This window comes from Mercenaria mercenaria, chromosome 2, assembly GCF_021730395.1.
Source record: "Mercenaria mercenaria strain notata chromosome 2, MADL_Memer_1, whole genome shotgun sequence".
Lineage (NCBI taxonomy): Eukaryota > Metazoa > Mollusca > Bivalvia > Venerida > Veneridae > Mercenaria > Mercenaria mercenaria.
In genome coordinates this window covers 17,025,687-17,088,272 of record NC_069362.1, presented here as the reverse complement: position 1 = coordinate 17,088,272, position 62,586 = coordinate 17,025,687, and the positions used below count along the sequence as shown (strand labels likewise).

At 33.8% G+C, this 62,586-nt stretch overlaps 3 long non-coding RNA genes across 4 annotated transcripts in view; 1 reads left to right on the top strand and 2 right to left on the bottom strand.

Annotated features, from left to right (window-relative positions):
- Positions 1 to 8,926, bottom strand: part of LOC123562595 (uncharacterized) — a 12,136-nt gene extending 3,210 nt beyond the window's left edge. The window contains exons 1-2 of the long non-coding RNA XR_006688582.2: positions 8,292 to 8,926; positions 1,384 to 1,503 (exon numbers count right to left, since the gene is read on the bottom strand). This is a non-coding gene — a long non-coding RNA (uncharacterized LOC123562595). The remainder of the gene's footprint in view (positions 1 to 1,383; positions 1,504 to 8,291) is intronic.
- A 34,996-nt stretch (positions 8,927 to 43,922) lies between these two features.
- Positions 43,923 to 45,913, top strand: LOC123563384 (uncharacterized). Its single transcript, XR_006688795.2, has 3 exons — positions 43,923 to 44,601; positions 45,047 to 45,156; positions 45,465 to 45,913. It is a non-coding gene; the product is annotated as an uncharacterized LOC123563384 (long non-coding RNA).
- Positions 45,914 to 46,437: 524 nt separating this feature from the next.
- LOC123563383 (uncharacterized) lies at positions 46,438 to 59,323 on the bottom strand. Of its 2 annotated transcripts, XR_008368578.1 has the most exons (3): positions 56,664 to 58,410; positions 47,508 to 54,196; positions 46,438 to 47,232 (listed from the first exon to the last, which is right to left on the bottom strand). It is a non-coding gene; the product is annotated as an uncharacterized LOC123563383 (long non-coding RNA). The 2 variants fall into 2 exon arrangements; XR_006688794.2 differs by lacking the exon at positions 46,438 to 47,232 and having other exon boundaries at positions 52,269 to 54,196; positions 56,664 to 59,323.
- Positions 59,324 to 62,586: the final 3,263 nt, after the last annotated feature.

Genomic DNA, 62,586 nt, shown 5'->3' with positions numbered 1-62,586 from the left:
ATAAAATATCGTGAAAAGATATAGCAGACGGGATGCTTCAAATATTTAACGAGTACATTTTAATTGATAACAATTTGAAAACGTGAATATTTCAACTTCATAATTATCCCTTTTGCTACTTGCAAATGTTGTGATCTTGCTCTATGTCAATGAAGTGTCTGCCTAAATAATGTTTTAGTAATTTTAGTTAATTATAAAGCAAGTGTAATAATGCAATGTCGAAATGGATAAGTGTTCTGCAAATGCTTTACATTTCGACTATTTACGCTACAATAATCTTGCGTACGGATGATGTTATATTGACACCATGGCGATTTCTCTTTCATTGTAATAACAAAAATGAAATAATCACTGACATTTCATTAAAATAATTCATGTAATGCATTTTAAATGGAACGGTTGCAGCACAATTAATTTTCAATCCAAATGTGATGTTAGTTGCACCATCATTGACAATATGCATCACCGAACAAGGCATTCCATACGTTTGAAGTTTGCAGCATCAAATTAAGCTCGACGATATCATTTAAATTAGACTAAATGAAATTACGTTGTTTCTTTATAAAATCATTTTAACTCTGCACGCGAGTCAGACATATATCATCCTTTACCATTGAAACAAGAAAAAACAGGCAAATTCAGTGAATTAATATATATAAGTTGTTTTGTGAATGAGGAGAGTATATTTTGAAAGACATTTTATTTCCAGATATGTATAAAAAGACCCTGCAACGGTTTGTTGGTAGCTATTTTTACAAAATCAAGGGCAAAACTCTGTTCTATGGTGATCTATACTTTCATGAAGATCCAACAATGTAAAAGCAAAAAGGCCACATAAAAGCTTACGGAATGAAAGACATCAAAGAAAAAGTGCAGTTACCTATAGCCACCTAAGTATGCAATTGTAGGCTCGGAGGAACATTCGGACAGACAACGCCAAACCGCTCCTCTGCCTTTAGCGGTGGATAATATTTGCATAGCAGAAAACAGACACGGTTGGCCATTAACAATAAACTTAGTGAGACTCTTAAAATGACTTGGTGTATTAAAATATAGTATCACTTTATATTCATATCTGAACAAGTTTCAATTTTTGCCTATTTTTTTTCTTATAGATTGAAACGGATCTTAATACTTTTAACCTCAATATTCTACAAAACGTGTGCAATTTTCAAAGAGCTGTCAAGCATATGATGACTCATTTCTGCTTACAAATTCTTACATATTTTGTAGGCTTGTCCTAAAAATAATATAAAATACGTATGACGTATGTGTGAGTCATTAATTTTCTAAGAGATATTTTTTGTCACATCACTCTGCAATGGTATTATTGCTTATTCTTAATGTAACAAGAAGCAAGACAACTTCTTACATATTACTTACAGTTAACAGTTAAATCTATTTGACATTCAAATTACCAGACACTAAGGAGTTCAGAGTTTCTCGGACTACAGTCGCCTACTTGACTTTCAAAACCTCACAAAAAAGTCTGTAACCACACATCTGAAATAGAAATAAAACAATACACTGACGAGATATGAACACGCAACAAACATATGCTTGAATATATTTTGTACTACAAAAAGAATCACCTTGAAATATTCAACACAAACACATCTCGATACTCTATACCCATTTTGTTTACGGTCTGTTGTAAAACTCGCCATTTAATAATTCCAGTATTCCACGTTCACTGGTATGAATGTATGTAATGATAGATCCTTTGTGCAAAACTTTTCTCTACAACATTACGCTGGGTGTCCCACTCAAGTCATTCAATGGGAATTACTGCAGCTTATGGACACATCATTACAATGCAGCTAAAGGCGGTCCTGACATCAACCTTAAAAATAAAAAACAATTAGTTCTGCAACGTGCTTCTGTCAGGGATTTTTGAAACTAAATCACAGCCACAATATTTGAAGGTTGGTTTATTAACCCTGCATTGAAACACATTTTATTCAGTAACTGGAGGGTGGTCTTTTTACAGCCATCACGCTGTCAACGACCTGCAAGAACAAGTTGTTGAAACGGTACATTGAAAATGCAAAAAGATGTAAAATTGGGAAGGACAATCTAATTTTAATTCGGAACTTTTATTTTTGAGTATCATTGATTAACGTTCAAATTAATCATCTTCTTCTGCAGTTTATGGTGCAAAATGCCTCCTTTCATTTTCTAACAATCACGTAGACGAAATGTCCGATCCGAATTATGTGTACTGATAAAATTGCTGTATGCTTCATGTCTCTAGGCATCAATTCATTGTTTAGAAGTTTTATCAAATCTTCACTGTCATTTCAGGTGTGTGACCTCTCATACATCAAGCCGTACCATTACATGCATATTCAACGATTTACAAGTATTTACATCTAAATTTATTGCAAAACGAATACTTTTTGTGATAACAAAGAATTGAGAAAGCCTGAAAGCATGACATTGTCTGCTGCTTGTTTTATTTTACGTCATTCTTCCGTTTATACTGGAAAAGAAACATAAGCACAGATACTCCAATGCACGCTTATCTCTTCATCATATTGAGTGCTGAATATATTATACTTGTTTGTTTCAGTGTAAGATCGAAATATCTTTCACTGACTGAACAGCAAGCAAAATCAAAAAGCTTGTGTTTGCGAGTGATAAGTATTCCGACCTTACACTGAAATTATAAGAGCTGTTTTAGCTCGTAGCGCGAAGGTCCTTAATCGACTAATAAAATTCTATTTTGTCGACCTGGATCAGGCATCTGTTTGAAATGGTTTATCTACGTTCTACGTGCCATGTCAACCATTGTGAACGTATTTCAGATGGTTGATCTACGACCTACAAACAGTTGAACCAATTGTGAATGTATTTGAGATCGTTGATCTACAAGCCAGATCAGGCTATTGGAAACTCTTTCCAAGTTGTAGGTATTCGACCTACGAGCGAGGTCAATCAATTGTGAACGCATTGAAGATACTGTGGAATAATTTAATTTCGTGGGCATGAAATTTCGTTGTTTTGGTCAAAACGGTAATTTCGCAGGGAAATGAATTCGTGGATTTCAACAGTTGAACACAAAATGAATGGGAATTGTTCTTGTTCGTTGGGATTAAATTTCGTTGATTGACTGAACGTCCTCCACGAATATTAATGATTTCACAGTAGTTGATCTACGATCTACGACCCTGGCCAACCAAACTTCAATGCATTTCAGATGGTTGATTTACGTCAACCAATTGTAAATGCATGTCAGATGATAGTTGATCTACGAGTCAGGTTAACCAATTGTCAATGTATTTGAGATGGTTTATCTACGATTTACGAGAGTCAGGTCAACTAGTTGTGAAAGTATTCCAGATGGCTGATCTGCTGATCTGCGAGCTAAGAGCCCGGTCAACCAGTTGTCAGTGTATTTAAGATTGTCCATCTACGGTCTAAGAGCTAGGTAATTCATTTGTAAATGAATTTTAGATAGTTGTTTTACGATCTACGAGCCAGGAAAACCAATTGTGAACGTATTTCAGACGGTTGATCTATGATCTATGATCAATGAGCCATGTCAATCAATTGTGATGGTTGATCTACGATCTAAGAGACAGGACAGGACAACCATTTGTGAATAATTATAAACCTATTTTAGATGGTTGCTCTATGATATGTGAGCCAGGTCAACCAATTGCGAACGCATTTCAGATCTATACTAGCCAGGTCAACCAATTGTAAACCAATTTTAAACGTATTTCAGATGGTTTATCCATGATCAATGAGCCAGGTCATCTTATTGTAAACGCGTCATCTAATTGAGAATGCATTTTGATTGTTGATCTAAAATGTATGGGCAAGATCAACCAGTTGTGAACCAATTATAAACGTATTTCAGAAGGCTGACCTAGGATCAATGAGCCAAGTCAACCTGTTGTAAACAAGTTTCAGATGGTTATTGTGTGATCTACAAGCCAGGTCAACCAATGAACGTATTTCAGGTTGGTTTACGACCTACGAGCAAGGTCAACTAATTGAGAACGCATTTTAGATGATTAAACTTTGACCATTGAGCCTGGTCAGCCAATTGAGAACTCATTTCAGATGGTTGGTCAACGATTGACGAGTAAGGTCAACCAATAGTGAACGTATTTCAGATGGCTGATTTATGATCTACGAGCCAGACCGATCATTTTTGTCATTGTATTTCAGGTTCTTGATTTTATTTTTTCACCTTCACAAACGAAATTGGAGGGGGTAAACAGGAGTGAGCATGTTGGTCGGTCTGTCTGCCGGTCGGTCTGTCGGTCCGTTGGTTTTCATGGTTTCCGGACAATAGCTCGTGAATGGCTTGACAGATTTAAATATTGTTTGGTAAACAGGTGTAACATCGTACAGTACAGGTCAAGTTTGACTTTGAGGTCTGTAGGTCAAAGGTCAAGGTCATAATGACCCGGAACAGTTAAACAGTTTCTGGATGATAACTTGTGAACGTTGGACAAAGGATAATAAATGTTGGTACTGAGGTGCAACAGCATAAAATACATGTCAAATTCGACTTTGAGGTCAGTAGGTCAAAGGTCAAGGTCACAATGACCCGGAACAGTTAAACGATTTCCGGATGATTACTTAGAACGCCTGGGCCTAGGACCATAAATGTTTGTACACAGGTGTTACATCACAAAATACAGATCAAGTTTGACTGTGATAACTTCAGAACGCTTCATGAAAGTTGATAGGAACCTTGGTCATGACAAGCAGATGACACCTATGATTTTGAGGTCTGTAGGTCAAAGGTCATGGTCACAGTGACCCGGAACAGTAAAACCGTTTCCGGACGATAACATGAGAACGCTTCGGTCTAGAATCATGAAACTTAATAGGAATGTTGATCATGACCAGCAGATGATCTCTATTAATTTTGAGGTCCGACTTTAACATTGGCTTACTTCTGCGACAAGGCCAATATTGTGGGGGTATAATTCCTTGCTTCTGTGACAGCTGTAGCTTTGAAACTTTGTACAATTCTTATCATCATAATTAGTCCCCTACTGGTTGAAAACCAGTCTCGGGGACTATAGAAATGCACTTTTCTTCCCGTCATTCCGTCCGTCCGTCTGTCCGCAATTTCGTGTCCGATACATAACTCATTCATAACATTCATAAAGGGATTTCAATATTACTTTGCACAAATGCTTCCCATGATAAGACAACATGTCATGCGCAAAACCCGGACCCTAGCTCAAAGGTCAAGGTCACAATTGGAAGTCAAAGGTCAACAGGGCTTTTTTCCTGTCCGGTCCACAACTCTGAAGGGATTTTAATATTACTTGACGCAAATGTACCTCATAATCAGGCAATTTGTCATGCACAACTTTCAGACCCCTAGCTTAAAGGTCAAGGTCACACTTGGCAGTCAAATATTAACACGGCATGAACCGATCCATAACACTCAATAAGGGATTTTAATATAACTTGGCACAAATGTTTCCCATGATAAGACGACGTGTCATGCGCATATCCCGGACCCATAGCTCAAAGGTCAAGGTCACAATTGGGGATCAAAGATCAACTGGCCTTTTTTACTGTACGGTTCATAACTCTGCCATCCATGAAGGGATTTTAATATTACTTGGAACAAATGTTCCCCATGATACGACGACATGACATGCGCAAACCCTGGTCCCCTAGATCAAAGGTCAAGATCGCAATTTGAGGTCAAACTCAATAGGGTTTTTATCCTGTCCGGTCCAGAACTCTATCATGTATCAATGGATTACAATATTACTTGGCATAAATGTTCCTCATTATGAAGCGACGTGTCATGCACAACACCCAGAACCCTAGCTTAAAGATCAAGGTCACACTTAGAGATCAAATATTAATAGCATTTCTTTCCTGTTTGGTCTATAACTGTGTCATACAAAACAGGATTCAAATATCAGTTTGCACAAATATTCCCCTGGATAAGACAATATGTCATGCGCAAGACCAGGGCCCTTAGCTACAAGGTCAAGGTCACACTTGGAAGTCAAAAGCCAAAAGGGCTTTTTCTTCCTGTCCAGTCTGTAATTCAACAATCATTAAAGGGATTTTAACATTACTTGGTACAAATGTTCACCACCATAAGACAGAGTGTCATGCCCAAGAACCAGGTTCCTAGGTCTAAGGTCAAGGTCACACTTAGAGGCCAAAGGTCAGATACAAGAATAACTTTGTCTGGAGCATTTCTTCTTCATCCATGGTGGGATTTTGATATAATTTGGCACAAATGTTCACCACCATGAGACAGATTGTCATACGTAAGGACAAGGCACCTAGGTCTAAGGTCAAGGTCACACTTAGAGGTCGAAGGTCAAATTCAAGAATGACTTTGGCCAGAGCATTTCTTCATGCATGGAGGGATTTTGATGTAACTTGGCACAAATGTTCACCACCATGAAGCAGCCTTGTTTTTAGAATTACCTCCCTTTGTTTTTACTATAAATAGATTATATTGTAACATTTTATTACTGGCCGTAGGGGAAAATGGAGACCACTTTTCTGTAGTACAACATGCATGTTACATACACTTTTTAGGTGTATTTTGACCTATCTCTACCTGGTAAAGAGTTTCTAGTGGACTTATATTATATAGAGTTTTTTTAGGATTAATTTCCCTTTATTGTTACTATAAATAACTTATATGATAACTTTTTTTTATAATCGGCCGTAAAAAAAATCCATATGAAAACAACTGTAGCTTTTTATATATGCAAATTGTAATCCAAGTGTTTTGTTATAACATATTTATTGGTTAATTAACTGTGTTGTCTTCAGGTTTATTTCGTGATTACGGCTGTTATTTTGAAACGAATGAGTAGGTCGAAACCTATAAAATCTTCTTTGCATTTTTAAAGACTTAAGTTTAAGCCGTTTTAACTTAGTAAATATGTTTCTGTTAATGTTTTGTTAATGTCCACTTGTCTTGTTCTATTTTTGATACTTTGTACGCTTGCTATCATTATATGAGTAGGTGGTCAAAAACCATATCTCTCTGTTCTATACACAGAATAGGTATTTATTGGTTATCTAGTCTATTGTAATTAGGTATATTTCTCGACTACAGCTATAGCTTTGAAGGTGCTTATTTCTCGATGAGTAATAGGTCAAAATACATATTTTATATATAGCACACTATTGTTTATACATCATTGACAGATATCAGTTCATTATGTTATACTGCAGTTGAGAAAATTAGGTGTCTTCCAGTAGGGGACTTTGTATTGCATGGCAATACTACTAGTACTTCATTCACTTGTTATTATTAGGTAAGTAAAGAACGATACCTCTCTCTCTTCTACTTTGTCAGAATTACCGATATGACCATTTTCAACGGAGAAAATAGGTATTAATCTTTCTTGCATTTTATTAAAATTATGGCCGTTTTCACATAGAAAAATGGTATTTCTTTGTTATTGTTTGTTTAGGTCCACTTATTTTGAATTCTTTTAGAGCTATAGTTGTGAAACATAATGCTTTTCATCCCTTCATTTAACGAATAAACGAGATGACATACAAATGTGTAATTCTGTAGCGTTCACAGACCAGGTGAGATGAGCGACCAATGACCTTTTAATTGATTAAACTATTCGTTAGCCATTTAACGAACATAACAATCATCAAATATAGTTGCCTTTCTCTTCTTTAACCTTCATGAAAAGGTATCAGTTTTAAAGCATAGAGTGTGCTGAGTTTTACGTTTTGCTTCCAAGCAACGTATTACAAATTGACTGGCAACAATTTCCATCAACCTTATTACATTCAGTGCTTGATTAAGTTTCGAAGTAAAATTTCGTCATGGTTTCAAAATTGCGTTGATAAATTACAATGCTATTAACCATATCCTCATATACTGGTAAAACGCATGAAAAACGTATCAGTAAACGTAAAATGTCAGTAATACTTAGCATTTGACCAATAAAATGCTCTATAATATAATGTTATCAGTCAAGCGATTTCATATTGGCCTTGTTATTTGTCCAATGGTTGTCGTATTGGCCCAAGGCCGTAGGCCGAGGGCCAATACGACTGCCGGAAGACAAATAACTAGGCCAACATAAAATCGCTTGATTAATGATAATTTTATTATTCAACTTTTGATCATTGGCGGTAACATCATAAGAATATTTTACGTTACCTTAATACGGCAATTATACATGTTGAAGATTGCGTTTTAAGCATTATCATTTTAGTCAGTAAAACACAATGGGTTGAACGTAGGTATGTGTGAATAATTTTGAGAGATATATGCCTTGATATAATAAGCAATAACTGGAACTTACCGTATTTATTTTCTCTAGTGAGTATCTTACCATTTGAGCTTTGATAAGAACTGCTTTATTTCTTTGTTGACTGCAGTCAATGAGACACAAAATTGTACACATATGTGTTGATCAAGATAATACAACCAATCAATCACGTATTATACACCCCCATGCCTCGTTTTATTCTTAACCGAAATTGATTGCAGTTTACAACTGACATTCGAGTTCGCAACGAATATTATTCATCCACTTCTCTGCATGTGAATCGCTATTATTATTGCACAAATAATCCACACTAGCTAAATAAGTATCATCCTTTCAAGTAATATGAGTTTCGCATATTTTCTCAATGTATATTTCCGATTCGTTCTGACAGGAACTTGTTTGTACACAATAACGAATAAGCCGAAAGTATCGTTATAATCTACAGAAAACGTATGTATCGACATCGTACGTCCACTCAGTCTTACTTAGTTATCACATGAACATGTTAGATATTATTTTTTTTCCAAAAAATGTGAAAACTATTGTAATATATATTTTTTATGTAAAACAAAATGGCGTCATTTAAAATTCTAACGAAAGTGACTTCTCCGTATTGGCCCTCTCTTTTGAATCAGTCAGAATGCTTAAATTCCGTATTGTCCCTGTTTTCTCGTATTGGTCCTGCTTTTCTCATATTGGCCCAGTTATGCTTTGTATTAGCTCTACTTGTTTCATATGATGTGCGCAATTGATCTAATACTGTGTGCGATATTGTAAAATTGAATAATAATGGCCCATTAAGCGGTAGACTAATTGCTACTTAACCTTTGATCCTTACCATATAGCATAAAATCTATCAGCTGACAAAATATGAACTAGATATTTTTACCTGTTGTACAAAAATAAATATATTCATTTAAGCATGCATGGTAAGGGAAAGGATAAATTGTACTTTCATTAAAAACACGATAAGATGTTCACGATAGCTGCAATATAAAAAACAACTAAATAAACAATACGAATCTGAATAAAAATTGACGACCTGTATAATGTGTATTCCCTCCATTTCTGATAATGAAATGTACGTATTAAGGGACCATTAACAAGTTGTTATCTAAAGAGAGATCAGGTATTAGTGAGAAAATTACACAGTTATACAGACAACATGGCTCCAAGACTGCATAATGTTTATATATCATGCCGGTTGCAAATTTATAACTCTACTCGTCAATCGCGAGTCATTTTATAGACTCATTATCTGAAGTATTTATGTCACTCAGTATCGATCGAATTGTTTTACAAGTTATCAGAATTGCATTTACGATATATTGGTGTATGTATTTATCAAAAATCCAAATGTTGTATTTCTAAACCATCATAATACTAGTGGCTTCCAAATTATTGATGTGATAGTTCAATCCATTTCCCTTAATATTCTTTGGTATAATGATTGTTTCATCTAGCATCAGAAAATATATTTTACTACTGGTTTTTTTCGTGTTACATCTCGCTGCATGTTTGCAGCATCAGAAAATATATTTTACTACTGGTTTTTTTCGTGTTACATCTCGCTTGCATGTTTGCAGCATCAGAAAATATATTTTACTACTGGCTTTTTTCGTGTTACATCTCGCTGCATGTTTGCAGCATCAGAAAATATATTTTACTACTGGTTTTTTTCGTGTTACATCTCGCTGCATGTTTGCAGCATCAGAAAATATATTTTACTACTGGTTTTTTTCGTGTTACATCTCGTTGCATGTTTGCAGCATCAGAAAATATATTTTACTACTGTTTTTTTTCGTGTTACATCTCGTTGCATGTTTGCAGCATCAGAAAATATATTTTACTACTGGTTTTTTTCGTGTTACATCTCGCTGCATTTTTGCAGCATCAGAAAATATATTTTACTACTGGTTTTTTTCGTGTTACATCTCGCTGCATGTTTGCAGCATCAGAAAATATATTTTACTACTGGCTTTTTTCGTGTTACATCTCGCTGCATGTTTGCAGCATCAGAAAATATATTTTACTACTGGTTTTTTTCGTGTTACATCTCGCTGCATGTTTGCAGCATGATTTATGCATCATTAGATAATGATTATGAAAGTGAATGTTCACCTTTCGGAACTGTTGCTTTATTCAACGTTGTTTCTTGAAGCCTGTGTGTCGTCATGAAGAGCAGACTGAAATGTATTTAGGGCATAACGGAAACAACAGCTACTGATGTAACCGATGCTTTATTATAAAAACGTTCAGTTAGTGTTCTGACTTCTGCAAACTAACTTAATATCATGTCTGTTTTGTGAAGTGCAAGAACAAAAATCGACAATTTTAAACAACAGGAAGCCACATATTTAAAATAGATTTTGATGATCAAATTATCTGTATACTCTAACATAAAACGTTGAACATTTTGGCATTATCATAAATGTCGCTAGTACTGCTGTGTGAGTTTATGAATTTATCGGCTGTCATTTGTTTCTGGTTCATTCACTTCAACTGCGTTAGATAATCTATAAGACATGATCAAAGAATTCGTTCATTGTCTTTAGAACCTGCTTCTTCTAGAACAACTCAGCTTTGTTTTCAGACAACAGTTTGTTTTCATGTTACCAACAAAAGAAATATCAAACTGGTTCTTGCTTTTCATGTAACTACATGCTCTGATTGTTCCATTACTCATACATTTCTAATTATAAAATCTTTGTTACTGCTGGAATTTTGTAATATGAGCCGTGCCATGGGAAAACCAACATAGTGGGTTTGCGACCAGCATGGATCCAGACCAGCCTGCGCATCCGCGCAGTCTGGTCAGGATCCATGCTGTTCGCTAATAGTTTCTCCAATTCCAATAGGCTTTAAAAGCGAACAGCATGGAGCCTGACCAGACTGCGCGGATGCGCAGGCTGGTCTGGATCCATGCTGGTCGCAAAGCCACTATGTTGGTTTTCCCATGGCGCGGCTCATATCTCAAAATTCATGTCGATGTTTATTTGGATTCTTAGTCTTACAAGGTGAAAATTTTAGATTCTTGTTAATTTACACTCTGACTATCATTTCCACCTATTCCACATAAAAGGACAATACAGAAGAATCGCTTTTCACAAAAACCTAGATTTCAATTCATAGATCAATTTCAAAAATGACAAATTAAATTGACTTCTGTATATGGCAAGAAACAGACACGCTTGTTATTATGAAGTATTGATAAAATATTCTGTTATTTTTAATTCGATCTCTTTAGACTCTTTGATATGTAATATGCATGTAAGGGTATCTTGAAAACGATTTCAACAACACAGACCTATCGCTTTACGTAGGACTTCCTGTGAAATACTTTTGATGATTGTATGACTATACATGTATGTTGTTTGGTAACGCATTTCGTGCGGAGAAATGACTGCACCGCTTTGCTTGTGAATGATAACAATATGAAATTGATAATCAAACTTTAAAAGGGATTGTGGGACCGCTAAACGTCAAACGTCCGCTGTAATAATACCGTAAAACGCCACAACGTAAATTGTCGCTTTGTGAACGTCAAAAATTCGAACTTCTGACACTCGGCTCAACTCTGAATAATAAGCTATTGGTCTTAAAAAGTTTTCAGTTTAACATAAAACAACAAATGTTATAAAATAGTAATGAATTATGAAAAATTATTACTCTTATTATTACTTTCCCCTAAACGAAGCTTCTACTGGGACATCTCAGAATGGAAACACTAGAAGTTCAGTCGAAGTATGTTTTAGTTCCAGCAGAAAAGGCAAATTATCAGTATAATCAGCATTTGTCGCTTAAACAGCATTAATGTTTTGCAAAACGAATGTAATAGTACAGCAATTCACACACTGAGTTCTTCTATAGAAATACATATAGTAACTAATGGCACCACTTAAGTTTCTAATATCATAGTTCTTATAGATGATCAGCAAGATAAACTTCCAGCCATGTATTGAATTCCTGCACTACCATATGCTTTTTACTTCTCCTAATATTACTACGATATTAACAAAAAGTTTTACTGCTGTAAACATTCATACATTCATATGACAAGATATTGTGACAGAGAATAGGAAAACTTTGGAAATCAAATATCAGTATTTGCTGGTGTATAAAGCCTTATGTAGTACATGTAGGTAACTTTACTGTAACTTGATGATTAAGCTATCTTTCAATGCCAACTTAAATTCTTGTCTTTTAAAGTATGTTTATGACTCCTCGAATCATCTAATGTTTAGCTGAGATATTTGGTTGTTCCTGTGACGCCATATGTATGCTAGAAGACATGTGTCTACTCTAGACAGAACTTCTTTACTTCAGACTTGAATGACCGACTGACGTTTAGCTGTACGGGAACGTTAAATGTTATAAAACATATCCACGGAGTTAAGGTGATTATCTATTGCAGAAAGTTATGTAATTTTATTTCTAGATGAGTGCTTATTTTATAATCTATATGAGATTTATTTCACGAATTATCTACATCAATATATTAAAAATCGAAGTTATCGGAACAAAATGTTACTAGTAATTCCATGCTTGCTATTCAGTGATGTTTACTCAAATGACATTGATTTATGCCCTATATAATGTTATGACGTGTCCTTAACTCTAACTTGCTCTAACTTCAACACACTATCGACGCAATTGTGTAACTAAATATGTTTTACTTTATGCAATCATATATCTTTCTAATACTGAAGGAGATTTACTGTACTGCTAGTTTCTAAATGTGCTATCCTAAACTATAGGTAAGGGAAGGCTTCCTGAAAACACAGTGCACAGCAAACACAAGAGGCACACATTGCCAAATAGGCCTGCAACAGAAAGAAACTGTAGCCGAAAGATTAAGCAGACGGGTTGCATCAAATATTTAACAAGTACATTTTAACTTATAATAATATGAAAAGATAAAGATGTGGATTAACCTCAGTTCAATCTAATATTACAATTAGTCCTTTTGCTACTTGCAAAAGTGTGGATCTTGCTCTGTGTCTGCTTAAATTATGTTTTGTTAATTATAAAGTAAGTGGAATAATGCAAGGTCGATATGGATAATTTTTCTGTAAAAGCTTTACATTTCGACTATTTACGCTACTGTAACCTTGCATAGGAAGTTGCTATTTGGACGCCATGATAGATGGTCTCTTTCATTGTAATAATGATAAAAGAACAAAAATAACTGAAATTTCATTAAAATAAATCATGTAATGTATTTTAAATGGAACGGCTTCAACACAATTAACTTTTAATGCAAATTTGATATATTTTAGTTGCACCATCACTGACAGTATGCATCACCGAGTAAGGCTTACCATATGTTTGAAGTTTGCAGCATTAAATTAAGCTCGACGATATCATTTAAATTAGATGAAATGAAATTACTTTGTTCCTTTATAAAACCCATTAAGCTCGGCACGCGAATCAGAGATATCTCACCCTTTGACCTGAGCTTTGAACAGCCTGAAAATTAGGACAGACCATCTTTTTGTTGGACAAAGACATGTGTTTCTATCTGTTTTCGTATTATATTGAAAGTTGTGCAGTATGACACTTGATGCGATTGTTTGTTTGCGTTATTTTTATACATAAGTGGATGGTATAGAATTGAAAAAAAAAAAAACAATTGTATTGATGTATTTCGTTTACAATAACTGCTGAGACCATTAATTTAAATTGTTCGTTGACATTGTGATTCATTCTTAGAACACATATGGGAATCTGGGTAAGGACATTTTTGTTTAATTATAGGACGGTGCTATATCACGCCAAGGGACTATGTTTTGTTTTAATTAAATGGAACGCAATAGCTATATCATGTCAGCGTCGTACATTTTGGTGTCTAACTCGTGTAGGAAATTATATACATAGGTTTAAAAAGTTAATATTTAAATAGATCTACAAACTGGCGCCTGTCACAATACATGAACACAGATCTTATGAACATAAATTTTCAGTCTGACATTACGCTAGGTGTCCCGCTACTGTCACTGCAATATCTCGTATACATTGTAATACGTTTTGACGTTGTCGTCTAGGTTGATGAACGTAACTAAACACCTTCAAAGCATTAGCGATTGATACATTCCTATACGAACCAAAACATTTTTGACAGCTTAAGATGTTTCTTTCATTGTCCTACCCATAACAAAGTTGAAGTCATGTAACACTTCGTCACTGGTTTCAACATTACGTAAATATATAATACCTATATAAATACTGTAAAAAATACGACTTGTATTTCACAAGGAAATACGAACAGGCAGAAAATAATTCCGTATTATACCTTTCGTATTGTATGTTGGCGGAGTACTTTCATTGAATATGCGTAATCCGACACAGTTCTATAAATAGCGCACACAAAAACTACACTCAGGCTACAATTGCATGAAAAAACTTAGGTAATTATTTAGTTAAGTCTGTTATTTCAAATGCTCGTTTTTGCCTTTGATGCGTCTTCAATGTTGATATTTTCATCTATATCACAACCGTATATGAATACTTCATAGATCAAAACACAACTATTCTGAATTATACAGCAAACGCAGTATAGAAATGAGAAATATACTTAAGCAAATACTTAACTTCCTTATATCGTGCTTAAATAGAAATTTCATAATTGCGTGGCTGAAATAAGTACTGCAGACAAATACTACTAACCATAGTATAATTTTGGTATAAATACCTTGTTTTGGAATAAAATAACATTGAATAAAAATAACTTGAGCAATAGAATGATTTTAAAATAACAGACTTAATTAAGTAATTACTTACGTTTATGCGTGACATTTGGACCAGTATATTTTAACATCGATAAACATTGAAGATTTCGTTCGATAACAAAACAACAAACAATAAATGGAATGTATATAATAAAAGAGTCATTTTAACAGTAGCTAGATCTGGAATTTTGTATTCAGTGCTCGTGTGGATTTTGTCAGGTCGCATCACACTTGATGATGCGCACATCGTGTGATTCCACTCGAGCCGAATACAGAATCCCAGATCAAGCTACTCTTATAATAACTCTATCATATTGCAGTACAACTAACGACATTCACATATATATATTTAATGGACATAAACTGTCATTAATATTTTATTTATTGTCCATAGAATGCCCTATGATAACCCATTAAATCTATTTGCACCAAGCGTGTGTTCTTTATAATAGACCATAAAACAATTAGCTGACAAAATATGGAATAAAAGAACATATGGAATAAAAGAACTTTACTTCTTACACAATCAAAATTGTATTCATTTATTAATAAGCATGTAATAGAAGGGAAAGGAAACATGTTTATTCATTAAAATTACGTTAAGATGATCATGATAATGGCAACATTAAAAATAACTTAGTAAACTACATAAAATTGATATTTTTCTTGATAAAATAAATTGACGACCTTTGTAATGTGTATTCCCTCCATTTCTAATAAAGAAATGTGTGTATTAAAGGACCATTAATTAATTGTTATCCAGAGAGAGATCAGGTATTAATTAAATGTTATGCAATTATGCAGACAAGTTGACTCCGTGTGAACATGTCATACAAATAGCAAATTTACCTTTATGATCTATTAACACGAGAAATTTATCAAATCATTTTGTCAAAATCTATCTGTCGTAGCTCAAAATTGATCGAATTGTTCATGTTTACGACATGCAAACACAAAAAGACAGGCTAACACTCTAACACGGTGAAAAATTCCACCAAGGGCTTGTAACATTTATTGACTGTAGCAATGACTTTCAAACTATTCCTTCGATTGTTTCTCTTGTTAAGAATGTTTGTTAGAAGTGTTATCTTCGAGACTTTACGTTACTAGTTCGTTGCGTTCTACCTCTCGTTGTAAGTTTTGACATCGACTTTTATTTACTATAACATTAGGTAAATGTCATAGATATTAAATTTTCAAAATCATTATACATTTGTTCACAACCAATATGTTGATCTTTTAGTGGTGAAGGTTCCGGGTTTTGTCAATGTGCTGAAAATTTATTATGTTGGGCGATTCGTTTCTAAGCGTCACAGGAAATCATACGATAATTTATCTTATTATACCTCACATAAATGTCCAATGCAAATTTCCCATTAGTTGAACTTGAATAATATATCATATTCCCCAGTGATTTTATATCACATGCGCAAAATCGTTATTTTCAATTTCTGCGCAGGTGATATGATCCATAATTTCATATCACATGCGCAACAGCGTTATTTTGTTTTTCTGCGCATGTGATATTATTGTTTCATATCACCAGTTGAGAGACTGACACTTTCGCATAGATTATTTTCTTTTTTATGCTACGTGCAAAACATTTCGAAAACAATTTTTCATCAAATATTGAATCGAAACTACAGCAATAAGTTTGGAAATGATCTAACTAAGAAAATGAGTACTCACACTTATATGTTTCATTTAGAAAAAAGAAAGTTATCGCCGTTTTTCGAATGCTACTGTTTGACGCAATGTTGAAATATTAGAATAAATATAGAGGTCAGCGATTTGTAAACGTCTCGACTAAATCTATCAAAAAAGTCTTATTACAGCAAAGTCGCCACAGATTATGAGTCCTAACAAGTAAAGATTCTTAAATTCTGTCTTCATTATTTGGTTAGTAATTACTTTTTAATGTTAAATAAATTATGTTGATTTTCCAGTAAATGCTTTGACCCTTATAAGCTTTCGGTATAATAAAATAAATATTGCATTCCTGAGAGGGTGATATGAAATATGTTCACCCCTCGAAATATGAATATAGACCTCGGCTGGCGCCTCGGTCAATATTCATATATCTCGCGGTGAACATTTTTCATATCACCCTCTCAGAAATGCAATATTTATATAATATAGATTTCTGAAGGTCTTCAATAATTCTAATTTTACTGTCTGAATACGTGTTAATCTCTGCAACATGTCCACAACATTAAAGGATTCAAACACAATTTTTGTGATAATAATATGAGCCATTAACTTGATCATAAAATGTTTTATTCTCATGTAAAAAGGTAAGTTAATCGTTGTCAATACAGCAGTGTGTGTTGAGCTGAACATCTATTATCATTTGTTTCTGGTAGATTCAAGACATGATCAAAGACTCCCCTCTTCTTGTACAAATTAAATTCATGTTTAGACATGTTATATCAAACTGCTTTCTGCTTTTCTTGTAATTATATATTTTAATCATTCCGTACACAAACGTTTCTTCTTATATATTTTACTACCAGATCTCTAAGACTCGTACTAATATTTAATTTGGACACTGAATAGTGTGATACAACAACAACAAGGATGTACGTATATATTAATCATTACTGAAAAATTCATGGTTCGTTATAAATTAAATGTGTTGTCTAATTATTTGATGCATTATCTGATGCATTCATCCTACAACAAACCGACCTATCAAAAGACTTATCTGGTCAAATAGTATTCTGCTGGTAATACTTTGAACCCTATTTCTGGATATTCTCCTTTATGATAAAAGCAATTTGAACCTAGTATTGCTTTCAAATAAAATAAAAACGGTTGGCAACATCCCTAGTGTACAAAAATATATGTCACTTTAAATGACAAAAATAGGACAAGAAATACGAGAGACGTAAAATGTACACGCGATAAAAGTTTTTATACGTATGCATAAAATTATAAGATCTGCTATACATTCAAAAACCGTTTTGAACAGTTAAAACTTACATTTTAAATTAATTGTACTTAGTAACAAATAAAATAGAAATGTTCATACATTATACTTTTATAAATTCTAAGTGTTTAAATATGTGAAAAGATCCTTTGGAAGCATAGAACGCAACCAAGCAACTTAAAAGCAGACCCGGTTTGAATGAGTCTGTTCATGAGAGGTAATAAAATCTGAGGAAAAGAAACAGTTGTTGATCTTACAGTATAGGTTAGGAAGTAATATTACTGTTGGATATATTTTCTTAACAGTTCAACTTAAATATATTAAATAAATTGAAGATATAAAAGGGAGAACTACATATTTCAAAATCAGAAATTTACGTTTTGTCTTACTGGTTTCTGTTATATCTAAGTACAACTAGTGCCTATATGAGATACATCAGTTGTTAAAATGTAGTCTGTAGGTAATGTATATACGTTAAACAGACAATATAATGTAGCATCTGCTATCAAGCAATACACTGTGATTCTGTTATAATGTTTGTAAATATTGCAAGCAAACAAAGGTAACGTAAATAACATAACTGTATGTCTTCATAATATATTTACTCTGGATGAAAGTATTTGAAATATATTCATTTATATCATTTTTAATCAAATCAAAATGTTTGTGAGGTGTGAGGAGTATAAAATAATATTTTATTTTGAAAATATATTTCATTGTACTTTTTGCAAAGACAATACGTTACTCAAAGCATTAGTAGTACTTGTATACACTCTTCCACAGTGGATACTGTTGACTTACATCGTTATTTAGCAAACTAAATATCAAGCTTGATACAAACAATTTAAATTTTCTGGAGTATGCAATATATAAAACAACTTCATTGACGATGCATTTTTGTATATTGGATCTCTGTAAAAATTAGCAAAGCTTTTGATATTCCATAATTTCTTGAAAATGACCATGCAGCTAGCAACCAAACATATCAATGATGAAATAATAGTTTATTACCAACATTATGAAGCATCCAAGTCAAATGTACCGTGTGGCCCAGACAATTGGCCATCGGCGTTTTAGATATTAAATTAATGATGCTACTGTTTTCTTTTATCAATGGCTGCGATATTTTTGATGATAAACGCAACATAAAATTCTGGCTTTAAAGTAGTATTTGCAAAAGTAGACATGACAGTACTTCCTTAATACCTATCCTGTGTTTCAAATTGAAGAACATACTAGACACAAGAAACATTAATCTCGTTCCATGTTGTTTACATAATTCAGACAATAAAAATATATTTTCCTGTTTTCTGTAAAAACGAAATTTCTCAGTTCTTCATTATATAATTAAATAAAAAAGTGGAAAACCACAGGTCGTCCAACACGACATAGACGAAAATGTTGCAGGCTCGGTTTGACTGAGCCTGTTCATGGACGGTAGTGGAAATGTAAGCTACCGTCAACGATTTGCCAAAAGAAAACGACAGTTTTAAATTGTGAACTTCGAAGTCAATTTATATTATGCTTCACCTACGTCTCTTTTGCTATAAGCTAGCACTTGACATTTTGGTAGTCAGCTTATATAGCCTCGCCCCAATTTAGGTATGATATTGACGAGCTTGGCGCTTTCACTCTTACGTAGAAACAACATGTACAGCCATCCTGTGAAATTAGAGAAAATTTCTTCCTAAATAATGTAACCGATGTTGTTTCCCCTGGGAAAATATTTGTATATATTAAAAACAAAATGAACAGGTCTACGTGTAGCACCATTTACATACATGTATTTCAAATTATTGCAAAGATATATATTAAATAAATACGAAGCAAAATATATACGTGTAGGGTCCGAGTGGGGCTGTCATTAGTAGTGCTTATGTAACAAATCGTCATTTAATGACGCTGAAAATTATTCTGCCATTATGTTGTAATGTAAACATTTATAATTTAAATATCGTACTGTGATATAAATATATTCAAAAATGTTTGACAATATTCTCTCATGCACTTCTTCTTTGCTTCCAGCTGGAACCTCCTGAAATAGCAGGAAGTAAACTATTAGTAATTGCTTTTACCGGATATCGTATGACTGCACATTTTAAAAATAATGTGATTCCTTAATGTAAAATGTATTTATGATATATCTTATTTGTAAAGAAAGAAAATCGCAAAGTAAACATGTAATGACAAATTAGATAAATAGATAATTATTGCTCCAAATGGAGTCTTCATTTTGAATGATATTGTTAAATATTACTGAGAATTGTTAAACATTTCATGGTATATTTAAAACACATTCTTAAGAAAAACTGAACATTAAATCATTGAGTAAAAGGGCGTTAACACGTACAAATAGAATGAAAAGACCGAAAACAACATAAAAAGAGTAGTGTCCCTTGTTTGGGTGTAGTAATCCCCGCATATTTCATAGTTGGTAAACTTTTTATACAATTAATGGGTAATTTCCGTTGAGACATAAGGCAGGGTGGTCTGCGCTTATGAATTACATGGCAAACATTACACGGAGCGTGTTTACTTTGATCACACCGCCTGAGAGAAAGATGTGTATCTCGATAAAAAATTATCACTTTTAATATTACTTGAATACATGAATGAATTATTGAATAATTTATGGATTTCCTTTATGTGCAAGTGATCATTTGCCTGAAATTAACTTTTCACGAGAAAGTGTAAACCTCTCGCGAGGAATACAGAAATTCAACAAGAGTTTTCACTATTCTTGTAACACAGTACACATTGCTTTAAAATACTAAAATAGTTAAAATTAAAATTCAACCATGATTAACACAATTTTACAGATAGACTTATCCAGATTATGTGTTTTCAGACAGGACGTATGGTAATACGTCCAAGTCCGTCTGTCCCTTTTTGTGCCCATCGCTTTTTTGTGGTTGATGTAGATACTAAATTGACTGTTTAATTTTTAAGATGATAATTCCAGACTTAAAGTAGTTTTATGCACTTTAAAGGTAGATCATTGATGTGTGGTCGCGTATAATGTGAAGTGTTCCATTATATACATTATTAGAGGTGCCATTGGGACATTATAATTATGCGTGTTTCCTACATATATCACGGGTTTGAAGATATGATTGTATTCATTTCCGACAGATGCAACATGCAGCGTATACATTATTCTTTTAACTGTAAGATAAGATGTAACAAACGGATCAAACAGGTATATTTATAAAGGTATCCGTTGAAATATAATTTTACAGGAGCCATCAAAATAACACAGGGATCAAACAACATGTTATTCTTCGAAAAAGTAGCGGGTAAAGATAGCACATTGGGACAGTGCGCACTGAAACAGTCAGTGGCAAAATCACAACCGTTTAATTGTGTATAAAACCTAACATTTAAATCCAAATAAACTGTAAAGTTACAGGAGAGTGAAAGTGAAAATAGAGGTCAATCCTCAACACACATGTAATGGTTACAAATGATGCAATATGTAAAAACACAGAAATAGTCATGTAAATGTAATGAAGAATTGTAACAAAGCATATACGCATATATTCGATAAAGTTTGTAAAAACATTTGTATTTTGTAAAGCAACAAGGAAAACATCAGTATTCTGTGCAACATTAAGAAAAACACCAGTAAGTGACGACAAAACAAGTCAGAACACAAACACTAAAGCGGAACAGTCCTACTAGGCTTATGTTGTAGAGTCTACCATCTCTTATCTAAATCTCTGTTTCCTTAATTTTAACCTTGTATCTAATTGTTTTGTTTCATACCTGCACTCCATTGTGTCAGTTCCTCTATGTCTGCGGAATCTCTGTTTTAATTTGAAACTTTGAAAAAAAAATCAGAAGCAGGATGCAACAGCACATATTTTTACTTCGTCTATTCTAATGAAACATTACGCTTTGATTAAAATGCATACGGATATTTTTTGCTGTGACACTATGTCAGCGTTTCTCTTTCAATGCAATATTGAAAATAAAGAAATAATTGACATTTGATAAAAAAGGATTTCTGTAATGCATTTCAAATGAAATGGTTGCATGGCTAATGCTTTTCAATTAGAATTTATGTTTTTGACGCACTGAATCATCAAACACGCCCTTCCGTATGTTTTGAGGTTGCGGCATCAAATTATGTACGTGAAGGTCGGGTGGATACGCAATAATATGGGAATCTAAGTGGGATCTTTATATTATTGCTGATGGCGGTTTTTGGGCATCGACCTATGTGTTTTAAGCATGTATTCTGTATACATGAAGTTAATTCGTATAGTATGAAAACTTGCTAGTTACTTATTAGTATTTTGAATATTTCTCGTCATCTATAAAATAATGACATTTGGCATCAAAATTTGTGTCTTGTTTTCTTGTATTGTTCCCATGCTGTGGCATATATGAACTCACACCAGTTTAAGACAGATTCAGGCATGAAATGTGTGCATAATCAAATCTATAGTGGAAAGACTTTAATGCTTGGATGTCGGAAGGGAAAGTTCAAATATCATTTTAACTAAACTAACACTGACAGAAAACTTTACCTGAGTAACTTTTTAGGTATAGAGATCGTAATTCTCTCAAATTGTGATTTCTGTCAATATTCTTAGTGCGTTGCTTTCTTTAATGTATTTATATGCCACGCAAGTGGGAGATATTAGGCTCTACCTATTGCTAAAACCAGAAAATTAATATCATTCAAAATGTATGTATAGGCAGGGGTGTTTATTATAATTATAAACACAAAATATTTTCGGCAGTAAGACAGCACCTAAGTGTTTTCTCATCGTCCATTATGATATTTGAGCCGTGCCATGGGAAAACCAACATAGTGGGTGTGCGACCAGCATGGATCCAGACCAACCTGCGCATCCGCGCAGTCTGGCCAGGATCCATGCTGCTCGCTAACAGTTTCTCCAATTCCAATAGGCTTTAAAAGCGAACAGCATGGAGCCTGACCAGACTGCGCGAATGCGCAGGCTGGTCTGGATCCATGTTGGTCGCACGACCACTATGTTGGTTTTCCCATGGCACGGCTCATTTGTATCTTAAAATGATGGCTAAATTTGAATAAAGGGTTTCCAAACGTTTTCAGAGTTCTATTTCAAGACAACAATGTTGCAAATTGGGAGAAATAGTTAAGATTCTGACGAAGTCAAACAAATACCCAACTCCCATGGAACAGCTGTGAGGATGTTTAAAGTAACCTTGGAAATCATATTTCCAGGACGCTTAAAGGTCTTGTCAATAGCATGCAAAAGAGACAGAAACGCAACAGTGTATACTTTCTTCGGCTTGACACAGGCAAAATTCCAAACACGAAACCAGAGTTAATTTGGTCATAACAGAAAGACAAGTTTGCGTGTGTTTTGCACGTGTTAAACAGTACATTAGATGCTATGTTTGTGTTATATTCACACTTAGGTAGAGGGTAAAGTAAATCGGTTTTAGTATGAATTTTACTTTCAAAGTTGCAACGGTTATTAGTTTGACTGGACGATTTGTCACATATATATGTTCCTGTATCGTATATTGTCAGAAAACGTGTGTAAAGGGACTTTAATTAAATCACAACGTTTTACGGGATCTATATTTTACGTTAAATTGTGTCGTCATGACTTCAACTGAACGCAAGCAATATATCGCAAAAAACACATTCAACAGGGCTACCGCAATCATATTAGTTGCTTTTATCGGAATTCTGCTTTTGTTTTAAAGTTTTTTAGCGTCTACAGCAAGGTTTATTAAAACGTCATTTACAAATTGTGTAAGATTCCGGTTCATAGAAACGTTTCGGAAAAGAAAAATAATATGACCGAATAGTTTGAGACACATCGAAATTTGTTGTTCAGTCCTTTAATAGTTGGAAGCTACGTTTTTTTTTCTTTTAATTGATCTAAGGACATGTGGAAGACTGCAACAAGTTCTCAAACCCAATGTGACCTAGCTACTTCTATAATTGTCTTCTGGCCTCTTACGTCGAGCGCTTTATGGCGTTTCTCCCTTGCTTTCTACATGTGTATTTGGTACTTAATATTTTCTTTTATATATATGTTTACAGGAGCATAACTATGTTTTAAAAACGAATTTGTATGTACGCGATTCACCTGGCGGGAATAACTTTTAATTTACACTGTCCTGTAGTTTTTGAACAATGTGAGGATTAAGCGTGATATTTTAGCACATTTTAACCGACTGAAGCTCTCCTGTGGTGATTTTGCCACTGGCCGTTCCCAGCTGTGTTCCATTATGTGTTTTGTTGGCATTTGTTGTCTATTTATTAAACGTGCATGCTTGCTGTGTGGTTTTTGTAAATAAAATCTGTAAAATGATACTTTGGAAGCAAAGAATGCAACCAAGAAAAATAATAGCAGACTCGGTTTGATTGAGTCTGTTCGTGAGAGGTAATGAAATGTGCACCACCTCACACGCTCCCTAGCACCGGCTTAAGCGGAACTCTATTACACATATGTTGAATGAACTCCATGATCCCAAAGGACCAGAAAATATAACAACACTGAATCCAAGTACGGGGAGACTTTTTACAACCGCCACACGACATTTAAAGATTGCTGTTGTGATTGTAGGGATAATAGACGTTTTTTTGTGTGTGTTAACGTTTGCAGAAGTCCGCGGGATTGTTAGTGACTAAGACCGGAGCGAGTAGCGAAGTACAATACATGTGTATACATTTTTGTAGGACACGATACTTATTTTTCGGATTCGACAAATTAATATATTAATATCGGCTTATAAAATTTATAAGAAGATCCTTTGGAACCGGTACCATAAACGCTACCAAGCTAAATAATAGCAGACTCGGTTTGTCTGAGTCTGTTCACGAGAGAAAATGAAATGTAGAGCAGCCCTGTCACACCCTATATGGCTCCCATCGGATATAGCTCATCTTGGAGCTGTATCTGGAGCACATAGTCTCCATATATAGCTCCCTTCCAAAAAATGGAGCTATACATGGAACACTTGTGGCTCTGTTCCGTATATAGCTCCCCTGTCACATTATGCAACATAGACCACGTAGTCGCTAATATATTTATTCGCTAATATATTTAAGATATTGAGATAAATTTCTAAACAGCAACTTGAAATATAGAATAGTCCGGATTCGCATTCTTCGTGGAGCTGGCTCTGGCTTTGGTTATCGGCATTCACATTTATACAGAGAAAAACGAAAGCCGAGCTGCAATATTAAGCTCGATCGTCGGCATTCCGACTTTATATATAATACAGATGTGGAATGCCGAGTTTAGCAATCGACATTTAATATTTCTTAGTAATAAATGAATGCCGAGCTAGCTACCGGCAATTGATTGTCTAAACCTGGAGGTCATGGCCAATGTGGCAAGACATTTGTCTGTAAGACAATGTTTTCGCATTTACAGAGAAGAAAATTTAAGTTATCGTTAAAACATCGTGTCATCGTAAATGCATCATCGCATGTTCGTTCAAAATAGGTAACCGCGTCATTCATGTGCAAACACACAATCAGGTTGTTTTATCAGAGGCTACAACACATAAAAAACTAGAACTCTGTCGATACGGATGTACAAACTTTGTCGCTTTTTCACAGAACACAAGTTTTGATATTCGCCTTTGAGTCTACATGAAATGTGTGTTAAGATGGTGACTATATATAGTTTTTTATAATAGTTTTTAACGACCAGTTTGTGTCACAATATTTCACAATCTAATATAAGGGTCGTAACTTAACCACTATTTGCCAATCAATACTTCTGTACAGTGTTGGTGTTTGGGTCAATTACGTTATTTCGTCAAGGGTTGTAATTCTGCAGTTTCTGCTCCGATACAAAAAAAAAAATCGTCACTTACACCTAATTTACATGTTGACTCTTTCACATAGTTCAGAAAATCAATGCCTGTTAGAGTACGATCAAGTATGAATTTGGACTAAATCAATGGTCACAAGTGCCAGACCAGATACTGAAATTAAAACCAAGGTGCCTAACTTCACTTGCCAATTATCATGTATGCAAAGTTTGGTGATTGTCAATCAAATGGTATCCATTTTCGGGACGTACGCACCTACGTACGCTCGTTCTCTTACTCATTCGTTCGCACGAATCTGTATGCCTTCCCCGCTTCCCAAAGTGGGGATCAAGTTATATGAATAAAACCACTTCGCCACATACTCAGGGTTTTTTTATTAATTTTAAGTACGGTTATAGCATTTTAATCCATGTTTACGTGCTATATGTCACTACTGGCTGCACATAGCATTAAACATGGTTTAAAACCCTGTAAAATAAAAACCGTTAATTTACCCCATTAATTCTTGCATCACTTTATTTAATAGGTTTCACAATATTAATGGGTTACATGTTAAAATACCATTAAAACACTCATTTTTGACCATGAATCATGCCGTTAAAAATTTAGTTTGGGAGCTTAAAACGTTAATGGCTTTGAAAAAATAGTGAAATTCTGTATATTTTGAATTTAACAGGATTATTCATGGCCCTTAATTTTGATTTAATGCCCATTAAATGTTCAGCTTCTATACGATTTCATTTAAGAGTAAACTTAATGGCATTTAACAGCAATTTGGTGCCCATTAAATTCTTCATTCTGTAAAATGTGATTTGAATATTTTCAGAATCACAAAATTTATATATTTTTTTGTTTTTGGCTTGCACTCGTCCCATTGAATGCTTATAATTCCAGTCCCATATTGTTCTAGAATGGACTTAAATCACAATAAATACATACTACGCACACATCATCTATAATATATCATGATGTTATATTTAGTTGCATTAAAGTTATTTCCGCTTTATGCAGTTACGCCATTTTTTTCAAATGTTTGCCAAATTGTGTTCCTACAAAAGATCGGACTTATTTCAATGAAAGTGGGATGAAAACATATTAATTTATTTGATAACATCAATCAACATTATTTTGGTGAGGGTAAATACGTATTGATGCATGCCACTTTTTTTGTTTTTTGTTTTTCCTGTCCAAATAATCAGCATTTGTATAAGAAAGTGTGTGGGGTAAGGAATTTACATTATAAAATGTGTTCAGACAAGTTTAGATTTTCAAATTTTCCAATCCTTGAGTAGAAACTAAGGTTTATAGAGAAGTGAACAGTACACAGGATTGTGAATATTTACAGTCTGACTGAAATTCATTTGGGACATGGGCAGATCAATGGCTTCTCGTTTCAATGAATCAAAGAGTGTGGTACACTTGATTGGGGGGAGCTACTTGTAATGCAATCCCTCAAACATTCGCTCTTAGCTGTTTAAGTGCATACACCCGAGCACAAAGTACTGAAGGAGAGCTAAATTGTGATCGCCCATTGTACGCTGACATTGTCATCAACAGTTGCTTTTTGAATACACCTGACGCCTAATGTCTGTACCAATAAAACTTGGTCAGAATGTTTGTCAATATAAAAATGTTGAATAGTTAAAACTACCCACATGGTCACTTGATATATTTAACCGGTACCTGTAAACCCTTTTCAGTACAACACAATACAATACAATATCCATTTATTTTCTCATTTCATATGAACATATGATAGAATGAGGATACAATATGACAAATGTTTGTACGAGGCTGTTACATGTGTTTACATTACAAAATAATAAAAGATGAATCAAATATTCTTCTAGCATTTTACATAACAGTACAAATGTATGGATACTGTTACGTGTGTAGAAATACGTAGTTTAAATCAATAAGGCAAATATCAATATGAAGTTGATTATCTTAAGATGTCTAATTCTGATGGTAAATTTTCATGGCCCTTAATTTGACATACCATTAAACTATTACGAACTCATTTAAATTAAATCTGACATATTTAATGTGACCATTAATCAATTTTTAATAATTAACGACCATAAACAGAGTATTAAAAAAATTAATGGTCCCATTAGTATTTACTAATTAATGTGGAATTAAGGGGTACTTTTCCATACCTCATGTTTTTTTATTACAATGTAAATGGGATGTGGAACCAAAATTTGTAGTCCTGTTTGGCGCCATATAACCTATACTGTGTTCGTGCGCCGTAAAACCCAAATAAAATAAATAAAATAAATAACTTTTCTAATGGCACATTAATTTCATGCCAGTTAAAAATTTTCATGGAGTTTTCAGGAGCCAATTAACTTATTTTAATGGTCTATTTTAAGCAGCTTTTCATGGCCACCAAAGTCATTTTAACAAGGTATATTTTACCAGGGTTTTAATATACTTATTTCATGGCTTTTAATATATGGCATTAAAACTATGGTCATGAAAATCCCATTAAATAGTAAGAAGTAATGGGTGAATTTTAATGGTGACCTGTTAAAACTCTATTAAAAACATTTGAAAAAATTAAGGCCAATTTCATGACCCTTTTAATGGCATGTGCATCCAGCAGTGTACGGCAACGCTCACTGGGGAGCTATACCCAAAGGGGAGCCATATAGGGTGTGACATAGCCTCCCAGCTAAAGCGGATTTCTATTAAGTAAATGAACGGACTCGATGATCCCACAGGATAGCACTGAGAAATGTTTACATACTGGATGTCTTAAAACATGCTGTTGTCCGGCATTATATATATCAAATATAAAGCCATTACTTAATGTTCAGCCTGTAATGGCTTTAAATTTTAATAATGATACTGTGGTGGCAATATTCCTATTTAACGTAAACATTATTGGTTTGAAACGTATGCATGTTTCTTTGCAACATACATGAATATAATTATTTTCATACACAACTAAGTGCTGTCCCTTTCTTTTTTTAATCAGAAAATCCATTGCCGTCGGAATAATTTGAGTTTTATATTTAAATATTTATGTGTGTAATGGTCGTATTCGGCAGATGCCAAATGTTGTTTTATATCAGTGCCGTAAATACGTCTCCCTTCTAATTTCATTGACTAGATGCTTACATTTCAGCATCAAAAAATAACATTCGTTAGCACATCCTACCCGTATTTTAAATTTATCTGCACATAATGTTAACAAAATATTGGAAACTGTCATCTAATATCAGAAATGTTGTCACAGGAGGTCTTATCTTAGGAGTAAGGTCCCAAAGGATTTGATCTGAGTTGTATAATCATTTCCCATGTACCTTTATAATTATGGCTATTACATTTCCCAGACTCCATTATCAGCAAAACACTTTATCAATGTTATTTTGTCAGTTCGGCTTCGATGCTATATGATGGAAGAACAGATTTTATCCATTAACGTCACTCTTCAAATTTACACGAAGGGCTCTACTCTGATTATCCTTTTCAGTAAATTCAATTTGTATTTAAAGGGTTGATTAAGGAATATATAAACATTGCGTGTTTTTTCTTTATTGAAAGTGTACAATATAGTGAAATATGAGACAAGAACGATTACACTGAAGGTACGTCAACGTTAAACGCAACGATACATTACTTCAAAAGATCGAACTGTAAATGAAAAACAATGTGAACAGTATTACAATTGATTCATATTACAAACAAAATGAAGATTTTGATTTTCGTTGTACAGCAAGTACTTGGTGAATCTAACTAGTACAAACGGGGAATACAGAGATGCAATTTATTTACGCAATACGGTATGCGAGTATCACATACACGGACATTTGCCTACAGAACTTATGAAATATTGCGTATATGCGTCTTATACTCTGTTTGATAGAACTTATGAAATATTGCCTATATGTGTCTTATACTCTGTTTGATAGAACTTATGAAATATTGCGTATATGCGTCCTATACTCTGTTTGATGAAACTTATGAAATATTTAGGGTTATTACTCAGAAATAACCCGGTTTATTTTAGCGACGGATATTCGTCTTGATTAGATATTAATCGTCAAAAGTTAAATAAATAAATAAGTACATAAATAAATGAAATATATTTTACTATAAGAATAACACTTCAGCTTTAGCGAATACGACGGAAACTGCCGATGATTACCGAATGTGTCGTCATTATCAATAATGACGTCATAATCACCCTCTTTCACGAGCCAATGCCTGACTAGCACAGTTCCCACCCACCACACCTTTATTATTACACTTGTATCTATAACGCTATTTTTTGTTTGTGAATATCGAAAACCTCATTTATATATTGTAAAAAAAAATGTTTACTGTTTTTGAGTATTTACTAGAGTACTGCGGCAGATTTTATCTGCATTTCAGAGCCAAGATGAATTTAAGAGGTCAAAATACTTCACAGCTCCCATGACAGAGGAATCAAGCTCCGGAGAATAAGCATTACACAAGTCAAGGGCTTAAAATTAATGGAGGACAAGAGTATCAACAAATGTAGTGGAACGGTCTATCTGTACATCATATATAAGTGATCTGCAAACAGTGGACAAAGTTCTGTATTCTATTTACTCAGTCGCTAAGTGAAGCCCAGCGGAAATTCTAGCTTTACAGTTGCATGTATTTTCCAGCTATTCGAAATTCATTAAAACTGATGATCTTAGTAAATCTTTTACCATAAAACGTGTTAAAGTGAACTTATTTTAAGCCTCCCTTGTCACCGCGTACAACAAAATTTATTTTGGTGTACCTCAAGTAATGCTTGTTGTTTGGCTAATGTTTCGGGGGTCCCTGCAGCCGGTTGGTGCATGTGTAACACGCTAGTTTGTGGTGTAACACGTTAGTGCGTGGTGTAGCACGTAAGTGCATGGTGTAGCACGTTAGTGCATGGTGTAGAACGTTAGTGCATGGTGTAGCACGTCAGTGCATGGTGTAGTACGTTAGTGCATGGTGTAGTGCCTGGTGTAGCACGTCAGTGCATGTGTAGCACGTTAGTGCGTGGTGTAGCACGTAAGTGCATGGTGTAGAACGTTAGTGCATGGTGTAGCACGTCAGTGCATGGTGTAGTGTGTGGTGTAGCACGTTAGTGCATGGTGTAGTGCGTGGTGTAGCACGTCAGTGCATGTGTAGCACGTTAGTGCATGGTGTAGCACGTAAGTGCGTGGTGTTGCACGTTAGTATATGTATAGCACGTCAGCGCATGATGTAGCTAATGCGTGGTGTAACACGTAAGTGTGTGGTGTAGCACGTTAGTGCATGGTGTAGCACGTCAGTGCATGGTGTAGTGTGTGGTGTAGCACGTTAGTGCATGGTATAGTGCGTGGTGTAGCACGTCAGTGCATGTGTAGCACGTTAGTGCATGGTGTAGAACGTAAGTGCGTGGTGTTGCACGTCAGTATATGTATAGCACGTCAGCGCATGATGTAGCTAATGCGTGGTGTAACACGTAAGTGTGTGGTGTAGCACGTTAGTGCGTGGTGTAGCACGTATGTGCATGGTGTAGCACGTTAGGCATGTGTAGCACGTAATGCGTGGTGTAAACGTTAGTGCATGGTTAAACTTATAGGCATGGTGTATGCGTGTGTAGGCACGCAGTCATGTGTACACGTTATGCTGGTGATCACGTAAGTGCATGTGTATAATGTGTGTGTAGCACGTAAGTGCAGAATTTAGTGCGTTGTGTACACGTTATTCATGTAAGCACGTTAGTGAAATGTGTAGCACGTTAGTGCATGTGTAGGCGTGGTGTAGCACGACAGTGCATGTTGTAAGCACTCAGTGCATGGTGTAATGTGTGGTGTACCAGTAATGCTGATTAGTGGCGTTTGTGGCACTCAGTGCATGAGCACGTTAGTGCATGTGTAAGCACGTTTAGTACATGTGTAGTGCGTGGTGTAGCACGTCAGTGCATGTGTAGCACGTTAGTGCATAGTGTAGCACGTAAGTGCATGGTGTAGAACGTTAGTGCATGGTTCGTGCGTGTGACATGTAGTGCAGTTACACGTTAGTGCATGATGTAGTGCGTGTGTTAGCACGTCAGTCATGTGTAGCACGTTAGTGCATGGTGTAGCACGTAAGTGCGTGGTGTAGAACGTTAGTGCATGGTATAGCACGTAAGTGCATGGTGTAGCACGTTAGTGCATGGTGTAGTGCGTGGTGTAGCACGTCAGTGCATGTGTAGCACGTTAGTGTGTGGTGTAGCACGTAAGTGCATGGTGTAGAACGTTAGTGCATGGTGTAGCACGTCAGTGCATGGTGTAGTGTGTGGTGTAGCACCTCAGTGCATGGTGTAGTGTGTGGTGTAGCACGTTAGTGCATGATGTAGTGCGTTGTGTAGCACGTCAGTGCATGTGTAGCACGTTAGTGCATGGTGTAGCACGTTAGTGCGTGGTGTTGCACGTTAGTGTATGTATAGCACGTTAGTGCATGGTGTCGCACGTTAGCGCATGGTGTAGCGCGTCCGTTCATTGTGTAACACGTCCATACATGGTGTAGTACGTTAGTGCATGGTGTAACAAATCTTGTGTGTTGGGTAACACTTTAATAACTTACCATATTAGTCCACTGGGTCAAGCAAATCAGGGATGGCTTAAAATAGTTTTTATACTTCGTTTCTCACATAACACCTTAAGCTTGAGTTTTCCGCTACGCGCCAGTCAGCTGTGCTTTGTTGTGTTACTATCGCGGCTTCAGAATTACTTAGCGGTCACATATCTCCAAAACGACAGCAGGACAAATTATAGGAAGTTTTACACAATGCAGGGACAGACGTTTAATTCGAAAACAGTGTTCTAAGGACTTGATCTATCTGTCGACTATATGGTACCGCGGAAGATCTATCGAAATAAGCTGATCTATCTGTCGCCTATCTGGTACCGCAGATTTATTGAAATATGCATATTGACACTGGCTGATTAAATAAGTGACAATTCATAGTGCTAATTGTAATAAATTTATCACTATGTGGGCATTTGCCCGATATGAATAATAATAATAATAATAATATGATGGCTCTAGTTGAAGTAAAGTTGTTGTGCTTTTAATTATTGTTGGGAGACCTAGTCTTCCGTTTAAGTATGAGATTCTCCCAAATGAACATGAATGACCACCATAAACACCTGTTAAGCAAAGCAGACCAAGCTGTTCGGGAATCGAACCAGGTGTGTTGGATTATGGTAACCGGAGTCTTAAAATAATGCGTCTATGCGTCTTACACTCTGTATGATACCCAAGATTCTAAAATTACAAGAATTTGTATCTTCAGCCATCATGTAACAGGACTAGTCTACTGGAGCGTAAGGTGAACATTTCAAATGGCTTTGGCACTGGGTTGTTAAACCATCGACTGTTTATACATGTCTATAAGTAATTTCATTTAGCCTAATTTGTCAAATCCAGTATTTCCTCTGAGACTTTTAGTCAACACGCATCTGTATTTTTCATCTATCCAGCGTTAGTGTTTAATCCAGCTTCACATGATAGACGCTTTGTCATGACTACTACGCTTCTGGCACGTATACTTTGCCATGAGCACGTATATGAAAAGGCCTGTTTCGATGTCAATTGCAGATCATTGACTTCCAATTTTTGTCAAATAAGCTGTAAATGCCGCTAATCTGTTAAGCTCACAACTCAGAGCCCATGTAGAATGCAAAACAAAATGAAAGTACTTCTACTTTATGATGATAGCTTAGTACTAAACAATAAACATGATTTTCCCGGTATATCTATAACACATTACAATTTTATGTTAATTTTCTAGTAATTGTGTTTTATATCTGATACCATACATAATTAATTTATGTTCAGCATATATAGTTAAACAAAGTTAATTTAAGTAGCAGACATTAAGTGACGAAAGGCGGATTTTACATGTATCCCCGTATTTTGACTATTCTATATCATTCGGATGATGGATTCCATTCAATTTTACTATAACAGAATTCCATTTTAGCCGTTGCTAAGGCGTGTGGGATGTTACACTTTTCATGACCTCTCAATATCAGTTTCAGTCAAACTGTGCCAAACTGTGTCTGCAACTTTTTCCCTGTTTGCATTCCTTGCTTCAATGATAAACAGTTCCTAAAGCCCACAGCGACTAATGTGTTTTGATACCTGTCCTATGGTCCTTCGAGTGTTCAGCTTGTTGCTCTACGTTTTGCAAAAGCATTGATTATATACATGCATTTCTTTAGGTTCGTTCCTTTTTCTGTTTAACATATCCTGTCTTTTGTTACCTTTGCGTGTTTTAGAGATTCACCTTGCTTGAATATTTTTTTTACACTGCCCTGCGACTTTGAAACATGTTTTGGGTTAAATGAGAGGTTTGATGCGTACCATGAACGGTTTAAATCCACCAGTGGTATTTGCCACTGCTTCACAGTGTTCCTTTATTTGTTCGATTCGTTTCTGTCTAATCAGTTTACATTGTCTAGGTATATTTGTGTGAATGCAAACTATTTACACCACCATACCATACACGCCTGTAGGGTATGGTTTCAAGGAGAAGCTGCGTCCTTGAAACCTAGCTATTTCCTTTAGATCTTTATCATTGCATTCATATCTTTATGAAAATTACATTCATATAATATATTTGTTGAAGATATTATACATTTAGTCATTTACAGAACATACAAAATACTATTAGCTTCTTTTGCAATCATTGATAAATATAAAATATGTGTTGCAAACCATATATGTGTCTTGTTAATATGTCCGATTTAATTTTTTAGTTTCTTCTTTACATTTGTACTTTTTTTAATAAGGAAAATTTCTTTCCTTAAACGTGAAAAATCTTGCTACAATCATTCATGTATGTTTGATAATTTTGACTTCAGATTGTGCTGATAAAGTGCCTCCATTTAAACTCGGTAATTTTAAATGAACGTATTTCTCTGTCAAACACCATTTATCTCATAACTTTTCCTTTCTCCTTTATCTTATTAATAAATACATTTTAAAATATTTAGAAAATAGATTTTTTTTTTACGTACTCTAAATGTTTATCTTTTTCACAGTGCAAATGTAATTTACAGCTTAGTTTACTTTATTCAGGCCCCTAGGCAACGCAAAAGTAATTTTATGTATTAAATTTTCTTGACAATAAGTCTTCTTATTTTGAGTTCATTATAACTTTGTTCTGCCCAACACATCAAGATAATCACTTATGAATACAAATTATTCGCATAAAAAGTCGTTCTTCAATGGAGTAGGTTGAAATCCTACATTAATTTTATTTTAAACCGTAACAAATTAATCTTGACAGGAATAATTCAAATATAGCATCATGATCGTCACTCCATAGGTGTTACGGTACGCATCCCATCCGTTTTAGGAATCACAACGTAAGATTTGGTTTTGTTATTAATGTATTTGTCATATGTAATGCAAAATAACCTCACATCTCAAGCCATATAACAAAGCTGATTATCAATAATGTTATGTCATTTCTGCTTCGATGTGCTTCACAGATCTATAAACGCCTACATGTGTCAGCTGAAGACTGTGTTATTGTCCACATTTATAATGGTTTTCCAACTGCATCTCAACGTGAAACATTTTAATAATTGATAATATCGTATGAATAAAGTATTCATCGTTCGCATCCCTGAACATATACGTTCTCCAAATAATAAGGAAAGATCTGAAAAAAGACAATGAAGTTACTATTGAGAACATTGTGTGAGGACAGATATGTAAAACATTTTTCACAAAGTATTTGTGTTAAATGACATAGTAGTTAAACTTTTGTAAACAAAGAAAACGATCAACTTAGATTTCATTATTTCATCAAATGTAATCTACAGTTTTATTTTGACAGGGAAAAGAACATTTTAAAAGACTTAAGTGCGCTGCTTTAAAAAAACTGCGTTTTATATCCTTATTTCGAAACCAAATTGATTAGCTATTTTCATTTGATATTAAAAGGTATAGTTTTTTTATAAGTTGTCATACATCTGCTTCGAAATATAAAACGTATGATTAAATGCTTTTCATTTCAAACTAAATGTAAAACAACTAGGTATGTAACTCGTTTACGCATACGTTTACAAATTATCTTAGGTAATTGACTAAAGCCCATTATTCTATTATTCCGCAGGAAATGCTGTTCTGCATATTCAGATTAACGTCCCAAGGATACAAATGGATCATTGTGTCTTCGTGTTTTTATATCTTCACCGACAGTGCGTCTCTGTTCTTTAAATTCACTGTCACGCACCCCTTCGTTAAATGTCGAGAAAATAGTTCGTTACCTAAACGTGCTGGTACTATGTCGATATTGTGCTTCCCAACGCTGACCAAAAATGACATTTAACATAATTTGTAAGGAAGAACGTAGAAAGTTCTTTCCACCAAGTCTTCAAGGTCATTGTAGTTAAATACAGGTATAGATAAATCAGAGCAACCAATTTGTTGACAATTAGCGAAACCCTTTCGTGAAGACAGTGCTGGCAAAATATATACTACAATTATTGCTGTATATACATTCACATTCTCTCTAGTCTTTAAACCATATCATTAAATAACATCTTGTCATTTCTGCTTCGATGTGTTGCAATTTTAGAATTATTATTTTCTATAATAGTATAATTCCATGCAGAAAATCCCTGCTACATTCTGCAGAACGCTGGGTTCAACGAGAGTCACTGAGTATTTCATCGTGTAGCTCAATAAATCTTTAGGGTCTAAGTTACTAAGTTTGCAAGGATTATGTTATGATTTATGGAATAACACACCATATTTGGGGTGCGTCTGAATGTTCTGTATAGTGATTTCCGATTTTAGGATATAGTTAAAACATGTAATCTATAGGGTGAATTAGTGTTGGTTTGTTAAGAAATATATCCCTTTCTTCAGCTGCTGTATTGCGTACCTTTCAATGGGATGTTTGTGTAAAATGAAATGTAGCACTTAGTTTGAGCTTCGAGGGTTGTATTATATATCATATCGTATATATGAAGCAAGTTTAAAGATCACATCGAAAAATTCATTAAAAATGTAACATGGTAAAAACAGAGGCTTTTCCATAAGCGCAGCATGTCAGTGAAGAATTCGAACAACCCTGATAAGGTTATCACCTTTTGAACTTTTAATGAGAACATCAGTTAATTATTCATTAATGCTCCATTTCAAAATATGTCATTAAGAACGGCGCGTGTATCCGCTCATTTTTCATGTTATTTCATTATGATAAGAATTTCAAAAGTACATTTGAATATAAACTGTATGAAGTATTGGAAACTAATGTAGAAAAAATGAAGCTTAAATGAAAATGTTCAAAAGATTTAAAAGGTAAAAACATTTTAGATTGGTATAACGTTTGTGAGTGTTTTTTTACATTAAACAACAACGAACAATCAAATTCACAGAATACAAGTACTAAATGATAGGTCAACATTTGAAATATTTTTATAAAATTACCAAAATGCCACAATAAAATATTTAAAACAATCTTGCCTTAAGTTATACTCATATGCCAGACCATTACGTTGACACATGAGACCATATTTAAGGAAAAGGTTTAAAATGACTGTATTATTACTGAATTAATTAAATTCTAGAATTACAAAAGAATGTTAATATTTATAATTTTTGCTCATATAAACCAATGAATTATGCACCCTGTATGCAAATGAGAAATAAGTAAAGAAAACACTCGATTTATTCAACCTTTAAAACGATTTGTACCACAAGACTTTTTCTTTGAGATGTGTAACCTATGTCAGTATAAGGTTTATTATTTTATGATTTAAATTTCCGTTTCATAACTTGCGTTGATTTTTTTATCAGTGTTAAACTACAACCGCGGACCAACTGTATCTTCGCCAGTGCATAATGAATGAAGTGTAGGTACTCACCAGGTTTGTATCTTGAACTTAACTAAATTTATTCGCTATGCATTCTATACAAAATCTAAGTTGTTGATACAAATTAGATTACAAATACAGAAAAATCCTATACTTGAAAAACAAGAAAGAGATAAACATAATTTGTCGTCAATGAGTTTTTCCTACTACTGAATGACATCACAATTGCACTGCTGCGAATTGGTATTAATACTAAAACTGGCATTGAGTTTTTCTTCACAAAATACATCAGTTCTCATTTTTTCTGCAAATACGTGTTCAGTTCATGCATAACAATATTTAAATGCTCTTTTAGATAACGATATGTCCATATCAAGTAGAATCCGCAGGTGCGAGTGGTTTCTATGCCTTTAATCATTTATGTTAGCTTTTATTTGATTCGTTAACAAAAAACAACTTAAATGAAAAACAAAAATATTATTGAAACTGAACTTTTACGAATGCATTTTAACGAATATGACTATATAGCTCGGTCACGAAGTAAATAAACTCACTTCGTCGTTGTTACACAATTGTAATAATTATACTATGAAATCGTTATATGAGCCGTGCCATGAGAAAACCAACATAGTGGGTTTGCGACCAGCATGGATCCAGACCAGCCTGCGCATCCGCGCAGTCTGGCCAGGATCCATGCTGTTCGCTAACAGTTTCTCCAATTCCAATAGGCTTTAAAAGCGAACAGCATGGAGCCTGACCAGACTGCGCGGATGCGCTGGCTGGTCTGGATCCATGCTGGTCGCAAACCCACTATGTTGGTTTTCCCATGGCACGGCTCAATTATGTCTCAATAAAGTCATGTGTTAGGGTTAATTCATTGAACACTCAGTGGTTCGATGTTAATTGTGGTCTTAAACAGAGATGTATATTATCTCCTTTATTGTTTAATTTGTTTATTAATGGTTTAACATTGTATATCAAATCTCTTGACATTGGTATTGCTATTGGAAATAAAAAAAAAATTGCTGTATGCAGATGGTATAAGTATACACATGATTTGCATACACTGTTAAATGCATTAAATGATTGATGTTTAATGAATGATATGACCATAAAGCCTACAAAAAGTAATAATGTACACTTTCGACCGAATTCTCAGACATTTACTAATTTTGAGTTTATTTGTCGTAATAATCCGTTGAGGGTCCTCCGTGGCCGAGTGGTTAAGGTGGCTGACTTCAAACCACTTGCCCCTCATCGGTGTGGGTTCGAAGCCTCCCTCGGGGCATTGAATTCTTCATGTGAGGAAGCCATCCAGCTGGCTTACGGAAGATCGGTGGTTCTACCCAGGTGCCCGCTCGTGATGAAATAATGCACAGAGGAGCATCTGGGGTCTTCCTCCACCATAAAAGCTGGAAAGTCGCCATATGACATATAATGGTGTCGGTGCGACGTCAAATCAAGCAAACAAAAATAAACCAGTGCTCAAAGTGCTGGTCGTGCGTTAGGTCTGTAAATTGCCAAATGTAAAGCTATTGTGGTGTAAAATATGATATTTTAGTAAATGATGGCCAGTCATCAACTGCTGTGTTCCGTTGTGGGATTTCAAGTCCTTTCCGTGTATTGATGCTGTACATAACAGAGCGCAACGGTTCGTCCTAGGCGCCGGAAGATAATGGTGAGGTCTCGGGAGATAATTATGGGATGGAAGCCACTTATGGTACGACAATGAAAAAGTTTATTTTATACTGATCACGCCCCGGATCTTTTGATGGAATACGATTCAATAAGCTTATAACACCTTGGACATATAGTAAAGCATACGTATAGACCAGTTACTTCCAAATTATTAATGATAGTGAAACGTTCTTATGTAATGCTGTGGTAGGTAATTCCGACAGAGGTTGTAATAAACTTCGGTTTTATAAATTGTTCAAACAAGAGTTTATCCCTGAGCAGTAGTTCGAATTGATAATGCCTCCTAGACCTGGTGTAGCTTCCAGTAACTGAATTGAAACCGGTCGTTATGAAAGCACTGAAATCGAAGGAAGAACATGTCTTTTTTGCAGAACCGTTGATAATGTGATTTACATGTTGTTAAACTGCCCAGTATCTAATGATATAAGGCAGTTTCTGAAACGGATATATTCTTGTTTTCTGAACCTAATATGATCAGGACTAGTACAAAATCTTGTTGTTTTTTACACTTAAAAGGCGTCGATTTTTAACATCTAAGTGGTGATCTTGATGCTGTAAATAAGGTAGAAATTTTTTATTTGTAATCGAATAATTTTGGTCGCTGAAAAAGTTTTGCTTATCAATGCTAGGTTGAACTTATTGCCATGTTTCTGTTCACCTACAACCAGTATTGTTTTTATTAAAGTGTGTAAAATAGTACTAGTTTATTATTTTCACACGTTATTATTCGTTTAGCTAGTTACTGTTTTAAATATATTTTTTAAAACAAGATACTTATGGATTAGCAAAACTAGTTCGGTTGTATTGTTTTATAGTTTTGTAAAAGCATTGATGTAGCTATGAGTGTGCAATAATCTGTTACAGTCCCAACATGGAACGGCGTAGTACATTTGTAATTGTAAGGATATGTAGTTGTTTATATATATATATATATTGTATATATTACGATGAGAATAAAGATTTAGTATATATATACGATAGGTGAAGCCGGTAGGCAGTTTAACTCATACTAGTGAATACAACAAGGCTGTAGGTTCGAACTGTACATACGGTTTTTCTTGTGATACATGTTTGCTATTATTCAAGATATCATAATGGTATGCCTAGAACACAAATTAAGACATACTAATATACATTATTTGTATAACTATAGTTGTATGTATACCTCTGCTTTTTATAAACTTCAATAATGATGAACATAAAGGACAGAAATAACAATTCTAAAATGAAGAAAAAAATGATTAGAAAAGTAATGAATATTGAAATAGTACGTTCGTAGGCGACATTTCATGATATCTAAAACAGTGATAATTGAATTCAGTTACGTTACCAATCACGCGTAAGAGTCACTTTAATATTTCATTTGTTGTTTTCAAAGCACTTAAATCATTAGTATTCAACCACTGTAACAGTATATGCCAAGTTATCAAGTTGAGTCTATACAATAAGATAATTTATATCAATAACCTCCCTGTCAACGAGACAGGTTGAGGAGACTATGAATCGAGGTGTTACGAGTTATTTCCCCGGGTATGGCGTATAAGACAACTTTGATAGAAGGGTACACTTAGATTCGAAAATTTTGGGCACGGACAGTCTTACTTGTAGCAAGTTGCAATTTTGCACTTCCCTTATGAGCAGAATCAGGGTGGCCATTTTATAAATTGCGTGCATGTTTTGTGCTTTTAATCAATGGCAAGATCAGGATTCTCATACAAGAATAAAGAAAGTTATCAAAGCGAAAGTTGTAAACCATCCATTTAAAATAGCATGCAAAAATCATCAATTTTGCACCTTTTGAACAGCCTGCAATGATCCCGCTGCAAGAACAATGTCCAATTTTATTGAATTTCTCAATTAAATAGTCCTTACTGAACTTCAGGATATAAACGGAATGGGGGCCATTCAGCTCGTTTTTTCACAAAATAGCGGAAATGTTCCTGATTACCAATCAACAAGCACAGCACCCTTCCGTGATTTGAATTTTTCCGCGGAAAGGTGTCTCATTGATTCATACAAAGCTAGCAGCAGTTAGTTTTACAACTGACATCAGAATTTTACATTACCGGCTGTATAAATTTTCTAAAGAATTAACAATCATTATCTCTCACCTTAATTTACAGACATCCAAAATCACGAGGTTCTAATTATTACAAATATTGACGGGGGCCAAAATTCGAAGTGTACCCTGCTACTTTTACACAAATAGCTTTGTAAATCAACTGTGGACATATGAGTTCCTACAATAGGATGACGTCCGTCTCAGTCAAATGGCTTTAAGTGAGAAAATGACATCCACACCTGTTCCTTTAGTAAAGTCAGATCTTAAGACAACAATTCCTAATTTCTGAAACCTGATCTGCATATTACTCAAGACTAAATTCAAACTACTGCTATGAGTATTTTTTGAAATAAAGAAACATCTAAATTTTGCTCAGAAAGAGGTACCGCGACAAAGTTTCAACAAACACGTTTTACCACCAAAGCTCGTCCCAATATTTTCGACATTTTTAATGCTTAAAGTAGGCGCAGGAACAAAAAATACTTATACCTATACTACAAAAATACTCTTCTTTTCATTACACGGCAGAAATTTTGTATTTTGAAGCAAATTACGGGTCAAAATCTCTTCAGATCGGCATAAGTACATACTCATAATTTAATAGTTCGGTTGTAATTGTATGGATTAAAACTGAATCTACCCTTGTAGCATAATTGTGTATGATATCTGACCTCGTTTCGAACCACATTTGAGTGAAATTATGTAGTAAATAACACAGGTGTAGGTTCGCTATATATTCCATACAAAATTTACTATGTTCGCAGATTTGTTTCAACATTACCATTTTTAAATTACAAATTCTGAACGCATTTTGTTAAGATTTTCCTAAAGCTACGAGAATATAGAGAGACGCTTAGGCATAATATTTTCTAAGAGCACATATTGCTCTGTACTAACTTGGTATTATTGCGCACAGTGGCATTGAATTCTACCATTATCCACAAATGTTTGGTACCAAAATGTTACTAATACATTCACAATTCAGATGAAGAATTGGCCTTTACAAGTTATCTCTGTAGCCATTAGAAATGAAAAATATAGTGCTCAATAACCTGCTCGTCATTATTCGTTTACACATGATGCCATATCAAAGGTCGAAATTTGAAATTACAATATGCAATTACAATTTACAGAGCACTAAGTGATTAATTTGCTATAAAAACTTCTCATCTATATTAATGCATCGTAGCATGCTGGAAGCATTGTATTCTTTCACGAAAACTACATCACGTTCAGTATGTTTTAATATGTTATTAATCATAAAATAGAATCACACATAAAATTGTATAAAACGTTTAATTTATGAATACTCAACAAAGTTATTTATCAAACGTTTATACTTAAACTATTGCTACTTTTAGACTGTAGAATAAATATTATTATACTCTTTTTTTTACCTTATACTTTCCACAATGGGTATTGAATTTTAACCGCGAATATTGCAATGACAAAATAGTGTAGACGTGTAGGTCTCATGTTCCAACATGACAGAATGGATTAAGCATTAAGGGACAGATGACATACTAATACAGAAAATGAGTTTTTATACTGAATTAATCACTTCAGACGCTTCAAAGTGTAAATGCATAAAGCCTTGCATATTGTAATTTGGAATTTTGACGTTTGGTCGACTGTTATACATGCTAATTGTATACATTGCGAAAAGTTTCAATCACTGTCATTTAAGCTGAGCCTGGTTTTATGTTGTCACTGGTTGCGCACTGAAAAAATCGTTTAATGTATTAAGAAGTCCAGGCGTTTTTAAAGCGCGGCTTAATACAGTGGTCGCTTGTAGCCGTTACAACTGGAGTCACATCAAGAAGACCACTGGAGTCTTTTTTATATGTCTGCCCTGATGATTATGATATGAAACCGGTAGGTAGACAGAAATACAGATAGAGGAAACCCATTGGATGTTTTTCTTTTATATATATATATAATATATATATATATATATATATATATAATCTCATTTTTTATGATACAAAATACATACCTTGAATTATTTTCTTTATAATTGTTTTCATTAAAACTGAAATTATTAGAAATAGTATACGAAGTACACTCACAGGGTATCTTTATTTATGTAAAAATAGCAACAATAGATATAATGTTTAAAATGATGCTACAAATTAAACCGAATTTTAGAATATAAATAAAACATCTAACTTCTCTCTAATTTTTAGATTGCAAAAACAATGTATTTAATTCTTTGCTCGTGACAGCAATAATTCATACAGCATGTACTCGAAAGTAATGTAAGAGAGATAAAAAACTATTTGTTCATCCGTGAACAAGGTTTGTAGCACGTGACTTCCTTCGTAATTCATGGCTGTTGCATCAAGAAATTGTAAGATATGACTACCAATTTAAAGTGGGTTTTAATATTTATGAGCTGGTAATGACATTTCGCAGCTTTCACTGATCTTGCTTAGATATGTTTTTGTCCACATTCATAACCTACCATGTAACATTTCTGCATAATTGATAATTATATGCTGGATGAATATTCATCGCGTTTGTATCTTGAAACATATTTTTTTCTATTAAATACTACTAGGCGGAAGGTTTAATTATAACTAATTTTATATGTATTTCATATCAACTCCTGTGGAAGTATGTTTGTTAAATGACCTGCTTCTTCTGTTGTAAATTAAGGACACTTTCAAATGATATCTTATTATTTATAACAATTAACAAAAAGTGATTTGAATATCAGCATTGATGACCATGCAATGAAATTTTGCTACCGACTACAAACCATCATTCTAATAATAGAAGAGAAATATTGTTCTGCATGTTCAGATTAGCCGGTCGAGTTACTAGACTATCAGTGCAACTTAATCATGTGCTCGCCATTACCATTATATCTAATTATGTATGTTGCATTAGTCTGTAATTCACTAGAGTAAATACGTATATCAAATATTATCTTGTCACTTCTGCTTTGTTAATACATCATAATACACAGATTTTCTCCATAAGTATTACATTTCGGAGACGAATCATTTTTCGTGGACAAAGTCATCACATCCTATAACAATTTTGCTGACAACAATACCTGTATTTAGAACATATCGTAAAACACACAATGTTAATTTATTGATATCTCGACAGTTTGTGTGGAAATATGCATGACTATAGGTAGGTGTCAGAACACGGGATAGATAGCAGAACTTAATTATATTTGTATATATATTCTATATAAAATTTGCATATTCATATTGACAGTGTGGGGGAACACGTGACCTGAAATGATGCTCAACACAGATAAAATGGCGGCCACAGAGCCAAATTTCACGGAAAATGCGAGGTTAGTGACATTTATTCTTATCCAATTTTTATAAGACATAGCGCAGGCTAAGCAGCACAAAAATCTCTTTCCCACGGTATATCTTCGAACTTCATAGCTTTGCTAGTTTCTTAGATTACCCCGAGGTTTTGAACGAGTCGAGAACTTTTCCGAAGTAAAATGTTACGTTGCTTTACACGTATAATTAATAATTTATCAAAAATAAAGATTTAAAGAAGGAATTGTTCAAGCCTTTGCCGATGTATGTTTGCTTTATGCCAAAACACATGTCGTTTATCAATATTTTGATGTTATGTCTTCAAAAATGAAAGATATTCATGAAAATAATAAATTGGTGCCTCACACGTAAATATTTTCTGATTAAAGATGATGCTTAACACGACTGCTTTTTCAAAAATTCATTTTATATGAATTTATATTCATTTGCTGTTTGTATATTTTACAGGAACGTTGCCCAAAGCGTACAAACTGTCTGAAACACACAGGACGCCACGTGCCATTTGTGTAGGAGTAGTTCTAGCTCAAAATCAAGCAGTACGTACATGTCGAAACAAAGTAAGCTGAAAGTTTTACCTGTTTAAATGGATGCTCATATTGAGTCATGTCATGTCAAGTGTATGCAGTATATACCGACAAATCTGTTTTAGGACAAGTTTCAAGACTTATTACAACGCTAATGTATACAACTATAGCAATTATGATAATCATTATTATCTATACTGTTATTATCATCATCTTCCACTTGTTCTTTTACATAATCATAATAATAATAAAGATAATAATCTAAATACTTTTACTTGAAAAACCAGTAAAAAGTATGTTATTTCTGGTTTACATTTCTATAACTCTTTTTTTTCATTTAGGACACACACATTTAATAATGAAGGATGTTAGATACTACACGGCCAAAGAAGTAAAGAAGATCCAAGCTTCAACTGGAAATATGTCCAAAAAAGACTTAAGGTGTAAGGTTGAAAAGGGCATTAAAAAGGAAAACAAAATACTACTAACATGAAGCAAGCTAACATAAGCAAGGGACTGTTAAAATTTGTAGTCTTGTGTTTTGGAAACAACAATTTGATTCATTACTAATTTGCAATTTCTTACTTTTAGTGTGTATCGGTCTCACTTTACCTAACAGTAAAGAGTGACATAATTTTTCTCCTTCTCAACCGAATTAGATTTATGTTTATATTATATTATTATTATATGACGAAATTAAACATAAGGCATGTCACTTTCAATACTTAATTAAATACGTGTGGATGTGACTTAAAAATATATTATGGATAACAATAAAATCGAAGGTAAATTGTTGTGTAAGTTTTATTTCAAAAGAGCATGAATAAAATTGTATCTGTATGAAAACCAATGACCTGAAAAAACATGATATCATATCCTAACATGTAAAAATAAAACTGTACTGTCGCAAACAGTTTTATTTGCTGACAACAAATATTTACGGCACAAGAATAATGGTAACAGGCAAAAATCATGGGAAAAAATGTTTATAAAGAGGGAACAGATATCTGTATGATTGTGATACTGATGAAATCTTATATTTCATTATTAATATTGTATTTTCTATGTTATTTTACCAATTGCATTTTGTCTGAGTGTGTTACTAATAACAATTTGATTGACACTCTGTAACTCTTAACTTATAAATCATTTTAAATAAGAGAAAACACATTAGAATGGTTTTTTCTTTTTATTTTATATTTTCAATGCATACAGAATTGAATTCAAAGTGTTATAATATGCATAGTTTGTTATAATGTTTGAAACGTATGAAACTGTATAATTATGATTTTATTCAGTGTTGCTCTATTTTCTAGTCCTATCAATATCTCTGTAATAGAATTCCGCATAAGCTGATGCTGGGTTTGGGGTGGAGGCGGTGTGGGTTCGAGGAGTTGCACATTACCGTTCATGAACAATTTCAGTCCAACCGAGTTTACTACTATCTTGCTTGGTTGCATTTAATGCTTCCGGAGGATCTTCTTACAGATTTTATCAACTATCTTAACAGCTATCTTGAAGAGCCATGTGTCGGGCGTAAAAAGTCTCCTCGTATTTGAATTGTGTTGTTCATGAAGTCCATTCAATATCTTTGTAATAGAATTCCACTTTACTGACTTTAGTCATTGCTAGTAGGGGCATAAGGGGTTTTGGGCAGTAGCCACTTCCCATTACTTTTCATGAACAGATTTAAACAAACCGAGTCAGCTATTAATCTGCTTTGTTGCATTCTATGCTTCCAAAGGAGGCTCTCCATACAGATTTTATTTTTATTTATCTATCTTTAATTTGGCTGGACATATGATATGGTTTTGTAGTCTGAAAAGGAGCCAGGGAATTATGATCCAGAAGTATGGATTTTTTTTACCGTTTTTACTCGGTTAATTGACATCATGCACTAAAGTTTATATGTTTTTCTCTGTATTGTCCAAAGTCCTTAATAGTACCTGTAGACACACATTGCTTGTTATTGCGCTCTGAATGATCAATATGCCAATTTTGGAATCACAGTTACGCCGAAGTTCACGTCAGCGCAAATCCATATGCAGTGTAAAGTTCTTTTGGTATTTGCCGCCTTAAATCTTCTTTTCTTCGTCATTGGCGCTGTATCTAAAATATTCAAACAATTTGTTTGCATCATAATTAAAAAAAAAACACAAAAACTTTTTGAAACAAACCACTTACCGATATGCTAAAAATACTACAAAATCATTTAATAAATAAATTAACACAATGTTTTTATTTATGCTTTATCATGTAGATCTCTACAATGTGACCTACTTGTTCTGTTATATCAAAGTCATATGTGATTTTTTTTTCTTTTACCTCTAAAAGACAACAATGGGACTCTATTACAATTCTTTGCAAGATGCAAGAGAACTTACCTATGTCATGTTGTGATAGCCTTACTGCAAAAGGTATATCCACATCCTTTGTATGGTGCTTTTCTACTGTGTCTTCTTTCCTGACTTGCTGTAAATTTAGCTTCCCACATTCCAGTCAAAGGCCGTCTATGCTAATATGTAAATTCCAAAACAACTATCGTTGGGATGAGGCATCTCATACAAACATTTATATAACAGAAAAGTGCAAATCACCACCTAAATTTCAGTGAATGTCGTTCAGTGCCACTGCTGCAAAATAGCTTGTGCATATATTCTTTGCACGTTAAAATCTTTTTAAGTCGTAGCGCATTGAAAAGTATAAGTTTTCGAAAGTTAAACTTATAAAATGAATGCAATTATGGCTAAAACACATTCAATACTTTATAACAAAGGAATAAAATTTATAGACACTGGTCAGACTTGAGAACGATTTCATTCACATGTCACCAAACTCTCCTTTGTTACTTTTTAAGGATCACATTTTCATTTCTAACAAAGAAATGATGTTCCCAAATACTGCACACTATCTTCCCTTTTGTGTAGACATTTCATTGAAGACTGGGAATTTCCTATCAAACCTTTTTTTAGAAATAATAATTGTACTTAGAAGCAAAATAATGTCCTACCAAACTAATAAAAAAATACGTTCGTGTTCAGCATCTTTCATCAAAAAATATTTACATGCAACGCATAATTTTCTCATTTTATTTAATATTTCTCTTATTTTGTGACGTAGTATCAAAATTTTGACAATGAGCATTTTTGCATACAATAAACAAACATTAGCAACAACTTGATCAATATCACCTAGAAATCTTTCTTTTTGATAAATTATTAACTATACGTGTTAGGCATCGTACGATTTTATTTGGAAAAAGTTCTCGACTCGCTCAAAACCTCGATGTGATCTAAGAAACTAGCAAAACTACAATGTAGGGTGATATACCGTTGGAAAGAGATTTTTGTGCTGCTTAGCCTACGCTATATCTTATAAAAAATGTCACTTACTTCGCATTTTCCATCAAATTCGGGTACGTGGCGGCCATTTTGTCAGTGTTTCGCATCATTTTAGGTCACGTGTTCCCCCACACTGTTTGATGTCATACATCGCCAGGCCCATTTTCAATTAGAAACCTTCACTAGTTTAAGGAAGACTGATAGTATTGAAAAGATTAATAGAGGTCGTTATCTTTTACGATAAGTTTTTTTCATACTACAGCATGACAACTGACCTGGTATAAGTACCCATTGCTGTAACCTTGTAACACTACTAATTGCTCTGACCTAATATTACTACCCATAGCTGTTTCCTGGTATTACTTCCAATTACATTTACCTGGCATAACCATACATACAGGTTAAAATGTATTGCTGTTCTTGTAAAAACATGGACAAAAATAGGAATATCCATGTTTAAAAAACGCCCTTCCCAACACACGCCACAATAACTCTTTGTTTATTGTTAATACAATGGAAATGTATACCAAAACACACCGACGAATTAGAACAAACAGACAATAACAAAATAAACAAAGGTACTCAATGCAATGAGACACTGCCATGGAACAAAACACCACCAGTAAGATCTACGTATAGTCGATCTAGAAAGTGAAAAATGGATTTGACAGTCCTTAAAACATAATAAAAATCAATTCGTTCAAAACCCGAAAATATTACGGTTTATTTCAAAGAGTAAAATCAACTTGAAATGTAAATTTTTTTATCTTTATCTGATATTTTTCTTTTTGTTATGGCGTATAAAAATATAATAATAAAGATACGTTCACCATGTATTCACCACTGATATGAAATATGTAACACGTAATTTAATGAACTGTACTGAAATGAAAGTAAATAGAGAATAATAGGTTAGTGCCGTAGATGAGAAAGTTTATCTGGCGAGGTGGAGGAGGTTATCGGGTGAGCCGAAGGCGAACCTGATAACGTCCGGAGCCGAGCCAGATAAACTTTCTCCATCTTAGGCACTAACCTATTATTCTATTTATCTTGTCATTACTTCATTTTCCGATATTTGGCAATTTATTTTACAAAAATAAGTGTGCGACAACCGTTTTAATGACGTCTTATTCCTAATGACGTCACTTATATAATGACGTAATCACCGACACAGTAATGTGGTTACAGTTAAAAATCGCTATAACTTCTTCGTTTTTGAATAAAAACTCATTATTTGACCACTCATTTTCTTAGTTCGGACATTTCCAACACAATGGTGATGGTTTCAATGCAAAATTTCTTATGACAACAATATCGATCATAAGGTCACATGATCAACTGACTGTATATCACTGCTCACATGTCAACTGACGGTATATCAAGAAAGATATACGGCACCCTGATATCGGGTCGAAAATACTGCAAGTGACAGGATAAAATACGGCAAATACTGCATCAAAACGTTTTTGTTTGCATTTATTATTAAATCTATATTTCCATTGGTCTAGATGTAGTCACATGATCAATGATAAAAAGTCGTATTGACTCCAAGGTCGAGCAAAAAACACGTATTGATCTCCAACTGTGACGTCATCACGGTTTGACGTCAAAACAATGCGACGTCGTCACAATTTACCACGAAAAATGACCAAAGGCTGCAGATATTTGTATTTAAAGTTTATACTTTTGAGTAGGCTGGATTTAATAATAAAACAATTGTTGCCTTTTTAAGTTGGGTCAATATGTGGATTTATCGACCTGATAAAAGCGATATCATGCTCGGGCTGTGCCCTCGGTCGATATCGCTTTTATCAGGTCGATAAATTCACGTATCAACCTCACCAAAAGGCAATAATTGTATAATATTCGTATCAATACATAACGCGAAAACTGCATTTTCTTTCATTTCGTTTAATAACAATTAAATAAAGCGATGATCAAAGTAAATTATAAAATGATTGGAATGGCGAAATAATAGAAAAATATCTGCGATGCTAATATATTTGTTGTAATAAGGAAATTCCTATCATCGGTTTGGTATAAATAAGTCATAAAAAAAAGTCACATTCGTTTACCTGGCTGAATTCACTTTGATTTTCAATGGATAAACGTCTCCGCTTGAATGTTACACACCGATGAATTTTATTCATTCACTTGTACATAGTCAACAGGTCACCTCACCTTCTTTGAAAATAGTAACACTGATTTCAGTAAGCAACACTTGATTAGTAGTCATGTGCAATGCTGTATGCTGTTACATTTTGCTGACTATCAAGTGCTTATTCTTTCGAAAGTACTTTATCTGTACTCTTTAATGTTTGATTTATGTTTTTATTTCACCTGATGGAAGCATTGTATTTGGTCATGATCACTATGTTCCTGCAAGCAGCATTATTCTACCATTATGGAAAAACAATATATAATTATAATGCTATCTAATAATGATTATATTGCATAACCAATGTTAAAAAAAATGTATAGAATAAACTCCATAGTCAAAAAAATATGATAGTTTAATGCTAAACATTTGATGATTGCTGTTCTTGCATTTGACGTTTGCATGGAAGTTTAGGTGTGATTGTATTTTTAGCCATACTCATCGTAAATCTAGCTAATGTATAGAGAATGTTGAATTACCATTACTTCGCGGCCTTAATCAAATATGCTGCACAGCTTATATTTTTTACTTACAGTATACGTATACTGATACCTACTGATACAAAGACATTATATCAAATATTAGGTTTTAGGTATCACAAACCTTGCCATAATCTAATGTAGTTATATTGTGTTCAGTAAATATATTTGCTTGTGGTTTTTCATGTATAATTCAAATTATGTAAAAGATATCTAGCTGAGAAAATATTGATCACTTTGGTATTATGAAATAAACGTTATTATCTGTCACACAGAATATTTATCCACAACTCCTTCTCTTTAAACTTTATCTGGCATTCACTTTAACATCCCTTGAAATACAAAAAGGTTGAATTTATTTTTTCTCCTGATGGATATGACTTCAAAGACTATCTCTCATCTTTTACATCATATAATACCAAATATGTTTTGAATATTAAGGTTCCTTGGCTGCAAACAAATAATTGTTCGCTATGTTTTATGTGTCTTCCGTCGTATTCATAAAACCCCAAGATTAATATTCATGAACACAACTTACACGTGCAATCATTCATATGCAAACAGCAAACAGAACAAAAGGTCACTGGAGAAGAACAATTTTACAGTAATTTTACTGCGGAGCAGAGACCTTACTGTTCTCGCAGTCGTGCCAGGAGAAAACCAGTTTAAAATCTTCAAGCTCTATTAATTTGCTATCCTGAACACAACCTCAGTGGTTCTTAAAAAATATAAGCACATGTCATTTATCTAAGAACATAACACTGTCAATGTTGGCGGTTTTATGGTTCATATATTTGTCATATGTAATGCATATCAAGCATAATAACGGTTTTAGTTCATTACTTCCTGTTCATAGAACCATAACAGACTATACATCTTGCTCTAATTATTATGTTAAAATTTTTATTGTACATAATTATGAATTTTTCTTTACACATTTTATGTTGCAAAATACGTGTATCTCTTTTTGATATAATTCCCTGTATTATTTACAAAAATGGGATATTAAGGACTTTCACATTATTGCGTATTTTTATAAACGCAAACACACAATAACATTATAATCTTAACTTTATTCTGCAAATGAAAAACAATGCATCAAAAGTAAGTAAAACTGACACTTTATAGAAATAATTCGATTTTCTACTATTTCAGAACAACAAAATATGTATTCAATGATTTATTTATCTATGAACAATGTTGAGACTTACAGTTAATTTTGCATTGAGATTTAGAAAAAAACACAACATAACTACCAGTTTCAAGTTAATGTGTCATTATTTTTAATTTTATTATCTGACAGATTCCGTTGATCTGCCTTGTTTAATTGCTTTTCGTCCTTGAAATATTTCTATATATAGCACAGCCTACCAAGAAATGATAACAATGTGTTGGCAGAGTATGAACCTCGTTTGAATCCTGACATATACCTTTCTGTACATTTATTATGATAAAATATTTTAACCATACGATGATAATTATGATTATTGAGAATTGCGGATCAGTTTAGTGGAAGTATCTGCATTGATCAATTATTGAAAACGGAATATCGTATTTCATTATTAATTTTGTAAAGAAACGCATACTTTTATTGACGCCTGTGGAATGAATTAAATATAGAGACATACACCGATGTAGAATTGTCAACAAGCTTGGACATATTTCACAATCATATTGAAACAGTAGTGAACAGTCTGACAGACAAAACTATGTTTCATAAAATAAGAGAAGCAATTAAACTAGAGCTGAGAACTGAATGTCATGATAGCTTTTTAAGAACTTCTGAAGAAATATTTGTATCTTGAAAGTTTGTTAAACCAGAAAAAACCCTTACAATTCATGTAATCGGACGTTCTTGAAAAAAAAAAAATGATTTTTTTTTCAAAGTGTAATTACATTATGTTACAAGCGCTTTTAAGTCCAAACAGCAATATCTATTACATTTAAAATGCAGACAGATAAAAGCTATATAGTGTTTGGTAAGTAGAAGTCGTCATACATTGTGTTACAAACAATATAATATCCTTAGATATACAAAACACACGGAGATGCTCCTTGCTTTGAACAAATTTTAATAAAGACAGCTTATTTTTATCACAACTGGCTACAGCTCACTCAGTATTCTAATGATCCAACAAACATGTTTTCTGCATATTCAGATTCACGTCCCAGGGATACAAATGGATCATTTTGTCTTCCCATTTTTATATCTTCGTCGGCAGTGCGTCTCTGTTCTTTAATTTCACTGTCACGCAGCTCATTGTTAAATGTCAAAACAAAACTTCATTGCCAAAACTTACTGCTGATATCTGGGTACTGTTTTTCAAAATGCATAACAAAAGTTACATTCTAGCGGTTGTCACGACGAAAACTTCTTCCAAAAATTATAAGAGGTAAATATATTGAAATGCAGATGCCTATTCTCCCGTGTCTTGTCTGCCAGTGCAATCAGATCTAAAAGGTAGTCTTCGTAAATCATTTGCCATATAAGATAAATGGGTTCTTTGCATCACTTCGTCCAATATTATTTTGTCATTTTCGCTTCGATGTTACATGATAAATACATGGATTTTCTCCATGAACACTACACATCCTTACTAAGATTATCATCTCATGTACATTCAATGAGCATGTAAATTTGGTACTAATTAATATGCCATTTTAAAATATGTCATTTAGAGTGAACGTTTCCTTTCCTCAAGTTTCATGAGTTATTATACTGATAAGGATTTCAAAAGTAAATTAAAATAATTATTAAGTATTTAAAAAAATACACATTCAAGATTACCATGATAATTTTGTAAGTGGATTTGGTCGTTTTACGATGACACAACGGTCATATTCTAAAGCGATTCTCCCTAGCCCAGTAGACTTGTATTGACCATTCGAAATGCATCCGTACTTATCTTCATTGCCCCACCTTGATACCTGGTCTATTTGCAGAACTTCATATCAGCAAAATTTGCCTAAACTTCGTTCACGCATCCTCATTTGCTGCATGACTGTTTGATCATTCTGTGACTCTCCCTTTTTTCAACCAGGATAACCAGGTATCCAGGCGGACAAGGTCAACATCATTCCCTCCACAAAATATTCTGAAATATATATGAATATATTGGGAATGTATGTATATTTTAGACTTAGGTTTGGCTGTAACTTTTTTAAAATAGTAAAATTAACTTTTGAAATAGTAAAATTAAAACTTTAAACCTTTTTAAAATTTTAGTTGTTCTTTTCATTTGTAACCCCTTTCCATAAGGCATTTGCCTTTATAATCGACAGGAATTAACAATAGCTACCTATCCGTATTAAAACAATTATATCCTCTTAACAAATTAAATGCCTGAATATGAAATCCACAATTTCGTAAACTGCACGCGGAAATTGTTTCGGTATTTATTGGCCATTTCATTAGTTTGGATTATGACTAAAAACAAACTTTTGTAGAAATTGAATCATATAGCTTAACTTAACTATGCACATGACAACTGCATAAATTTTAGTACGTTAAAGAATATTGTATATCACTTAAATTTCAACCTTCGCTATGAATAATCCTAATGAAACCTGTCCTTTGTCAAGAGGAAGTTTTCAAAAAGGAAGGTCATCGCCTGTAAACAAACATCTGCCCAAGTGATAAAACGTCGGTTGACCGTTACAGATTAAATTGAAAGCCGATAACAAAAATACCCCGTTGACCGCATCCGGCCACCTACAGTAAGGCAGTTGAAAAGACCTTCTGTATGCTCAGATGTACCTGATGATACCGTTTTCAAGTTTGGAACGTTTCATTGGTCAGTTAGATATTTGCAAAGATTTTGATTAGTTGGCCAATTTATTTTTGTTTACAACGTTCTCATTTATTTTGTAAAGGATCTTTTGTGGTTTTCCGACGGACGAGAAATAATACACTTTCTGAACTTTATTTTGAATGATCAAAACCAAAAACGGTTAAAATGTAGTTTCATCTTTTGAAATGTTTGTTTATTTTTCTGAAAAAAAAGTTACTATAGATACTGAGTCTGATTGTGACATGTACACAAGACAGTTTGGAAATGTTAGTAAAGTTTTGACAAAAAAAGAAGAAATTTACCGCTTAAATGGATTTATTTTACGGAATTTAAAACAGAAAAAAACACACATTGATATCACCTAAAATAGCCGTTTTAGTGGCCAATATTACGGCAAAAATTATATTAACAAATGGTCGCAGTTAATTAATTAATTAAAAACAGCAACAACAACAAAAACAAAAACACTTCATATATATTTTAAGTGTGTATCAACTGCTATGAAAAACAATGTATTTAGATATCTATACTGAAAACACCTTACACTTTAGTATCTTTATTTCATTAACTAAAATAATATACTTCAGAAAACCAAAGAATAATTAATATGCAATATTTCGTTGAACACTATCATCAATTATACAAAAAGCAAAAAAAATCTTTTATCGCATTTGAGAATTTTGCTTTCAAATTTTTACAAATTTATTCATTTATTTATTCATTTATTTTATTTATTTATGTATTTATTAAATATTGATATAATTAAGATCAAATCAATTTTTTATACAGAAAACGAAATTTGTTAATGGCTTCGTTATTCTTCTCGTCACTACTTCGAAATAAATTCTTATATTTGTTACTATTTCAAGTTTTTTTTTATTAAGAGCATAAAGCTCTATTACACTTTTTGTTTGTAATTTATATCTATGAAATAAACAAACGAGGAGCGGATCATTATATATAAGTTTCTTTGAATAGTTGTCATGTGATGGAATAAAAGCTTTTGGTCGATAATCATTTTGAAATTCATTGTTTATTGTCATGTTAAGTTTTAAAGATAGTGCGGTTCAAATTGATATAAAATATTTAACGTTATTTATGTTTGTTATGTATAAAAAAAATTTGTGAGGCAAGCTGTGCTATATCAGTAATTTCCGCTTCGTTACGCTTTGCTTTACTTATGTGAATAATTTGAATAATTCCTATACATTAAGACCGTCGCAAATGTCATTTTAACTGCGATATGTAGAGAGGCTTGATGATTTGTTCACATTCGTATGTAAATCTAACTTACAATCTCCTATTTTACACGCCAGCTGTGTTCGATTTTTGGCTTGGCGCCATTTTCCTGATTCATACACATATACCAGTCCGTAGGCATATTCGTTTATTTCCGTGCCACGATTTGGTTGTATGTTTAATTTAACATGCCATAACAACCGTATACATAAAGTGAATTTTAGAATCATAAATGTCACAATTTGTTTTGGAAATCTAGGTCATACGTGCCAAATTTGTTTTAGAAGGCATATATAAACATCTTATGAAAACAGCAAGCCTGTCACAACATTACACACGCAGCTTTATCTGTTATCGAAAAGTAAATTTGTATAAGAGTCTAAGGGCTATATCAAGTTGTACAACAACTGAGTGCATTCGAAAGATCTGAATAATAAACAATTTAACTGAAAGACGCGAAAATGAAATCCGATATTTAATTTTGTTCAGTAGAAGATAAATCAAATGATATAGGGATTTCACAAAAGCTTACCAAGTACCACATATATCCCCGAACACATGCTTCATTAAATCCATGAAATGATAGTCCGTACAATGCATGCGTGCCTAATGGCTTGACTTTGTTACGGTCACGTCAAGCATTTGAATGGAATTAATCCACACCAAGATATACATATTTACTGCCGACCTAGTTATTTTTCTCTAAAAAGATGATACCGTATTTCCGCAATTGACACTAGCCCCGCCCCATGAGACATTTTGGCGATTCCAACCAATCATCACACGCGTTATATAAACAGCTGTCAAAGAACAAGTCATTAATTGATATATAATGCGTAAAACACTCGACACGCTTCCATGAGCATTTGCAAGATAACAGATGAGAGGAGTTACCACTGACAGAATATAGGAAAACTGCCAAGAGCACTTTTATATTGCAAGACGTTGAATTATGTACGATTTATCACTTCTGTTTTTTTATCGTCATGCATATTCGACTACACAGTTCTTTTTATTTACGTAAAAGTATACACTCCAACTGACCCAACATTTAGCCACGTTCAACGTGAGAAACTAATCAAACCATAATACGTTAATGATAAAATTTCATAAGGTTTCGTTGAAATAATCCATTTTAGATCATCGGGAACTAATGGCTCGGCTGCCAGAAATGAATACACATGTCAATGGAAAATTTGCTGTCGTAAATTTAACGACAATCATTTGTTGCAGGCAAAAATCAATGCAAATGACCCCAAGTCGTTCATTAATCAGTGTTATCAAATGGCGCATGCAAAGTCCCGTCAGTCAAAAACCTAGAAGCAAATTAATTGGACATAAGACGTGGGAATAGCACGCTAGTGTTTGATACACGTTTTCTCTCGGGGAAACCCCCGTAAACCCTAATAAAGAGCCCCTATCAAGACTATAATTAGCCATTCGCAAAGAAGAAGAGTCAAATAATCAGTCAAACTGTCGAAGGGAGGGATTACCCTGGACAGAACAATGGCGAATCGATTTGTCGGTGAGACGTGGCATCAAATAATGGAACACTGGCAGAAAAATCACTAACACTTTTCCGAAAGATAATATTCCGCGCGGCAAGGAACTTGTCCCGGAGGAATCCACGTAAATCCCGAGCCAAGCCCTGTGCACAGAAATAATTCAATTCTCTAATTCCGGTCCTTTAATCTCTTTATACCTTTATACACGTGTCAGGCAAATCTTTTATATTTAATATTTTCTACTACATAACTATAGAATAGATTGCCTTTTAATAAGATTATACTGCTAAAATTTAGATAGAATGAAAATAAGTATATTTGTATCGTGTCGACGTAGTTCTGTCTGTAGACCCGACATAAATTGTATAATATGTATGACCATTTGGGATATGTGATGAACAACAAGTGGAAAGTGTCTCGGGTGAACACGATGGTGTGGACTGTCGGAACAAACTGGCTACCAGATTTGCTATACACGGTTAAACACCGAGCATGCCGTATTAATGGGACAATACGTCTACGAATCTGTGAATGAAGAACAATTTTTTACAGACTGAGTATTGCACAGTAATGACTAAGCCTACCTCCGATTCATGTAGACCTTCTTGTTGCGAAGAATAACATTTAGCTCAGAATATCAAGAATGTCAGGTTGGCTAACACTAGGCTTGATTTTGTCACCAATGTGTCATCCTTAATCAAAATAAGGACTATGCAAAAGGGAGGGGTATCATTGTTTCTGTCTTCTGTTACTGACAGAAGTGTGGTCATTTTCACTTTATAAGATTGATGCGCCGAGTGAATTTTATGTATATAAATTTGATAACCTATCTGAACGAAATCACGGCCTGGACAAATGCATATCAAAAGGAAACGATTTTGACAAATGGCCCCATGTGCGACTAATACATTTTGATTAAATTGTTTGGTCTTTACAAAAGAAAGCATATTATTTTGGATGAAAAAAAAATGACAGAGCGAGAAATATAAGCCGTCATAAAATACAGCATAGCTTAATAGAATACCAGTCATCTATGAATATGCAGTATATAGGGTCTGGGTATATTTCTGTCTTGGAGTTCTTATGGATATTATATTATATATACCAGTATCGACTAGGCAAATGAGCCTGAATGCTATATACTCGAAGCCAATGGAGACAAGCTAAGCAAAAAGTGAAGATTTACTTCAATATAGAATGGTTTTGTTTCAGTTGGACAAATATTGTTGTATTGTGTGCGGTTGGACGTACAAGACAGATTTAGATACTTCAGACGAGCTGCAGATCATGCAGACTAATGAATGACTAAACGTTACCGACCACATGAACTAAATCATGTAATCTTGTGAATAATTTAGATACTGGACGATGTACATGTGAAGAGGTACGTCCACTGTTCGTAGAAAAAGCGAGACAAATCTTGTTAACCGACAGGTTATATATGTAATTACATTCCACATACGATAAAACTGTTAATCGTTCTGTAGAACATAATAATTGTTATGACAATATCATTTTGCGATTGTAGAATAAGGCATTTGTTTGCATTTTATAGTGAATAATAGAGAAAATGAAGGCATCCCGAATATTATGTATATATAAACGACGTCCTTCTCCAAAATTGAAAAAAACTGTTTCCTTTGAATCGCGTATCAGTATATGAACCGTGCCATGAGAAAACCAACATAGTGGGTTTGCGACCAGCATGGATCCAGACCAGTCTGGTCAGGATCCATGCTGTTCGCTAAAAGTTTCTCTAATTCCAATAGGCTTTAAAAGCGAACAGCATGGAGCCTGACCAGACTGCGCGGATGCGCAGGCTGGTCTGGATCCATGCTGGTCGCAAACCCACTATGTTGGTTTTCTCATGGCACGGCTCATTATATTTCTAATGGTTTCAATTAAAAAGACTATTTCTGCTTTGGTTTTCTTTATGCTTTACATGTTTCATACTGAATGTCTTCATATAAATATATTAAGTCGTATATTCATAATTTGGAAAATTCATAATCTTGTTTCCTAACAACCTTATGAGTTAATCTAATTCTTAAAGACACATTTGGCTTGATAAAAGAAAACATTTTATGTCTTAATGACGAATTTGATAATAGCGATTTTTTTTCAGATACATGTTACAAGACACGACCATTATTTTATTTTACCCTCACTTTTACAAATATCAAAAAGGAATAAAATTACTCCAGAAGATCGAAATTAGTCATGTCAAAATAGTTTCATTTATGTCAAATAGACAACTGAAACAGAAAAATAGAAATGAACAGCAGTTTAAATAAATATTTTTGCTTTAAAATCATCAAAAGTCAGTATATATGTATAATATAATTATAATAATATATACAGTGGGTATACCAATTCTCTTTGTACTAACCAATCTTTTTTTATTAAATAATAGTCTCAAACTGAATATCTTTAACTTATTGTGTTCTAAGTAATTATTTCCTTTAAATCTGATATTAGACAAAATGTCAATTAAGAATAATTTTTGCCAGTTTAGTGATTTTGTTAGCAGTTCTAGGAAGGAGAACTGGTACAGTCAGTTTTGATTTAGGTTGTGCTTGGAAAATTTCTCTTCAATGTTGAAAATTGGTATATTTGTTTGTTCCGTAACAAGGTAAACCGCTCAGGTTAATTTGCAAGTCATTTGGGAGGTCATTACATAACATTTCTTTGATGGCATCCACACATCTGTCAATAAAATTAAGGAAATTAGTGACAGAAACACATTTCATCAATATAAATGCATGTTACATTTTATCGGCCTAAAGCATGCATTTGATATCGTACAATGCAGAAGATAATTTGGTATCTACAAGGTTAAGTAAATTCTCCACTAATGGAATGTTCGCATATCAGGAGCCCACGAACAAGAATTTACGTTTCTATAAAGGTTTTCTTCTACGTGCATTTGTAATTGTCTATTTTCGTCGGATTTGTTAAACCCATTGTTTTCGAAACACAAATTCAACTTATGAAATTATTCAGAATGTAACATCTGGAAGGGGCTTTTCAACGTCAATATTCATATAGATACGTATACAAACAAAATGTATAGAAACACTTATGATGAATGCGGAATAGTTGTTTAAAGAACATAATTATTATCGGGAATTTTCTCATTTCTCACGCAGATATTAACGTGATAACACATGCAAATAAGCAATTATAAGAGTAATAGTACTTAAACTTTCTGTACTGTGCACAAGGATTTATTACAGAACCGCCTTACCTGCAAACAACAGTATTAAGGTGTTTTATTTCGCTTCTTATACGTTTTGCTTAGACGAAAATGAAGTATTTACCCACCCTACATAACAAGTAACATCGCCAATGTTTACGAAATTATGGAACGCTTGAATTACCAAAATCTTTGAAAAAGATGCATGTTTAGCATTAGGTCGATATAGGAGAATTATATTCAGTAAATCTAAGCTTCTTACTTTGCTTTTTGGATTGAACTTGCACTGTATCCTGTGGCGGATGATATACACTACGCAGTCCAATCAAGTAAACATAGAAATATTTACATTCATTTTGGTAGCTTCAATTCAGAGGTATGCAGCAATACAAGAAATCTCTTGACTTCACTATACACAAACGTTTTGGCAATTTCGCAATGACATTGAGGGTTTTGTCTTCAATATTTCTTTACACTATAAAGTAAATGAAGATTACGGGCTACAGATTACCAGAAATGTTATCATTTTGACGACTTTCCAAATAGAATAAATCAATATACATTTTGTACCCGGATATTGATTTTATATTTACATATAAGCTCTGAAGTTATCAGAGTAAGCAGTCAAGATGTATTTGGCAAAAATTGAAGCAATGAAGAAGCGTTTTACACATGCAGGAACGTGCTATTTGATCCTGTTACCATGTAAGTAAAAATATCGACGCTAGTAAAGAGCCCACTTCTATTCTTCAGACAGTCCAATACATCAATTTGCCAAAATGAAGCTTGCTCGCAATACCAGCATCTCTGAATTTCACTTCAAATCAGACTGACTGGACAGGGTAACATCTCATGGTACTTCATTTTAGTCAAGAATATCAGTTTGTGAGATCTTGTGTATAATATGAGCAAATCGGCCAAAATAGGTAAAATACCACTGTAGATGTATATTTACTGTTAAACTGTGTAAATTCTTAATTTGGTACAGACGAACGTTAATTACCTGCAACACTAGTTGCTAGTTTCGTTAATTAATGTCTGATGAGAGATATACTGAAATCAGTGATATAGTCAGTACTGTATTAATGATCGCGAAATCTAATAAAACGTGTAAATTACGTCTTGCATAATGTTTGTAGGAAACAGTATATTTCTAATTCCAGAAATTGAGTTAGTAGCGAACAATTGACATTTTTTTGTTCTCGTTGGGTATAACACCACAGTAACACGTATAGGTCACACGTCTGTCCAGTTTTTCGTGTTGGAAGAAGACCATCGATGTCTCTCCTTGCATTTTTTCCAGGCAATGGCGGGGAACTAGGTAGAACCACTGGCACCAGACCAGAAAGAAAATGCCTCTGTACATGTTATACCCTACCCCTAGGTATTCTATAAGAACCATGGTCATGAACGGGAAAATATACTAACCCATTTCAATCGCGCATTTCATACCTAAAACGCGCAGTTCGATAAATGTGTACTATGAATATTGATCAAGTGGTATTTTATCTTCATTGTGTACCGTTCATTTCTTCAATATTTCTTATCTGAGAGAAACAACGCGTAGTTTACAGTTTTTTCAACATTACATAAAAAACTTCGTTGAACTTCCCTAGTGAAGTTCCGGTTTAGATTACAAAACCATTCTGATTGGCTGATGTGAAAATGTATGTCAGTCGTTTAACTACACGTGTAGGCTAATATCTGTATATGCAGCATAAATGTGCAATATGAATTAAATAAACAGTACAGAT